This window comes from Talpa occidentalis, unplaced genomic scaffold, assembly GCF_014898055.3.
Source record: "Talpa occidentalis isolate TD23 unplaced genomic scaffold, MPIMG_talOcc4v2.1 talOcc4.4, whole genome shotgun sequence".
In the NCBI taxonomy this organism is placed as follows: domain Eukaryota; kingdom Metazoa; phylum Chordata; class Mammalia; order Eulipotyphla; family Talpidae; genus Talpa; species Talpa occidentalis.
In genome coordinates this window covers 90277120-90348913 of record NW_023604295.1, presented here as the reverse complement: position 1 = coordinate 90348913, position 71794 = coordinate 90277120, and the positions used below count along the sequence as shown (strand labels likewise).

The 71794-nt window shown below is 44.0% G+C and overlaps 2 protein-coding genes across 2 annotated transcripts; one reads left to right on the top strand and one right to left on the bottom strand.

Moving 5' to 3' along the window:
- Nucleotides 1-46200: 46200 nt before the first annotated feature.
- On the bottom strand, nt 46201-59087 carry ZIC4 (Zic family member 4). The gene is given in 5 exon segments (XM_054700217.1): nt 46201-46514; nt 51097-51714; nt 57709-57793; nt 58952-58972; nt 58974-59087. Coding segments are annotated over 5 exon segments (1152 nt in total).
- A 6033-nt stretch (nt 59088-65120) lies between these two features.
- Nucleotides 65121-68821, top strand: ZIC1 (Zic family member 1). Its single transcript, XM_037524657.2, has 3 exons — nt 65121-66168; nt 67602-67765; nt 68448-68821. The coding sequence occupies exons 1-3, from the start codon at nt 65187-65189 to the stop codon at nt 68643-68645; spliced, it is 1344 nt and encodes a 447-aa protein (XP_037380554.1). The 5' UTR covers nt 65121-65186; the 3' UTR covers nt 68646-68821.
- Nucleotides 68822-71794: the final 2973 nt, after the last annotated feature.

Genomic DNA, 71794 nt, shown 5'->3' with positions numbered 1-71794 from the left:
AAGAATTGGGGTGCAGGCCAGAGGTATGGGGGTGAGGGGATTCACCAAAGACAGACTGGTGAGCACAACAGTCAGATGATGGGAGTAGTGGGCCAGTCAGGAGAGGTCTGCTGCGCCATATGGGTCACCTCCCTGGCCGGGGATCCAAGTCATGCTGCAGTGGCTGTGGATTACTTCATAGTGCTATGTTTAACCTTTTGTGCCACCAAGGAGGCCCCTTTTTTTAAGATTTATTTATTTATGCATACAAGAATTGGGGTTTGGGGTATAGTCCAGAGGTATAGGGGGTGAGAGACTTCACCAGAGATGGAGTGGGGAACGGAACAGGGAGACTGACTGAAATACAATGCTGAGGGGAGAAGCGGGCCACTCAGGAGAGGTCTGCTGAGCCACGTGGGTTTCTCCCTGGCCAGGGATCAGGCTGCGGATAGCTTCATAAGTTGTGTCTTAACCCCTTGTGCCACCAGGGAGGTCCAAAACCACCTATTTTAAATGTATAAATTATGCCTTCATCTCTCTACTCTAATTCACATAACATTCTAATCATATAAAGCCTGTTTAAATATACAATGAATGATAGTTCAATACTCAGCACACTCGGAAGGAATGCCTATACCCTTTCCTGAAATAACCTTATATTTTGGAGGTGTCCTGTCCTTCTATTGTTACTGTCACCACTATCACATACCTCCTCCAGAGTTATTCATTACGGTAGGATCGGCAACATTCTCTCTGAAACCATGAGAAATAGCATATCCCCCCATCGGAAATTTCCACCACTACCCCAGCTTCTTAGGCTCTCAAAAAGAGGTTTTGTTACTCTGGAAAAAGTACTAAAAATTTCTCTTATTTTTATTCAAAGACAAAATATTAATACTAAATTAGTAGTATTAAATGTAATAATACTGTTAGATTTACTGTTCTATAATCCTCAATTTTCATTATTTTCATATAAATTTATAGGAATACATTTAATTTTCATTATGCTTCTTTAACTTGTGATACAGTATAGAGTTTACTAGTTCATATTTTTCACATATATAAAAATCTGGTTTTCCAATGGTCTTAGTAACATATAATCCAATTCACTATACAATTTATCCATGTTTTCTAAAATATTATCCAAAATGTCACATTCTCTGGAAGGAGTCACTGATCATCACAGACAGAATGAAATAAGCTCTTTCTGTAGTCTGATACTTTATCTCCACATCAAAACAAAATCAAGTCAATCTTTCTATTCCATGGAAGTCTCCAAAATACTGCCTCCTCTGAGGCAGTATCCTATGATAATATATCTTCCACTGATTTTATAACCCCCAATTTAATTATTTATTACTCAGTAAGAAGAAAAATAATTCTAATTAAGGTGAGCCAGCAGCAATTGGATGTCTTTTCCCAGTAATAAAACTGTACCTTAAAAGAGGTATTTCAATAATGTCTACATTGTGACACTATCATACCATCAATGAGAATGATATTTTGCAATGGATAAAAATCAGAGATATGGATACATCTAGACATAGTACATACATGCATGTGTGCATGCATGTGTACATACATATATGAAAAAGATGGTGATCCAGGAGCACCCAAGGAGGGAAAACAAAACCCTGACTCCCCAAACCAGGTATTGACGTAAATATGCTGATTCTAGGTTAGGTATTAACAAGGCAGACTAAATCTCAGGTTAATAGGGAAGACATTCCCAGAGCAACATACCAATTATCTTTCCAATTTCCAACCTCCAGAAATTGTCTATATATATATTATATATATATATGTTGTCTATATAGATTTAGACTATATATAGAAAATTTGGCAAATAACTGAGTGTCTGATAGATAAGAAGGAGCAGCTTTTTCCAACTTAGACTACACACCTCAGGTATTTTTTTGTCAGTTCACTGAAAATACTAGATCGGGGCCTCCTTGGTGGCACAGGGGTTAAAATCAGTACTATCAAGCTATTGCCAGCCACTGCAGCACAAGTTCAATTCCCGACTCCCCCCCTCTTCCTTAGGCCAGGGAGGTGATCCCACATGGTGCAGCAGACCTCACTGCTCCCCCTAACCCCCCACACTGCTCCCCTCAGCAGTGTATTTCAGTTCCCCTGTGTTCTGTTCCCCACTCTGTCTCTGGTGAATCCTTTCACCCTACCCCACATCTCTGGCCTACACCCCAGTTCGTCTAAATTAATCTTGGGGGGGAAAAAGAAAGTACTAGATTGACAAAGCATCAAAATGACCAACATTTACCTATTTCAAATAATAAATTATTTCCCCAAAGCTATTCTAAATCTTATAATATTTAAAAGCCGTCTGTGTAACCATTATTTAATTAAAAGTTGTTTTCTCCCAAAATTTCCCTAGGCAAATTACCCATCTAGGGGCATTTCTCTTTTTCAAAGTGGGGAAGAGGACTAACATGTTATTTTTTAAAGGCAAAATTTCAAAATTTTGTTAGTCATTACAAAATGAGTAAAATGAAAAAAGGTATTCAACATTTTGTTTTAGGGCACTAAGAGTATTTTTCACTTAAATGATATAGAAAAAGATAAAATAATAATGAAATATGTATTTTTAAGTTGTGAACTACTAAGTTTACAGTATTTGGATAACTGATTCTTTACTAAATAGTGCTTCCAGAATTCTACCTTCTCTATGTATACCATTTTGAAAGCTGTACCCACACACATATTCTGGCATTAGCCTTACTAATTTAGTCTCTAAAGCACCCTTTCATGTATGTATCTATGTCACGTCACCTTCACCTCACCTTGTAATGAAAACTATCAATGGTCAAAAGGCTGAGAGCTTCCTTTTCTCTAAAATAAAAGTCCACTAAAATAGTATCTTCCCATATCATACCTACTGTACCCTTATTCCAGAGTTTCCAGAATAAAATAGGTTCTTGGTGAACAGTTTGGTCTTGTTGTCCTTATGAAATGTAGTCCATACTCAGGAACACAATGTCATTGTTTTCACTGAACACTTACTGTTCCAAGGCATGCACGGGTACTGTAAAGTAGTGAAAAGCACAGATATGCCTTTCAAAGAGTTTATTCTCATCATTAGTGTGCTTATTCCCAAACACAAAAGCTAGATGGAAACCAGAAAACCTAGCTCTGATTCCAGACTATGTGGATTTAGAATCAGTTCATTTCCATGGGCCTCATTTTATTCATATGTGAAACAAAAGATATGGTGTGAGTGGTATTTAAATCTCTACCAAAGATGAACCTCTCTTATATTCTATTGCCATAGTTGTCTAGATAATAAGAAATCCTCTAAGCCCTCAAATTTTATTTCAGCCAACTCTGTTGTTTACCTTCCCCACTATATCCCTAAGCGCTGATGAGTCAAATTCCTTTAGGCAATACTAATATTTTTAAAGTTCTCTAAATGGTTACTTCAATATAATGTAACAAATGGAATGGAAGTGTCTAATCCTCTGATTTTTTATGAGGGTACAACAGATTGTTTTGTTTTGAGATATACACATTCACAGAGCTAGTCACATTAATTCCATATATTAAAGCATTGGAGCTTTCTTAAATTCCTATCACTATAGAAAATTGAGAAGACACTTGTTCTTACAACTAAAGTGGCCTGAATGTTTCTTCAGAAACATAGAAGTCATGTATCCAGTTGGGTTCATCATGACTGAAAAAGGTCTTGAACTGAAAAACTAGCGGGCAGCTGATTTCCTCCCTGCTCCCAGGAATGCAGTTGGGCAGGCTACCCTCTGGATTTTTCAGTACAGTATTTCAGTGCAAGTTGGCAGAGTATCTTCTGTGATATCAGTTCTACTTCCAAAATTCAAAGTGTGCAATGAGAGGTAAATATCATGTAGTAAATATGAGTGAAATGAAATGATTTTGGTAGTTTCTATTATTATTTCATAATTGTGTTACACTAAAAATCATGGCTTTAAAGTTGTGTTAATTAGAATAAGAAAACAAGATGTTGCTATGAAAAAGGAGGTAATCATGAGTATCTCCACATTTGTAAAAAAATACCCAGAGAGCTTCAATACAAATGTTTTTAAATAAATACAAACATGTTAAAGATGTGACTTGACTAATACATAAAGCTTTCTTGTGAAATTTATTTAATGTTAATGGAATATCTAAAAATTGAAATCTAAAATTATTAGATTATTATACCAATCCTATTCCTTAACAAATAGTTAATTTTATCATTTGGTACTTTGACTTAATAGATTTTTTTAAAGATTTATTTATGCATACAAGAGCTGGGGTACAGACCAGAGATGCAGGTGTGAGAGGATTCACCAGAGACAGAATGGAGAGCAGAAAAGGCAGGCCAACTGAAATACACTGTTGAGGGGAGCAGCAGGCAAGACAGGAGAGGTCTGCCTCACCATGTGGGTTGCTCCCTGGCTGGCTGGGGATCAAACTCATGCTGCAGAGGTTGTGGATTGCTTCATAATATGGTACATAACCTCTTGTGCCACCAGGGAGGCCCCCTGACTTATTATATTTTTAAAGATGAACTCATTACAGGTATCTTTGTTTTATATTCAAAAACCTATTGAAAAAATTTAATAGTTGATAAATGTGTTTCAACATGTGCATGTGTGTATACATACAAATTTATATATAAAGCCAGTTTTTCAAAGCATATTGAGTATGTGAATAATTTAATTTGCATTTATATTTCATCATGTAAGATGATAATATAAAATTTTAATTCCTCCACTTTAGTTGATATTTCCAATATGCCATTTCTTAATATTGAAAATAACAAATATTACAGAGAAAATTTTCCTTAATGAAAGAAAGTATAACTAACTCTCCATCCTCATTTCTAAGCATATCAGGAAACTAAAGCTTGTTTGAAGTATTTTCTATTATCTGACCAAGGATGCATCAAAACCTATGAATTTTTAGCAAACTTTGTTTTCCCCATAATACTTCATTGCAACAACTGTGCAATGGTTTTTGCCTTGAAATCTTCATAAAAGAGCTTAACTGGAAGAAAATGCATATTAAGCCATTACACGCCAAATGAATTTTTTTTTTAAAAGATTTGTTTATTTATTTATACAAGCACTGGGTACAGTCAGAAGCACGGGAGGGTGAGAGAATTCACCAGAGCCAGAGCAGGAAACAGAACAGGCAGATTGACAAAACACACTGCTTTGCGTTGTGGGCCACAGTGGGCGGCAGGAGAGGTCCGCCATGCCAAATGAATTTTAAGAAGTAAGAAAAAATAATTCTTATGTATTTTTAATTGTTAGAAAATAATCTACATTAATAACCAAATAATGGTTTTACTCACTTACTTGAATACGTAATAATAATAATAGTAAAGGGAAAATGGCTTGAATCTCTGGCCTTAACTGTAACCAGAACTTCATGAAAGTTCAGACTTACAGCTATTTGTGTTTGGGAAACTGCATTTATAACTAACACTGAGAATAAAAGTAATTTCTAATCAGAGGCTTACATAGGTTGTCAGAGATGTAAACAGGAAAATATATGCAACAAGGTTTGAGAGAAACAAATGGAAATTCACTGCAAATATATTACTTTATAAAATCAAAATAGATAAACTGTTCCTTCCAGCTCTTCTAGAATCCTAAGAGTTTATTAAATGTGGGATTAGAATAATTTCCCCCATTTTTTTTTACCCTAGAAGAAGCACATATTATACTAACTTTGCAGTTCTTCAGGACCTAGGTAACTTGTCAGAGGCTATGCCTATGGCCTCAGTCTGGTGAGATTTCAAAAATCAGCACTTTCTAAAATCACAGACTCAGCTGACATTCCACATAATCCTCATGTTTTCTAATTCTGTTTACTCTGTCACTGCCTTCACCACCTCTATTGTCAAGTTTGTATCTATGCCTTCTCTTTCTGTATATAATATTTTATTTCTCTGTATGCCAGGCAGAGTTTTATCTGTGTGTTTATATGTATGTGTGTGTATCAGAAAACAGCCACTGAAAAATGCTGAGTACAGTTCATTGCGGAATTTATAACCCATTATCTTGAAGCACCTTGAGAATTTTCACTGAAAAACTTTCATGCTGATAAATAATTTTCCTGAAAAAAGAATGCCATTCAATAACTTCTCAAAACCTCACTTCAGAAACATTCTACCTCCACAAGTTTGTCACCCTATTGCTATCTCTGCTTATAAAACACTGGTTACCTTGGATTCCATGCATAAATAAATATACATAAGTCCTCTGGGAAAATGTTTGTGTACACCTTTAGCTACAGTCCTGTGGAGTTTTTTAAGCTGGAGGAGATCAACTAATTGAATAGCAAAGCATCTATATTTAAAAAAAAAAATCTAAAAATCCACAGGACTCTTACTTTTCTGTTTTATGCGCATTCAGCCCTTAGCTTCTGTAAATTACAAAGTCTATATACTTTCTTCCAAATTATGTTCATAGAGAGCTAGAAAATTGGGAATTTTGCTAATGTGAGAAAATATTTAAGAAGGGATTTAATAAGTAAATTAGTGCATTATTCAACCATTTTTGTACAACATTTCCATATGAATTCAAGTGTTTTGGAAATAACTATATACACATTTCTCTTTCTATTTTTTTTTTTTGAGAAGACGATCCAAATATGTGGATCCCTATCCTGAATATACAATTGCAGTTCTAGTCAAATTAAAGTAAATGGAAATGAATTATTTGGTTTTGAATGGGGAGTGGCCATGTGAGTAGAACATTATAAATAATTGTTGCTGGGTGGTCAGCAGTGATTAATTCTTATCAAACTCATAGGAAACACTCTCTCTGGTTAAAATCCCTAATTTTTGCCACTCTATCAGAAAATTAAATATGTGATAAATTTAAACGCATTTTCACTTGGAAATTTTATCTAATTCTTCAGAATGGGGGTTTTAATACGTCTCCCAATTATTCCCAAATTTTCAGAAGCTGTTTGACCGCGATGATTTACTGTATCAATTCTGAAACACAGAGAAGACATCCATTTTCCGAAATGTCCCATCTCCCCTGATAGTCCCGGAAACTTTTCCAAGCAATTCCCTGGGCGTCTCAAGTTTTTGCCTGAAGTGCAAAAGCTTTCAAGGAATCACAATAAATCTTGGCACAGCAACTTTGTTTCTACTGGGGGGTGGGGAGGAAGCCCTGGTGTCCTCTTTTTCCTCCCCCAACTCTTTTTCTAAAATCTTGACATCCAAAGAGTAAAAAAGTAGGTTAATTAAGCAGGAGTCCCCGACTTGGCCCCCGGCGGCGGTTTTCAGGTGGCTGCGACAGTCGCCGCCCTCCAGTGCTGGGATGAAAGCTGGAGGGAGGCGGTGTAGCCGACCGGCTGCGCACAATGGCGCAATTATTTGTCTAAAGTTCCATCCTCTGCAGAACTCCTTGCATAATTCAACCATAATTAGGCCGACGGTGTTTTCTTTAAAAGCATGACTTCAAGAAGGGAGGGGAGTGTTTATTTACTTTGGGGCTTCACTTCAAGTGCAGCTTCCGGATGAGCTGAAAAATGATTACAGGCTGATTTGCACCATCTGCGTGGAGAGTTTAAGAAAGTTTGTCCTTTTGCAAATCGAAGTATTTTCGTACTTTCCTGTCCTTTGTCCCCTCCTTATCAACAATCTGTTATCACAGATTCACATTCAAAAACCGCGGTTTCGAAAAAATTCCACCAAGGAACTGTGCTAATATACGTAGTAGTCCAAATGTTGGCTATCCCCCTGAATTTTGTTCCTCCTATTCAACCATATTTCCCGATCACCAGAACTAGAGTTGAGACACGTCACGTCTTCTGCTTAGGTCTCCTTGGGTGGCAGGTGGGGGCGGGGTGGGGGGTCTTACTTAGAGTTGGCTTGTGAAAGTAGCCACGTAGAAGGAAATAAATTTCTGGCGCAAAACTAAACTCAAACCAAAACAAATAAACAACAACTAGCTTTGAGGTGAAAGGGTACCCTTGTCCCGGTGGGGATAATGTTGGAGACTGGAGCATTTTGTCTTATTTTTATTATATTCTTATTTTTGTAAAGCAGAGGTAATGCAGAAGCGATAGTCAAGAAAAGGTACTAGATATGACACTGCAAATAGGTGCGCTTTCTTTCTTTCTTTTTTTTTTTTAACCGCGGCCAGCTATTGTTGGTCCTCTACTAGAGTTGAAGCTAAAAGTTTCCATCCTATATCGTCCAGAATTATTTGTAAATACACACTCTAAAAATAAACAGTTGCATATGTCCAGTTTATTATAGATCACCTAATATATAACACATTTTCTACTGGATAATATTGGTCCCTAAATGCAGTTTTATTGTCGCTCTTAATATGCAATATAGTTCCCAAATGGCAATACACATCTAATGTAATATTTATCACCATAAATATCTTAATGTGTAACATATACGACCTATTACAAATACATATGTATCATTTAATGTACTCTTGCCTTTTATTTATATAAAAATAAAATGAAAACAGTTCAATATATAACAAAAACGTTGGATTAATATAACTATACGTATCTTGATTTAATGTTAACATATATGTTTGTAAATATATAAGCAATAAACACCTATTGGCGTACGTTAAATATTTTAAATCCCCATTCCGTGCCATTTCACCTGCTGTTGGAAAGCTCGTGACTGCCCTAAGTGGGAACCTGGCTCACAAAATCGTTTCTCTCTTTATCCTCCACAGCTCCAGCACTACCTATCAACCCCATGGCAACGTTAAGGTGGAAAGGAAACCATTGCTGGAATAAATAGGCTGGAGGGGTCTGAGCCAACAGATAGGACTCAGGTTTCAGAGGCGACCAGATATCCGAGGGCCAGGGGCTCTCGGAGTCTGGGAGAGGCAGGCATCCTTGCCTCTCCCGGCGGCTTCCTCTTTCCCACCCACCGTCTCCTGCCCCGCCCTGTCCTTTCAGGGCCTCCGTTGGGGATTCTTGGAGACTTGCGAAAGGAGAGCTCATATTATTTTCCTGCTATTAAATTTCCAGTCTAAGGGTTCTTCATTGTAACACTTTCTAGGTGCTTTTCTGAGCCAAGACGAGTTAGATTTTGCCAAGTACTCCCATGTCCAGGAATCTTGACCACTGGAAGGGGACATAGAGAACGGAATATTCGTTGATTTTCAGCGACATTTTGGGAAAGAAATGAGAGGTGCACTAGAAAAATCCTGGAGTGAACCACGCTGGCCCCGGCGAAATAGTCGGCTTCCCCAGACAGGATGGATTGAGTGTTTTTCCTTAACCCGGGTCGGGCACCACTTCTCCCACTACCCCAGCACTGAGCTATTAAGAGTGTGCAGTTTCTCCTCTGTGTTGAGAACATATCCTAATGTCTGTAAAAACTTGGTGGAAAGAATTTGATGAATGTGTCTAATTGGTTTAACCCGCCATTTATTCACAAGAAGAAAAGCTCCGTCATTAGACTTAATTAAGTTTTTTTTTGAAGTCGCTGCCTTTCATGATCATAGAAACAGCGAAGTCCAACACCAGCATCTGCGTCATTTTAATTACCCTGTTTATTTGTTGGCGGTGTCGCAAAGTTACCCAATATTTTCCCACATCCTTTGCAACTCATGGGGAAGCCCCGCGAGCAGGGCAGGCTCGTGTCCAACCCAGACAGGACAAGCGCAGCGTTTGAAAAGTTGAAGCCGAACCGCTTGGCTTGTCTTGCAGTCCCTTCTGTCACGCGCGCCCCCGAGCGCCAGCTATTTGAAGAATTTGGACAACCGCCTGAGGAACGATTTGCCATCGGATTTGTCCTCGGCAAATGTCTCACCAAATACAGCACAAACAAAACTCTGTAAGTGGGGATAGTATGCTGAAAAGAAGACAGCTGAAAAGCTTCACACCTTAGCTGCACACCTAACCATACTCTCAGCCGGCCCCATGAAATCTGCCTACGGGACTCTGCACCTACGAGAAAATCATGTGTGTCAAGGAAACGGGTTCCCTCATTCTTTCAAGCTTTCCTTTAATTCCTACAGTTCTTCTGGATCAAGAAACAGGAAGACAAACTTCCTGAATCGAGCAGTTAATTGGACATCCTTCAATCCCACCCCCAGCAGATCTCCTTCTCTCTCTCTCTCTCTCTCTCTCTCTCTCTCTCTCTCTCTCTCTCTCACACACACACACACACACACACACAAAACCAGAGCCAAAGTCAGAAGGCTTAAAGCGCAGTCATTCTTCATTTTATTTAGACTTTAATATAATAATTAAACTTCTATAGGCTGAAACCTCAAACCTTCCCCCTGCACTTGCATGGCTACTCAGAACTTCGACTGTCAGTAAACCTTTGGTCATTGTCTGGGTTTGTTAAAAAAAAAAAAAAATAATAAATAAAACAACCCAACCTCTTCTTGAGCCTAATGACAAGGTGGCAAGAGCATGAGTTCTTGAAATTCTTGATTCTGAGTTGTAAGTTTTTATTAAGATAGACCCTAGAGTGTTTTGTTGTGGTTTGTTTTTCATCAGTATCCCGACAGTGTTTTAAATTTGGGGTGTATTTTTTACCTTCAAACTTTCGAAGTTTAGGAGTTTGCTACTTTAAGCAAAATAAGAAAAAAAAAAAGCCACCCAAGTCATATGAATGGTCATTGTCAGGCAGATATTTATTATTCAAAATGGATTTAAGTTTTTTTTTTTTCCCCTTCCAAAGACAAAAGGGGGATAATGAGTGCATTAGTGCCAAATGCCAAGAGAAGAGAAGAGCAACCGATTTTTTTTTTCCCCAGAATGAGGAGGCAAGTGACTATTTGGCAAGTTCCATTAGTCACAGCTCTGAATTTGGGCTCTGCTCTGCTTTGAATAACTTGGTTCTGGGGAAGATTTGAACTACTCTGTTGAATTGGGGCTTAGTGAGAGTCTCAATGGCAGGTCTCTAGAAGTTGGACAAGGCTCAGAGTTGGTGGCTCAGGACATAATTCCAAGAATTGTGTCCCACAAAGTCTTAAGAGGCAGGTGGACATGGGTCTGGAAGCTGCCAAAGGCCTCATCTCAGTAGTTATATCCCCCACACCTCAACTTTATGGCCTGCTGGCTAATCTTCAAATTTCCCCTCAGCCCTCAGCCCTCTTTAGGATCCAGGCTTCTGGACAAAAATGTCACTTCACCCTAGGGAACCCCAGCTCCTCCCAGTTGCTGAGTGTTTTGGAAGAGTCAATGCTGGAGCAAAATCACTCCCTTCCTATTACCTCTCCTCACCCTTGGTGGGTGAGGGTGCCTGTTTCATAGGAAAGGGTACTGAAATTTCTAGTTTCATCCTTAGAGGAAGTGAAGAAACCCAACTTGGCAGTTGAAATCTTGGAGCATTTCTCTCTGGTTCCTAGAGTGAGCCACCAGGTGCTACGGATGATCACTACTACCTACCCCAGCTGATAATAGGTACTGTCCTTCACCCATTTGCACTCTTCTGTCATCTGTCACACTCACCAATTACTCCAAGACAGAAAACTCACAATATACACATATCCTGTTTATATAAACTGATAATTCTTGTTTTCAGTTTTATTGTGGTTTCCAACTTCCTACTCTTTTGTGCCAGAAGGCTGCTCTTCCTATCCCCATTCTTGGGAAGGAAGGGGATCTTTCCCCACATACACACCTGGACTCTTTGGTACCAAGTGTTCTCTTACTTAAAAAGAAGAGTGCCTAGAGAAGCCCAAGAAATGACATGGGAATCTGGGGGTGATTAGGGGGTATGTACAGTTGGTTTTGTGCACAGGGTTTGCACTGGGTTAGTGACAGTCTCCAGCCCTGGCCAGACAATGGATGACTGGACCTCTGGGGCTGCTACAAAAGAACCCCTTGGCTGAGGCACTGTTTACTTAGTGTGGGGTCTGACCTGATTCCTTCCTTCATGCTCTTCATTGGCTTGCCTGAGAGTTTTTGCATACAACTTAACTGACTTTGATAATATTCATCTGCTGGGAAACTAAAGGTAAAAGAGAGTTGGTTACCTACACACAAGTTCAGAACTCCTGGATTTTAAATTCACCTTTTTCCATTGGAAACTAAATGTTCAGCTTTTGAAAATTTATAGTTTTAATTTCTTAGACACAAAGTCCAAAAGAAAACAGACTTCAGACCCACAGTCTACAGCCCTTGTTAGCTCAAGAGAACACACATACACATGTGTTGCAGGTCAGGCCAGAGAATTCTCTTTGTGTACATGCAGAAGACATTCACCTAGGGGTTGCTGCTATTTTGTTCCTTTTCCTGTCTTCCACTGGTACAGCCTGGAATCCTAATCCCTGGCTTCCCAACTTACCTTGGGTTTAAAAAGAAAAGTGGAATTTGGCTAGTCTTTCTTACCAGCAGTATCTAAAAAACATTTAGAATTTGTTTCTTAAATGTGCACATTGAGGAGATCTCTGGCAAGCACATATTCGCTTAAGTGGACCCCACATACATCTTCCCCTTCTGGGATGGCTCTCTTAGAATAGATGCCAGGAACCCACATATGTGAAGACACTATTGGAATTCCCCCCAAATTTCCTGAGCCCAGGAACCTGCACTCCACCATAGTCCACATCTAGATATAAAGATTCAGCTTTCTCCTCCCCACACCCGAACTGCCACACTGAGCCTGTGATTCTGTCCTGTGTTTGATTTTGTGAAGCAAGAAGCCATTCGGCCACCACTTCCCTTCTGATTTCAGTAGATCTTATTTTTCCTAAGTGCCTTGGAGGCTTGAAGGTGAAGATAGGCTTTTCCTGGAGCTCCTTCTATGAGTAGGGCAGGGCTGATTCCTCCACTGAGATCTGCTAGAGAAGGTGGTGGAAAATGGACAAGGACAGAGGAAGCCATGTTCCTGGTGCCCCAACTATTCTTTTCATTGCCCTTCATGATGTTGTTCCAGATGATGGTCTACTTCAGATATGATGAGGCCAGTGCCTCCCTTGAAATGGAAACAGAGGACTGAATAAAGAAGAAGAAAAAAAAAAAACGACATTGTAATCGGCATTGTCCATCTTTAATTCAGAAATGCATCTAATACTCCAGGGAGCTCTGCCTTTGATCTCTTTGATTTTTTTTTTTTACACTGGATCTGTTATGGACTAAAATTCCTAGGTTTTCCATAGAAACATCTCCATTCCTTCGGGATATTGATGTTTTCTTCCTCCTGGGGGTTATGATATGGTGAATCAGATTCAGAAAAGAAAGGACAATGCCAGCATTCATAAGCCCTGGGCGGGGTTTTTCTCAGCCTCCCCCCCCCCCTCTCTCTCTCTCTCTCTCTCTCTCTCTCTCTCTCTCTCTCTCATAGTCTCCCTTCTCTCTCCCTCCCTCCCCATCTCCTCCATTCCTGTTCTCTCTCTCTCTCCCCCTCCTTCCCTCCCTCCCTCCCTGCCTTCGCCTTCCTTTCTTCCCTCCTCCTCTCCCTCCCCACCCCTTCCCCTTTCTTGCCTCATTTTCTCCCCGTAGTTCCCGCGGAACCAAAATAGGGTTGCAATTCTGGTCTCTCCACAAGCCCTTTCAAGCGCCTTCAACTTTGGCGGCAGCAGCAGCAGGTTGCGTTGCCATGGAGACTGTACTGTATGACGGCGGCACCGCAGCTCCAATCCCCCAAACAAAGCCGCGCCAAGTGCAGGTTTCTCGCCCTTTTCCGTGCACTTTTCCCTTCTAATAGGGCTAGTGGCCTCAAATGGTCGCTGCATCTTGACACGACAACAATTCCTAGCCCCCCCCTCTTTTTCCCCCCTACTCTGCTTTTCCTTCCTCCCTCTACCTCTTTGATCTATTAAAAATCAAAAGAACAAAGTCACAGAGGAAAGTTGGGTTTTGTTGTGGCTGCCACCGCTCAAAATGGGACTCTTCAAACAGAGTGTGGTGGAACCAAGGTCTGACAATACTGATCCAGGATGGGTTGTAACTACAGGTCAAACTGGACAGCTCTATACAAGAGGACACAAATTATAACCGCGCCGCCAAGGGGCAGCAAGTCAATCCATTCCAGACTAGCCGTAGCCGGGAGCTTCCTGTCAGCCTCTGAGTGCACGTTGAGTGAGATCAGGGTTCTGAAGAGGCCTCCAGGTGGGGAGCAACAGAACTAGAATATCCGTTCAATCTTAAATCATCTTACAACGCCCCTGGTGACATTAGACTCTGCCCATATACAGGCTAAGCTTCAGCTGGCTCCACAGGGCTAGGCACACTAACAGGTGATCAATAATAGCTGATTTTAATTGCTGCTGGTGCACGGACAAACCCTCCACTAGGGGGCAGAAGAAGGAGTTTACCCAGCCTGAAAAGAATGGTTAGACACGTCAAGGAAATACCCACAACAATACTCTCCTGTGAAGGACATTTAGGTGTTTGAAGGGACGCCCAAATCATCTGTAAACGGATACTAAATGCAAAATTTGGGCCTCCCTGGTGGCGCAGGGGTTAAAGTCAGCGCTATATCAAGCTATCTGCAGCCACTGCAGCATTAGTTCCACCCCTTGCCAGGAAGCTAACCCACAGGGCAATACAGACCTCGCCTGTCTTACCCACTGCTCCCCTCAGCAGTGTATTTCAGTAGATCTGCCTGTTCTGTCCCCCACTCTATCTCTGGTGAATCCTTTCACCTCCCTACCCGCCACCCCCACACCTATGGCCTACATCCCAGTTCTTTTATGCATAACTAAAAATAAATCTTAAAAAAAATATACAAAATTACAGCCACCCCCATAACAGTAACAATATTATTATTATGGTTGATGTTATTTGCCACAATGTATTTTTAAAGATTTATCCATTCATGCATACAAGAGCTGGGGTACAAGCCAGAGACTCGGTGAGGGGAGGGAACGGGGTGAGAGGATTCACCAGAGACAGAGTGGGGAACAGAACAGGCAGACTGACTGAAATACACTGCTGTGGGGAGCAGCGGGCGAGACAGGAGAGGTCCGCTTTGCTATGTAGGTTGCTCCCTGGCTGGCTGGTGATCTGGATCGAATTTGTGCTGCAGAGGCTGTGGATTGCTTCATAGTGCAGTGCTTAACCCCTTGCGCCACCAGGGAGGGCCCCTGCCACAATGTATTTTGAATGACATCATCTCTGAGTTAAAAATATCTTTGAGCCATTTTCCCAGAAACAAAACATTTTAACGCTCTCAGCTTTGAAATTGCTGGAGCATTTATTTAGATAATATAATCATCACCCACAACTTAAGTATAGTAACAGGACTGGTTAGTCCTGGATCTTATATGCAGACAATGTTTTTACAAATTGATTTTATCGGGCCTCCCCGGTGGCGCAGCGGTTGAGCGCTGGGTTGTGAAGCTGCCCGCAGCCTCTGCAGTGCTGGTTCGATCCTCAGCTGTTCCCCGGCCACCCCACCGGAGGAGGGTCCCACATGGTGCGCAGACCTCTCCTGCCTCCCGCTGCTCCCCTCAGCAGTGTGCTTCGGTCCTTCTGCCTGTTCTGCTCCCCGCTCTGGCTCTGGTGAATTCTCTCACCCTCCCGCGCTTCTGACTGTACCCAATGCTTATATAAATAAATAAATACATAAATAATTTTTTAAAATTTGATTTTATCCCCTTAAATTTTCTATTTTGATAGCAAAAAAACACAAATAGATTTGTATAACATTCATCTCAAGTTCAAGTTAGTAGGAAAAGTGCATTTTACACACTTCCATGTCAGGTTCAACATTAAATGTCCAATCCCTTTGGCAACCTCTGGCTTTTCCATATTAGAATAACCTTGAATATGAATAAAATTTCTAAATTCTAACAAATTTCTAATTTCCAATTAGAAATGAAATAGAGAATACTGTAAGGTGATCACAAGGTGATAAAAAGGAAAGAAAGAACAATTAAAGAACCTGTAAAATCTGTACAACTGGATTGTTTTGGTAGCATATAGTCTATCCTAACATTTCTTAAGGATCCATTGTGTTTATGAATCCTTGACACATTTTAACAATGTCTGTAATGTTTATGGGCTAGAATACAACCAACAAAATGTGCTATCAAGTGGATATTTGACAAGATTAAATTTAATTTCCCCCCAGGATAAAAACTATAAATTAAGAAAATTCTATTAATTTTTAATACCATAACTATATGAGAAACATGTTAATGCAATTGTGCTTTCCCTAATGCATGTTGTAGCAGTATAATTATTTATAATATAAATACAAAAGAAAAGAACATTTCAGGTGTTGAACTGTTATTATGGATTTGTGAGCAGGGAAAAGTATGTTCAAACTCTAGTCAAGATTCAGAACTTTAATTTCTAGATCCTAATCTCCAAAGCAGACTAGAAATTTCTGCTTTGTTTACTAAGACAAAATGAGATTGAAAAACTGTCATAAAAAACATCTGTGAGACAAATATGTGCATGGCCTTGGCTCAAGTGACCAGAATTTGGGGTTTACGTTGTAAATAAAAAGCTGTTGTCCAGCATCATGACTATTTACTTTCTGTGTTCTATAGCTGGTTAAGCATATCATATAGACACACACCCACATATACACAAGTTGAATTTGAAGAATATTTAAAATTTATATTTTTAATATAAATTTAAAAATGTGCTGGGGCACAGGCCAGAGGTTTTTCCTCCTTTGTACATATAAATATATCTTGTAGTTCCAAATAGATAAAGAATACCATGCCCTACACAACTGAAAAAGGCCGAAAGTTTCTCGATTTATCTTCTGACGATCAGAGAGGACTGAGGGAAAAGCCTTTTCACAAATAGATGGAGATGGAAAGGGAGTAATCATAGTAACCAGACTAGAAAAGAGAAAATGCAGGTCTATAGGGCTTGTGTCCTCCTGTCCATTTAGAATAAAATCACTAAAGTAGTCGACAAACTCTCTAAAACACACACACACACACACACACACACACACACACACACACCGCCATACCCCAAGACTCACAGTGACTAATACTAGCCAGAGTGACTAGTGATCCAAGGCCCAATTTCCCCCAATTCTAAACCATTAGTCTAATGAAAAATGATCAATGAGGATTTAAGAATAGACACATCCTAGAATACAACCCCCTTTTTCCCTTTCTTTTAAGAACCCCCAAAGATGATTTGGTCAATTGCTAAGAAAATAGTCATTTATCAAAATTAATCCATGTTTCCAGATTAATTTCTTTTTTTAAAGATTTATTTATTTATGCATACAAGAACTGGGGCACAGGCCAGAGGTGCAGGGGGTGAGAGGATTCACCAGAGACAAGAGTGGGAACAGAATAGGCAGATTGACTGAAATATACTGCTGGGGGGAGCAGCGGGCAAGTCAGGAGAGGTCTGCTGCGCCATGTGGGTAGCTCGCTGGCTGGCCGGGGATTGAACTCATGCTGCAGATGCTGCAGATAGCTTCATAGTGCTGTGCTTAACCTCTTGCACCACCAGGGAGGCCCTCCAGATTATTTTCTTGCCTGGGAAAAATTTAGGGTTCTATTTCTAGGCAGCCAGCCAGCATCATTCTGCACTTAACTTTTATGTCCTTTGAACATAAGAGTGTTTTGTTTTGTTTGAGCTTCACCCTAAAAAATTATTCATTTATTTGTTTGTTTGTTTGTTTTTAACCGAGCTAACACTGGCATAACCCCCTCAGGTATTACCGCCATAGTACATCAACCACCAACACATCCATACTCCACTACCTCAGACCATTATGCCTCCCTCCCTCCCTGTTCTTTCCCCTTCCTGGACACTTCCCCTTAGTATCTCAGTTCTGTAGTCAGTTATCAAGGGTTAGTTTTTTGGTTTGTTTTCATCTGACCATTAATTTAGTTACTTTATATTCCACATATCAGTGACACCATAGGTATTTATCTTTCTCCTTCTAACTTATTTTTCACTAAGCATTACCCATTCAAGCTCCATCCATGTTGTCACAAATGGCATGAGCTTATCTTTTCTCTCTTTTTGTTTCCTAAAGTTATGATCAGTTCATTCTGCTGAGACACAGTTTATATGTCCTCAATATGTGGTACCAGAGCAGCAGCCTCAGCGGTACAAAAAGAACTTCTTATAAATGCAGATTCCTAGGTCCCACTTCAGTTCTAATGATCGGAAACTAGGGGTGAGGTCCAGAACTCTTTGGTGGTGTTAATTTGTTGTTGTTTAACAGACTATGGGTGATTGTGAAGTTGGTAATGTTGTAGATGTAGCAGTTTAAAGTACCCTAACACCCACCCTGCTAAAGGAAATGTTGACACTTTGCATCTTGACAGTCTCTTGACAAATATGGAGTGGGAGTCAAGAAATAGTTTTCTGGGCACTCCCTGGTGGTGCAGGGGTTAAGACGCAACCTGCAACCTAAGAAGCTATCTCAGCACGAGTTCAATCCCTGGCTAGTGAGCTACCCACATGGCATGGCAGACCTCTCCTGACTCACCCGTTGCCCCCCTCAACAGTGTATTTCAGTCAGTCTGCCTGTTCTGCTCCCTGCTCTGTCTCTGGTGAATCCTCTCACCGCCCCCCCCCACACACACACACCTCTACCCTGTACCTCGGTTCTTGCATACATAAATAAATAAATCTTAAAAAAATAGTTTTCTGAAGCTAATATTGAGAACAGAGAAGCCAAGGTCAGAGGTCTCATGTGCTCCTGGCCCAGCCCAGAGCATTGGGGGAACAACTTCTCCAGTCTGCAGTCATCATGGATAACAGGAGGCAGCCTTGCATTCTCCTCCAAAAAGAAGTCCATAATGGGAGCAAGTAGATAATGTTCCTCAGGTATGGAAGGAACCAATGGAGGCAGGAGGAGTCCCAGAGAATGAGGCCAGAGGCCAGTTTCTCCAAAGTGACAGGCCGAGGGGTTCTCCTACCACCTGACACAAGGCAGTTTGAAGGAGTAACTTGTATGCATGCATGACAGTAGGAGTCTGAGTGTGGGGATGTGTGAGCCATATGGGAGACGTGAATGTAGTAGGTGTAAAAAGTGGGGGGATGTCAGGTGGTATGAAAGAATAGGGACTAACGTGCAGTGGGGATGGGAAGGAGCAGTGATTCTGAGAGTAAGGAGAGTCTGTGAGGCTTTGAAAGGGTTCATAGGACTGTAAAGGGTGTGAGGCTGAGGGGTATGTGTGGTAAAGTGTATAAGAGAAGTAAGGAGAATGGAGTGTGTGGAATTTATGGGTTTGTATGGGAGTCAAAGAGTATGGGAGGAAATATAGAATAGGAGGAGATAGAAGGAACTACAAGAGTTACAGGAGAAAATGGTTTTGAAAATGGTTGAGGGAGTATGAAAGAGGGAGAAAGTGTGAAGCTTTAGAGGAGGTGGGAGAAGGTGAATGGGGAGGATGGCGTGGGCAAGGGAGCTTCCTGCTTATTCTCCCAAGCAGCTGCATAAAGACACGGGGTACAAATAAAATAGGGGTTAGTGTGAGTTGGGAGCCTGGAAAGCCTTACTTGCTTACCCACCAGCTTCCTTGGAAATGAATCAAAGAATGAGCCCTTACCCCTACAAATGGTAACTGCCATGCTCGTACTCCCCATGGATATCAGCTCTTGTGAGTAACTGATTAACACAGGTTCTCAGCTAAGCCCTATTGGCAAATTAAGAGACTCCTGAAATGTCAGGTGAGAATGTGGTTCCCACCTCTCAGGTGTGAGCACTTTCCAGGGTGTGGGGAGCCCTGGATCTGTTTCTAATGCCATCATTTCTCCTTTCCCCTTCTTTTCTCTGAGTCCACATCTTTTACAAATAAAAGATTCAAATAGGGGCCCAGACTTCTCTAAGTCTGGGATTTTCCAAGTCCACCCACAAGAACAATTTGTACATATGCCAGTCTTAAATCTTATTCCCTAGGAGAAGCTTGACTTGGCCTTTTCCAAACCCTGCCCAGTATTGCCCTTGCCTCTGCGTTCTCTTTGTCAGCAGTAGGTAATTAGGGTCTGATGTTGGATACAAAAGGCATTAGAAATTGGAGCACAATTTATTTGCTCAGAGATTGTGAATCAAAATGGAGGTGAGACGGACTCTATGTAGCAAGAAAACCTGGACTTATTGCCAACTAGAGAATGCCTAGTCTCTGAATCCAATTCTAGCATAGCAGGCACTCACATGCACAAACACAATGCCTAGAATAAGATATTTGGGCTACTCCAACTCTAGTTCAGTAATTAATAATTTAATTCACATGTATCCAAACCATATCTAAATTTCACATGCAGAATAGAAAATAATTTAATAGCAAATAATTTTTGGGATTATGAAAATAATATAAACCATCTACATAAACCAGGGGAAATAATTACCTTTTAGATGATATAATGGAAGGGAGGTAGATTGCTCTCTCCAGCACCTGAAACCTAACTTTACTTCTGCATTATAATTTCACTACATAGCAAAACATCAAATTTTACAGACCCTGGCTGAAGCCAATTTTCAAGTCAGTAAGAAAATTATTGGCATTGGAGTTAACGTAATCTATACATTCATCTAAAGGATTTTCAAGTTTCTAAGTTTTTCTAAGTTTCAAGTTTTTCTAAGTTTCAAGTTTCTAAGATTTTCAAGTTTTCTAAAAGCAGTAATTTTATTTTTAATGAGTATTTATTTCATCTGCAAATAAATATTTAGCAAATGTTTCTTAAACATTCAAATCATAAGAGTAAGTTTGCTACTTTCATTTTTCAAATATAGTTATAATTTGATATTTTATACTTTTTTTTGCTCTTGGGGAAAAAAAAAACTATAAATGTTAATTTCCAGAAATGATTTTTTTTCCTTTCCTTTCCACTAAAGTTATGTCTTTGCTTGATTATTAATAGCTTTGGCAATCATGCTATGTCTTAATTTCTATCAGCAAATAACTATATGTATGTATGTATGTGTGTATATATATATATATAAACATACACACATACATATATATAGTTTAACAGTGCTACATAAAATCTACAGATTTCACAATGTAAATATCTCAAAGTATCAACTATCTAAGGATATTTTCACTTTGGTTATAATATCATCCCATTTTTAAATTGATTTATTATAGTCAAATAGCTACATCAAGACATGAACTAAATACTTGAATTGCTAATACCTAGAATATATGTGAAATATGGCCTCTATGATATGTAGATATTATTCTAACTTGATGTGGTCTATTAAAATATTTCTATTTCAAACTAAGAAAAATTGGAGATTTAATTCCTGATTTTAACAACAGCTTAACCCTAAGTTCCTTATATTCTTCATAGTGGGTTTGGATTTCTGGCCTCAATCCACCTGTAAGTCTGAATAAACCTCATCTGTCACAAGCACAGTCACAAATAGCTAGACGCATAATGCTGCCTTACTTTTTCATGTTATTACAGAAAATCTCAGAGAATAGAGCTCAACATATGCATTTTTGTCTTTGACTTCTAAATTCCCTAAAAGATTAAAGGATAGTGGGAAGGTGCAAAGTGAGTAAAGAGAGTATCTAGAGTACTTTTATTTTTAGATAAAGTAATTTTAAAAATAGGATGATAATACATTTTAGGGAGTGGGCAAATATTTTCTGAGAACTCAAATATAATTTCTATGCCTATCTACTTCCCTGCATTTCTAAGCTTAAAGTACAGGCTTCCATTCCCATTGTCTTCTGTCAGACATGCAGAAGTCTTTTGAAATGATTCATACCTACTATATTATTAATTTTAAAATAAGGATAAACTTACTGTTAAGGAAAAAAAAACTTCTTAAGGGGGGATTTTTGAAAAATAGAGGTATTTTCTTCTTTATCACTTATGTTTACTCTTTGTGTGCATCTCTCCATGTTACAGTTTTCTGCAAGGTGCTTATTTTTAAATTTATTTTTCTTTTGCATGATAGGATTTTCATTGTTTATACTTTTCTTCTACTTTTATGCTATGCCAAAATTCTATGCAGAACATAGCTTTTGTCAAAAAAACCTACTCCTGCTCTGATCCAAAGTCCATCAGAGAGAAGGTAATTTCTAAGCAGAGAACAAGAGAAAAGGCTTTCCAGGGGTAACTGGTGACCCATCTTGGACTCCACCTGTACACTAACTAAAGGAATCCTGAAAGAGATCTATTCCATGTTTAGAAATACCATGAGACTTTCACACACTCAAATCTGCATTTCTAGGTTGTAGGTTGAGTTGATGATGATAAGTCAACTTTGGAATGAAGAAATAAAACACTGCCCTCTCCCAAAGGAATGACGTTCCCTAAAAGAATATTGTAGATGTTTCTGTTTTTCCTTAATACCCTCCCAACCCCCCGCCCCTGCATTTTTGCAGAGATGAAATTTTACCCTGTAAATTGGCGAGTTTTACTCTCTTGCTGGTAATGAAAGGCATGTGGAGATTTCTGAAACCACAGTGAGAAGTTCATTTTTCCCCTTTGTCAAAATTCTGGAAAGATATCCTGGTCTTCCAAATCCTTTCAGAACTATAATGTAGGGAGTAAAATAAAGGTTTAAACAAGGTTTTTACAAGATGTTTTTCTTCTGCTAAAGTATTTAGTTTCACTGGAGGAAGTATTCAGAACCATAAAGCTCAGGAATTGGGAAGATTCCTCAAAGTGCCTCGGGGTTCCCAAGGGCACTGAAAGCTTCTTGGTTCTCAGGTCACTCTGGGAACAATAAATCCTCCAGGATCTTTGGGTTCACTTCTCAAATCCCCCCATTATCAACTGTCCTGAGCATTAATTCTTCACGGTTTCTCCACTCTTCCCTTCTCTTCCTTTACCTACTCCCCATCTTTGTGGAAAAGTCACTTTTTAAAGAAACAACATTCATGCACCAGGTTGATCAAGCAAGAATCTGTTGGCTCCCCTAAAAAAAAATTTCCTTCACTATCAGTTCTGTTTGCTGGTTATCATATGAAATTTATTCAAGATAAAAGAAACACACAAACAAAAAAATAGACAGATAGATGTGTATCCCACCTCTAAATTGTCTTCTATTTAACCAGCAACTAGCAATCATTGGACATTAATTTATACTGTTTGTACAAATACCTAAGCTATTTAAAAGACTGCTCTGGGTCGTGTGTGGCAGGGAACATCTATCTGGTGAATAGGCAGTGTCACACGGTAGCATGCTCCCTTGTCAAGGCCGATTGTGTTTTAGGCAAACATTTGTGCAAACATAAAGGCAAAGGTCAAGGACTGTTCAGTCCCAGTATGTGCTAATTCACCTAGCGAACCAATGGGGCAAAAGTTGCATTTTATATGCTGCCCAGGCTCAGGAACCGCGTCTGCTGAAGAACAAAATCGCCACCGATCAGCGATCAGCTGCCTAGTCAATTTCTCTCAAGTTCCTCAAAAATAACTCTCAGACCTGTTTGCCAACATCTGGATCAGCTCTTCGCAATCTCCGTCGCAGCACACATTTATTTCACATTCCTGAGTAGAAGAGAACTACTGCTAATAAATAAAATCTGGCTTACGGCAGTCGCTCAAAGGTTGTATGCTAAAATGAACAATCCCTCGGCACTGGAACCTAGATATTCACGCCGTAAAATATACAGCAGACCAACAACATTATTCAAATATCAGAACCCACTCCCAGAACTACGCATCTGTAAACAAGTCTGCAGAAATGTGTGTGTGTGTGCGCGTGTGTGTGTGCGTGTGTGTGTGCGCGCGCGCGCGCGCGCGTGCTAGAGAGTTGCCTGTCGAGTTTCTTTGGGGACACTTTCCTACAATTCAAAGAACACAGGGAATCGCTTTCCGGTGAAATATGCACCTCACATGAATATGTCTACACCATCTCCCACTGATCATTCTTATTTTCCCAGTCTCTGGAAAAAAAATACAGGAGATTTCGAGTGGATGTCAACTTGAGCAATTCAGAATTGGAATACTTTTAGGGTTAAACAAACGTGCACGCGCTCCAACCCGTAGGGTTTCCTTTGCATCAATAATCATCTGGTGAGAACCAATGGCTGAGTTTTTCCAAATCGTCCATTTAAAGGAAGTTTTTCCCCTGATAAACCCGCGGGTCGCAGCTGTGCAAGTCCACAAGCAAGTAGTTTACACGTGCAAAATACATTCCTGACAGTTAGGCAAGCACTGGCTCAGCTGCCGCGCGGCACTAGCCTGGGGCTAGAGTCCATGACTTGTTGCCTTTGCGACCCGAACGCGACTCTCCAAACCTCCGCGCTCGGGCTCTTGCAGGCAGTTGAAACTGTGATGATAGTGCTCAGGAAGAAGCGGCCCCACTAACAACACCCGCAAAAACATAGCAAAGTCGAACGAGGCAGGTATTATGGGAGGGAGCCTGGAAATAATTTCTCCTCCTTAAAAACAACAGGAAAACTCTCCCCAAAGTGCATTTTCACTGCATTGCAAAACCAAAGAGAAAACAAGGAAAAAAAAGTAACTTACCCCGACCTGCCACAATACTAAATTTTGAGCGTCCTTTTAACACTTTGATTCTTCTTTAAGTGCGCAGGCTTTTCTTTCATCTCTGCAGAAGCCAACTTTCAAATTAGCTGGGGTTAAAAATAAGAAACAAAACTAAATAAAAAAAATAAATTAAAATTAAATAAAACTGGGGTTTACGATTCTTATATCTCAACAGTTAGAATCTGCTTCAAATACTTCTTCCTTCCTTCTTTTTACCAAAATTCCCTAAACACCACCTGATCAGCTTCACAAGGCTTAAAGTTTGTGTGGTTTGTGTGTGAAAGTGTGGGTGGGTGGGTGGGGGTGGGTGTGTCCGGGTGTTGGAGTTAGTTGCTTTTTAAAAGACTCCGTTGTTATTCAGAGTAATAAAAGTGTGGCCCCCATCTTTTGGTGTGGGGTTTTACATGCACCTCTCATTTCAGTAAAGTTTTTAGAGCTGAGAAAAGCTAGTAGCTTACTTTCGGGAGACTTTGCTCGTTATTCATCTGTTTAGTCGCCTCAGAGGCACAAAAGCGAATCCACGGCGTTATGAAAAATGGCCTGGGCGCGGAGAATGTCACAGTGGTCGGCGTATTATTTTAGCCTTCTTTAAAAAAAAAAAAAGGCTCAGGGAAAGTTTGCTTTTGATGAATTCAATAAAAGCGGAGCTGCAACGGAAGAGATTTTCAGTTAAAATCATACAGCATGGGGCAGAGCTTAAAACAGCCAGATGGCCAAAGGTAGAGGAACCCTCTTACTTTCAAAACCCAGATCTAGAATTCTGAGCTTCTTAGTTTATTTAATCCCGCGTGTAATTTTTTTCAATTGATTTCCCCCTTCTTTCTTCCTTCCTTTAACTCTCCCACTCAGCTCCCCACCCCAGAAGTTGCTGATGAGACAGTCTTGGAATTTGAAGAAGTAACTTTTCAATTTCCTTTTGATAATAGAGTTAAGCTTTCCAAAACGAGCGCCCTGGAACGAAGCTAACATTGGAGGAGGTATGCACTAGGCCCTCATATTGCCAGACGTTATCAGGTTCTTGGTTCAAATGCCAGGGCCTTTGACCTCTTGGGACAGCTAAAGATTATGAAAATAAGGACATATATATTCATCCTACTCCAACTTTACTTCCCATCACAATCCTCCAAAATCAGCAGACCTTCTCACACCCTTCAACTTTGTTCCCTTGCGGATCCTTCCCTTCTGATCCCAATTCCAATCTACAGAGTGTTGGTGTTTTGGGTAAATTTGTTGCAAGGACCCTTTAGCATTTAGGGATCAGAGCAGCACAGACTGGGTTATGGCCATAGCGACTGGCTGTGTCCCAATTTTGGAATGGGAGTTGTGAAACTAATATGCATCCTATTTGAGCCATATTCTTGGAGTCCAATGTTAGCTAATTAGAAGGCGAAGGGGATTAAAAACATTTGACAGGCATTACTGCCTGGGTCTTTCCCTCTGAAAAGCATGAGAGGGAATGCCCCAAGCCACTCAGGATCCATCATCCATCAGTACCAGCTCTAACAGAATTTAATTGGGTCGGTGAGTCGGGCCACCACCTCCAGGAAGGCCTCCAAATGGTCTCCTGACTGAAATTTTCCAGGCTGAGGATCTGGATGAGGTGAAAGGGTGTGCTTCAGAAGGATCTGGTGATTAGGACCCCAATAGTCTATGTCTAAACGCAGAAGACACCCCCTCAACACAGGCAGGATTTTGCAGTCTGGGTAAGAAAGAGGACAGAGATTGAGGGAAACAAGGATTAGCACTGGTGATGTAATGTCTTCTGCATACCTGGAGAAGGGAATGATAAGGCAATATCTGAACTGGATCTTCACAGCCTCAACTGTCCCAAAGGGGAGAAGCATCCCACAGAGGGAGAACATTGTGGGCCTCCCTAGTGGCACAGGGGTTAAAGACTCAGTACTATCAAGCTAACACCAGACACTAAGTCATAAATTCTATCCTGGCCAGGAAACTGACTGACACACATGGTGCAGCAGAACTTTCCTGGCCCCCACCGCCTTCTCTCAGCAGTGTATTTCAGTACATCAGCCTGTTCTGCTCCCCAATCTGTCTCTGGTGAGGATTGAGAGGATTCTCAACCCCCCCATCTCTGTCCCAGTTCTTGCATGCATTAATAAATAAAATAAATCTTAAAAAAAAAAAGAGGGAGGGCCTCCCTGGTGGCGCAGCGGTTGAGCACTGGGTTGCGAAGTTGCCCGCAGCCTCTGCAGCGCCAGTTCGATCCCCCGGCTGCTCCACGGCGACCAGAGTAGGGTCCCACATAGCCTGCAGACCTCTCCTGCCGCCCGCTGCTCCCCTCAGCAGTGTACTTCGTCAGTCTGCCTGCTCTGCTCTCCTCTCTGACTCTGGTGAATTCTCTCACCCTCCAGCTCTTCTGACTGTACCCAGTGCTTGTATAAATAAATAAATAAATAAATAAATAAATAAATAAATAAATCTTAAAAAAAAAAAAGAGTTACTCTTTAAAAAAAGGAAAAAAGGAGGGAGAACGTTGGGCCCTTGGGAGTGGGAAGCCCCACGTGCCTGCTCTGCCACTTTCTGACTGAAGGCCTTCATAACAGTATTGTTTAGGAGCCACCACAACCCTCTGTTTCCTCCTCTCTACAATGGGCACAAAAATAGAATGTATTTCAAATGGTGTTATTTGGTTAAACTAGGACTGTGCACCTATAGAAGTGCACAAAAAATGTTTACTGTTGTGTTGCCTGTATTGCTTTTGCTTCTTTATTTTAATGCCGATGTAGATTTTGCTCCAAAGGTACCTCTAAACACAGACTACTAACAAATCATTCTCCGGACTCATGCCTTCAATTTTTCTGCTCTGGGGCGCTCAAGGTTGGAATTACTGTAACTCGTCTCAAAAAAAAAAAAAAAAGTCCAGGGAGTGAACCAGCAAACCAAGAGCCTCTCTCCATATGCTTCACTCCAGCCCCAGTGGGTGCTTAGGTGTCCCCTCCCCCGTCTCTCCCCACCCTCGCCTTCCCCGCGTGGGGCTGCAGAAGCCCAGGTAAGTCCAGGAAGGTCTGCAGTATCCCCAATCTTTATCCCTTCAAAGTGCACTGACACGGGAAGCAAACTTCAAACCTGGCTTGGTGAAGACTTTTTGGAAAAGCTGAGACATTCGCTTTCCTACATTTTAGAAGCAAAGGAAAAGAACCCGGTAAAGGGAACCGCAGAAAGAGGAGGGGCAGAGAGCCGCAGGCCAGGCAAGCAGCTCAGCCCTGAGGTTCCCCGCTCTGATATAATTCTCCCTACGCCCCAGCCACACCGCCCCCCACGCAGAGGATGCCGGTAGAAAATTTATTCGCTTATCTCCCACTGTCCCAGCTGATTTGCAAGTTAGTGGGTCCCCGCAGGGTTGTCCGGGAGTAGGAGTCTCAGTTACCAACTGCTCCAAAACCCTGGAGGAGGTGCGCACCGCCGCGACTCCGGACGTTGGGACGTACCTCTAAGGTACTTGGTCAAAATCAATACCCGCATCTTGTGGGACAAATGCTCTAAAAATTCTCAAGGTGTTGGTTCACATCAACCAGCATTTAGTGGTACACATAGGAGAAGCCTTTTGACCACAGCTTGGAGTGCCTCACTAATTTGTAATAAAGTTTTAACTAAGGAAAGTTTGATTCCTGGCGCTCGCGGGGTGTGTGGAGCCACGGAGGACCAGATTAACTGACATGTTTTACCTACCTTGACCTCCCAACGACTTCAAGGGTATCTTGCTCCTGAGACCCAAAATAGAGCACAGCCGGGAGCCGAAATTACGCGAGTGTGTGTGTGTGGAGGGGGTCCCCCGCGTCCTCAAGAAATAGGGATACGAAAAGTTCGACGCCCACGGGGGCTCTAGGAGGAACCTTCGCGGGAAGCTGAGGTCAAGGTCTGCGAGCTCAGGGCACAGTCGGTTCCTCCAACCCCGCCCCCTCGTCCTCTGATCCCCGCTGTTGCCTCGCTCTCTAATCCCTTCCCCTGCGGGTTACAGTAGCTCTAACCTGAAGTCACCTGAAATATTTACAATCTAAAGAATGGAGATGGGAGAGGGAGGAATTTCTGGACCGAAGTTGTGCCTTGGTCATTTGTATATGGGGGAGAAATCGATTTAGTTTAAACTAAAGATTTCTGTAGTTTTACCTCAAAAAGAAAAGAAAAGAAAAGAAAAAGGCCTGTTGCTAACAGATGTATGTTGTGAGTGTTCTGAGTGAGGGTATGTGGTGGATCTTTCCACACACCCTGGATCTAAGTAACTTTCCTAATAGATCCCTGACCTTCAGAACTGAAGATTTCTTATGATTAATTAATGAATGGGTTTTGCTTTGCACTTTACAGTTATAATTAAATTAGTGGGAACTCTGTACAAAATATGTGACCAACTAAGACGTGATGAATTATGGTATGTCCAAAGCACTTTCTTCCCCTCAGCTTTTTCAATCCTTCATTAGGACAACTCCATTGGACCAGTTATCTCTGAACGAGTCCCACCCCCCCTTCCCTCTCCTCTCTCTCCCCCTCCCTTGTTCCCTCCCCCCTCCCCTCTCTTTCTTTCTCTCCCCCTCCCCACTCCCTCTCACTTGTTCTTAGTTTTCTGAGTTGGGCAAGTGTCACTGAAAAGGAACATGGCATAGGGTGGATGGCTTTCCTGCCTGAGGTGGGGCTCTAGCATTAATTGTCTCAATAAATTGAGATATAGTGTGCATAATGCAATGGAGCAATATGGTTAGAGTCCATGTGTATGACTTAATTAAGCTGTTTGCAGCTTGATGCTGCAAGTCAACGGGTGTGCAAGTGGATTAACAATTGCCTGTTCCCTTATCCTCAGGATGGCACATAATTACTTTACTAGCAGTACATATCAATTTTTGATGATTGCGGAAGCCATGCTCGTTCACCAAGAAGCTGCTTAATAACTCTCCATTGTGCATTAAAAAAGTAGTGTTTGGAAATATTTTGAAGTCGCTTCCAATATTATAGGTTCTGATTGTGGCCTTTAATTGGCTTCCTTTTTATTCCTAATGTATATTTTATAAGGGGGATAGGTTAAACTCTAAGTCCATGTTCTGAAGAGGGAATTGGTGTCCTCCTCCTGCTCTCTATTCAATGTGAATATTAACACCAGCCTTTTACTCAAGGTTCCAAACTGAGTCGGGTGAACAGAACATAATGAACCGGTAAAAAAGGGTTGTGGAGGGGTAACAACCTCAACAACTTTCTCTATTTCTTACACACACACACACCTCCTTTCTTAAAGAAATTCAGGGAAACTGTGAGTTCCCCAGTCTTTCCAGCACTGCTTTCCCACTTCTACCAACTAGATGTTTTGTCCTGAAGGATGCTTACCCTTCATGGGCAAGGCTACAGGAAAGCAAGCTGACTGGTGGCCTGACAGGGTAGTGTGTACTAACATGGGTTAATGAAATTTGCAGGAGGGCTAATAAAATTACCCAACCTGATGAAGGAGACATTAACATTTCCACTTCTGGACTCCTTGCCCTTTGTTTAGAGTAAGATGGCACCAAAGCACCCAGGCTTACTTCCACCATGGCTGAGAGTGGATAGCAATGATATGCATTTGTTCTGTGTAATTTACTATTTGAATCTTAAGTCAAAGCCTATCATCTGACCTCTCTGGATCGAGCTAAATTCATCACCCATAATTCTATTTAAAAGGCCAGTGGTCATCAATCATAATGAGAGCATGGGGAGCCAATATTTTCCAAGGAAAGGTGTCAACTTCACAGAAACACGAAGCTTATGCTATTGCTTTCATTTCTTAGGATGAACCAGAATGTACTTGAAAATCCATAGTCAATGCAATACCTAATGCACGGTGGCATTTGGAAAGGAGAATTCTTCACTTGTTTAGAATCAGAAATAGGTGAGGTGTTACCAGTCCCCTTGTTTAGGACAAATTCTAAATGATTCCTTTGCTTTTGGACTGAAAGGATGTTTTACAAACTGCGAACTTAATTATAAACCAAAGGAAATTTCATGAAATTCCAAAGGTTTAAAAAGTATTATAACTACTCTGTTGTTTTGGGTAGTGCTGCTATAAATCACTTTGAAATTACAGTATGTCTTGGTCACACTTCTGTCTTGACTATCCATGCTAGTGAAATAAACACAATACCAGTCTCCCTTAAAAATTTAAGAAGGGTAAAAATTTCCAGTGGTTGTTTAAACCCAAGTCAACATTAATTCTTAAAGCTAAGATTGCAGAGTTCCTGTTCTGAAGGTTTCCTAGTTGAAGTCGATTTGTTCTTGTACCTGAAGCAGGTGATGTTTCTGTAGAGACATCTGAATGACAGCGGGAGTGAAGGACAAATCTAATAAAGCCTAATAAAGCGTGAGCATCGAAATGTCATTAAACTTACAAAGATGAGACTCAAAATCACCAAAAAGGTAAATGTCTTCATTAGTCTAATCTCTGAAGACTGTCGAACATTTCATTAATTTATAATTTATGATTGTTTGACAAATATTGAAAAGTATGTAAATATGAGCGGGATAATGTCTTTTCTGCGGGAGATGAGGAAATGACCCAAACTGTACGTGCCTGCAAGATTACACACAGGACCCAGCTCTCTGTTATCAAACTGTGCCGCCCCTTTAGCCAACATATTGTGCAAGTGACAAGTGAAATAGTGCAGATAAACCAATGGTTTAAAACGTAATAAAGACAACAGCCATTTGCATTTTTTACATTTTATTACAAAGGTAATTTACTATGACACATTTCTGAATGTAATTTATGAAACATGTTAAAGCAATTACATAGTGTATACAGCCCTCAGAGCTACAAAATTCAGATAAATAATAATATTATAGATCTTTAGAGACTTTCACTATTGAAAACATCATAAAGGGAATACTTTCTTTTAAAAAATGTGTTGTATCGGAGAAAATAATGGCATTAAAATCTAAAATTAAGAACAAAACCTTGAAGAATAATAGAGAGTAAATAAATACTCATTGCTAGAGTTCCCAAATTAAATCTTCATGATGACAATATGATTATTTCACAGCATTTATACCATTTTTTTCCTTTTCTGGAGTCCATATTAGGTACAAAGTATTAAAGTCTTCTTGTATACAAGAGGATAAACAAGAGCAATGTATGTTTTTCTTCTTCAAACTTCTGAGCACATTCCTTCTCTCCATTTGCCTTTTCTAAAACACAGAATTGAGCCATCTTTGAAAATAAAAGTCTGTTCCCTGAAGGTCAGTATGTCTGAACCAATCCTTTAAACATATTTTCTATACAGTCTGTCATGGCTTATCAAAATAGGAGAAAATTCCTGGGGGGGGAGTGATAGGAAAAAAGTTTACATAATAGATCATGAAATTAAAATGAAAATGTATGTGGGGGGGCTGGTTCATTTCTCATCCCACTTCCCAGACGTTGGTTTTGTAATTTCACAATGTTTTTAAAACTGTAAGTAAATGATTAGATTTTAGATTCAGCCTCCACCTATTCTCAACTTTTTTTGGGGGGGAGGAAGGAAGGAGAGAACCTTCCTTCTGTATTTATAGTTACAATGCATTATAAATGCTTTAGCTTTAAAAGTCAATCATAAAACAAGCCTGAAATGGGTCCTTTGGGTGGCAGGGGGGCATGCCCTCAGTTCATTCCACAACCTTGAGACCATTTGCAATGTCTGTTGTATGTTTGCTTGAAAGATCTCTTAGGGAGTGTTACCTGCTATAACAGACTTACAAATTCAACTCCCCTTCCAGCCATTTGAAATCTCTGCAACCTTAGAGTAAAGGCCCTTGACACAACCCAAATCCCAACTGAGAGGCGTCAGGAGCATGTAGTAATTGCACCCGTGTCTTCTCCTTTAGATGGGGATGCTGTCAGTCCACAATAACTGGCCCAAAGCTTCCTCCCCCTCAGTTCAAACACGGGACACCCTCACGTGTATTCAGGGACCCTGGGTCCTTGAAGCTTGTCCACAGAGTTCTTTGGAACTACCAAAGATGTGTCATCGCCAAACGTAATCTATTTCCTCCAGAGCGGTGGGCAGGTGAATCCTGGATCTACTCATCCCGACTGTCAAAGTCCCTGCCTACAAACTACTACTTTATTCCCTCCCTGATGGAAATTTAGCAGTCAAAACTGATCCCAAAACTAAGGCTCCTGACACTTTCAAGCGAAAATAGCGCCACTCCCCGCCAGAGATTCCTCAGGTGCGCACTGCTGGCTGACCCACCGCACCTCAGCGGGTTTTGGCTTCCGGACTGACCAAGTAACCCATACCCCATCCTTCCGGCAGCGTGGATTTTAGACACCCACCGAGTTTTTGAGCCGATTAGCACTTTAACTCTCGAACTGCCCCTATCGCGGAGCCTTAGCCCAGCAAAGACTGTGGCCTACGCCTTATCTCCCCGACCCTAACCCTGTCTCAGCGCCGCCCCCTTGCCTCCAGAGCTGGACCTAGGAGGTGGGCTGTGGGTTAGTTTTAACCAGCGTGTTGTCAGTCCTCCGCTTCACCCATTGTCTCCTCTGGAATGTTTAGGGACTGCATATGCTTTTGTGTTGCAAACAGCAAGCAGGGTCCCCAGGAGTCCCTGACCCCGTGCCTCGGCAGGAGCACCGCTTCCCTGAACGCCTGCAACTGTACTGGCCTGTGCGCGTCAGTCCTGCACAGGCACACTACCACGCACACTCTGGCCAGCGCAGACACGCAGTACCCGAGCACGTACAAAGAAAAGTTTCAAACAAACAAACAGGATAGAATAGAACAGAATAAAATATGCTCCTGAAATCCGCCTGAATTTGTGGAGTAGATGAAGGGGGGAATATATAATGAGAAAGGGGATCAATAAAGAAGAAGACAGAAAAAAAAAAAATAATACGTGCTGAGGTGTCAACTTCAATGGGCAAACAATATCCTAACAAATGAAACAATGAAAGGGTTGCATTGTATCCTATTAAGCTCTCTGTACATGACCCCGTTTATATCTGCAGGACCATGTTTTAATGACTTATAGTATATGCAAAAACAAACTTTCCCGCAGCCTTTTTTGCCTTTTCCTCTGCTGGTCAAACTTGTCTTTCGAAACATTTAGATTGTTGCAAAAAAAGGCAAAGATGAGGAAGAAAAAACCACCACCATCATCACCCAAGAAATGATAAATAGCATCGCATAGCTAATCGCTGGAGGGCGCGTTTACCAATTCATAATCATTTATTCTTGGTGATGTATGGCTCTTACTCTTAAATCTGAAAAGCTTCTATTTGAAGGTGTAAATAGCTTTTTTTTTTTCTTTCCTGCAGTAAACCTTCCTGCATTAGCAGTGATTGATCTCATGTACAATTCGTCCCAGAGTGCTATTTTACAGGGGGAACACTAGCTTTTGGAGATTAACTGGGGAGTCTGTTACATATTAATGAAGCCGGGAGATATACTAACGTTTTGGTAATTTAGTTATGTGTGTCTATAGCTATCGTCGTTATTTTCTTTTAGACCCCTGCGGTTGTTATCCATCGAATTAAAAAGTGGTCCTTAGAATTATTTTTTTTCCACTGGCAACTAAACGCCATTTAATGTGAAAAACAAATGTTGACTTCTCTCTTGAAGGAAGTATGTTTCTTGGCAAGACATCAAAGTGTTTTAAACTGTGTTAGTGGGGTATGTTAGTTTTCTTACCCGCAGTCTACACTAAAGTAGTAACTAATGGAAAAGAAAAATTCTTGGCTTTTTTCAACCCTAGAAAAATTATTTGATCTTTTAGGAGAAGAGAAGAAAGTTAAAACTTGAGAATAAAAGTGTTGGCAAGAGATACCCCCAAAATTTTGAAAATTCAAGCCATCAATGTTGGGAGTGAGGGATGGAGAGGAGGAGCAGAGGTTGCTTACTGATTACAACTTGATAATTAATATCTCACCAAATGAGACATCAATGTCTTCAATGTCTGTGTGTTCCTGGAGAGAGACTTTCCGTGAATTGCCCTCTTGAATAAAAGCCACATTTGAGAAAGTGGTTGCTTCAAGACCGGGATAAAGTGGCACTAATTTGGTTTTATTTTATGAATTTTATGTGGCGGGAGTGTACCTAAAATGCTCTGTGCTCTGGTTTTTCACAAAAGTCTGGGAGGTGGGGGAGGAGGGAGGGTGGTGGTTGTCAGTGGACAGGAAACTTCTCCAGATCTCCTCCCCCAATTCCCTGGGAGCACTGCAGACTTTGGCAGTTGGGTCAGGAAGGGAGAGAAAAGCTGTGGTGAAATCCTGTGGTAACAGTGGAGTAAGCACCCCGAATCTGCCCTGTGTAAGAAAAGGTAGATTGCCCATATCCACTTCCACTGAGTCTGGGGACTACCTGCTGATTTCAGGAGAGGCCAGGAGGTAGGATAACACCCCATAGGCCAGATCCCCCTTTGGGTCCTGACTGAAAGATTCTTATCTCTTTGGTCCTTCTGATCCTGTACCTTAAGCTGGGTCCCTCTCTCATATCCCAAAATGGAGTTTCCTTTCTATTCCCCTCAAAGAGCAGAATACCAGCCTCCTCCCAGAAGCCGGGATCTGGAGCTCCAGACGTTTGGGGCCTCCACTTCAGTGTTTGCAGCGAGGGCAGCTTCAAGAAGCAACAAACTTTTCCAGAGCCAGGAAACACTGAAGCTTAATGGCGCCAGTTGGCTGGGGCGTGCCCCTTTTGTTTTCAGGGGTCGATTTATGTTCTTTATAAAAATGTGGTTTGGAAAAATAGAAAGAGCCTTGAAAACGTTGTTACAATGAAAAAGGAACAAATTAGAAGACATTTTCCGTGATCAAAGGCGGGAGGGAGAGCGCGCATGGGCATTCACAAAGCTTGACTTATTCACTCCCCTCCTTTGCAAGCCGGGGCAACAAGCGTGTCCCCCATTGACAAGGCGCCCTATTCAGACTGCAGGTGCGAAGTGGGCCAGAGCGCCTGGCCACATTATGTCAAGGTTGTTGGAGATTAGTGTTCGGCCTTAATAACTAAAGCGCTTGATTTACATTGGAAAAAAGCCCCCTCAGCCGTGAAAACAAAATCATTGAACGCATGATCATTTTGAGGGCGGCTGATATCCTAATACTTGTTTTGTTCTCTGTACACCCAGGCACCCCCCAGCCTCTTCAAGAAGAGCAAGGCTTTAGTTTCTGGTCTTGGACTAGGTCTCCAACCACACACCTTGTTCAGGTTGGGGAAGAAAAGATGATGGGTTGAAGTTTTACGAGTACCTGAGGAAGACTGAATGGGGACTTCTTGAGACCCAGATCTGGTGTTCCCAGCATTGTCAAAGCCCGAAATTAGAGAATCACAGGGGCTCTAAGAACATTGGGCAGGATCACTGATTGAGTTCCTCAAGGCTCCAGCATTATTTTGATGCAAAAGCTGAGGACACTTGCCTTGAGTGTCATGGGCAAGAACAATTTTATCCCTGGTGATGATAATTTGGGGGTGAATGGAAAGCTGAAAGGGCTTATAAAGGACTGTGATGGGGCCTCCCTGGTGGCGCAAGTGGTTAAGATGCAAACTATGAAGCAGTCCACAGCCTCTGCAGCATAAGTTTGATCCCCTGGAGAGCCAGGGAGCAACCCACATGGCATAGCAGACCTCTCCTGACTCACCCGCTGCTCCCCTCAGCAGTGTACTTCCATCAGTCTGTCTTTTCTGCTCCCCACTCTATCTCTGGTGAATCCTCTCACCCCCCACACCTCTGGCCTGCACCCCAGCTCTTGAATGCATAAATAAATACATCTTTCAAAAAAAAAAAAAAAGGACTATGGTGCATGCAATTACTTGGGCTGCCTCCAAGAAGACCATATTTAAGCTAAATCTCTTCCTCCAGGGGAAAAAAAAAAAAGTTTCATAGTTCTGAACTACCCTTCAATTTCTCTGTGCTTTCCCTGCCTCATTTTTGGAGAAAGAAAGGTAGAGCTGGGCCTCCCCTGGTGGTGCAGTGGTTGAGTGCTGGGCAGGGAAGCTGCTGCAATTCCAGGCCGCTGGCGAGGGTCCCACATGGTGTGCAGACCTCTCCTGCCGCCCGCTGCTCCCCTCAGCAGTGTATGTCATCAGTCTGCCTGTTCTGTTCCCCACTCTGGCTCTAGTGAATTCTCTCACCCTCCTGTGCTTCTGACTGTACCCAGTGCTTGTATAAATAAATAAGTCTTTAAAAAAAAGAGAGAGAGAGAGAGAGAGAGAGAGAGAGAGAGAGAGAGAGAGAGAGAGAGAGCTACCATGGCCTTGGTCCTGCTCCCCCCTGTGTAAGTGTTAAAGGGCAGATTCCACTCCCCCATACACTATCTGAGCACCCCAGTCGCTGCCCTCCCCCATCCCTAAGAAGGGATCCTGAGAATAAGATATCTATGGTTGGGACCAATGAACAGACATTTCAGTGTGGATATGTATCTACTATAAATACAATATCTTTTGTGGAAGTCAAGCCACTTAAGGCGATTTCCACAAGATCTGTCCTAGAAGAAAAGGTTTGGCAGGGACAAGGTGAGAAAGCTGTTAACTATTGTCTGGCCTTGAAAAGGTCGTAAGTCAGCGCCTTGGTAGCTGACCTGTCAGGGGAAGGTATAAAAGCTTTATTCATGCATTCGCTGCAATGTTCTCAGCTCTCACAAAAGTGTTTTTATGATTCAATTTTCTTACCTCTTTTCTTAATTAAAAAAAGCTGAACCATTAGAATAGCACCTGCATCATGTCCTGACGGCGCCTGCATACTAATTCCAGAGCCTTTACAACCAGTAATTATAACATAAAATCAGAGATTGAATAAAACAGAAGGATTTTGCTCCCAAAGCCCTGCTAATCCCCTTTTAAAAGGGTCTGGTGAAATAATTCAGAACAGTATCCGGAAGTTGGATTACCACTTCTTTTTTACTTTTTTACAATGAAATGATATTTCACACTTAAAGGAAGCTCTGTTTTCCTTTAGTTTTGTTTTTAAAAAAGAAAGTTAGTGTTTTTTTTTTTTTTTCCATAGAAAGAATTTGACTATAGATTTCCTGTTTACTAAATGTAGTGGCAGAAAATACAGAGTAAATTTTTTGGCATGTTTCCCCAGGTGAAGGTGACTGCAGTGTGACTAAGAACTGCTGTGTGTATCATACATCAGACAATTCCCCTCATTTCTTTCAGAAGAAATAAATAAGCAAAGCTTTTCATGACTTAGAAATATGTGCATTTCAGGTTAAACAATTTTCATGAAGATGTCAGGTGTATTTTTTTAATGCTTAATGAATACATTGATGAAAACAAAAGCTAGAGGCCTCTATCAAGCACTGAGCCAGACCTTGCTATAGCACAGGCCAGGGACTTTGAGCTATCTGTAGTTTCTCCCATTTCTGGCAAAGAACACCATCCTCATCTGGCTTGTATGACCTTTTATGAGCCAGCTGTCAGTCACAAACAAGAGAAAACTGGGTCATCCTTCTGATACTCTGTGTAAGTAGTCTGATAGTACTGTGGGTGAGGTGGTTTTCTTTTTGTCATTTATTCTACCGCTGTACAGTATGGACAGAATTATCAAAACTTACTCAATTTTGGTTTGTTTCCTGCATTTCCAAAATGCAGACATTTTGCAAGGCTGCCTATTCATTTAGAAATTCAGAATGATACACAGCCCTGCTTGACTTGTTTTGACTTGATCGGGCGGGCCCCAGTCTGTATGTTGGCACATAAAGAGTTTATACTGGATCTAAAGGAGTAAAAAATGCAAGGAAAATATCAAATACCACCTCTGTGGTCATTTTTATATTTGATTAATTTACATTCTGTGAGTTTTTTTTTTTCTTTTTCCATTTTTATTTGCAGTTGTTTTAGATATTTTCAAAGTCACTAGAAGATTTCAAGGTTAACCCAAGTACCTCTCCTAATTGTGTACTGAGATTCACTTTTTCTTGAATGAGTTTGGGATCTGAACTTGATAACATTCCTATATCATCTCAGGCATGTTTACATGTATAATAATTGGGTAAAAAGGCAACACTATTCTCATGCCCACATAGGAAGCTGGTGACAAGTAGAACATATTATGGAATCCAGGTTACCTGGTGACCAAGATGTTATTATCAATGAGAATCTGGTAACATAAAACTATGATTATGAAAAATATTTTGATGCTTTCCTATGAAAAATTTGTTTTTATGTGGTTTTTGCCCAAGTAATCTGTCTTGGGTCTCACAATCCAGTTTCCCACTTCCATATTCCTGCCCTTTATACCCAGGTAGTTAAAACCTTGCTTGGGATTCTCAATAGTTGCAGAGACCAGGGGCCTCCATAGTGGTGCAAGGGGGTAAGCACAATATGAAGCAATCCAAAGCCTCTGCAGCACGAGTTCAATCCCTGGCCTGCCAGGGAGCAACCCACATGGTGCAGCAGACCTCTCCTGTCTCACCCGCTGCTCCCCTCAACAGTGTATTTCACTGGGTCTGCCTGTTCTGCTCCCCACTCTAGCCCTATTAACATAAATTAATTCACAATAATCAATAACCTCACCCCCTATCATTTTCTTAGGTATAAAGTAAAGACTTAGGTATAAAGTCTCTGGTGAATCCTCTCACCCCCACATCTCTGGCCTGTACCCCAGCACTTGTTTGTATAAATAAATAAATCTTTAAAAAAAATAATCGCAGAGACCTATGATGAAAATATATCCACAACTAGACGTACTGCCTAAGGAGTTCAGTGCAGTGTTATTGTCTTGACAACTCATAGGGCTGTTCAGGTTTCTCCAGTTTTGTTCTGCACCAAAATAAAGTTGATTTCCTACATTTTTTTTTTTTTTACCTTTACGAAATAAATTGCATCTCTGCCTCAGTCCCTCCCTGCACTAGGCTTTGGAACTCCCAGGGAACAGAAACTCACGTGGTTTCAGGACCCTCATCTAGCCCCCAGGTGGCCTGGAGAGGCATACCCTGTATGGAACTTGAGGCTGCCTTTTCTAGGAAAGTCTGGAGATCAGAACCAGTGAGGAGATAGGGGAAGTATCTAAAAGACAGAGACATGTAAGTGATAATAATAACATCTACAACACCAACAACATGTAAATTCTAAGTGATTCAAGGGTTATGTTACTTAATTCTCAAAACAAACTTGTGATGGAGATTTTTTTTAAATCTATTTTACCACAGCAGGAATGTGATACACAGGGTTTCTTCCCTTATCCAAGTGCATAGTGCTATAGTCAGGGAGGACAAACCTGAGAGACTGGCTCCTAGTCAAAGTCTTCCCACCAACCCCATAGTTTCACATGATGCTCCCATTCCCTAGTGCACAGGAGCAAAGAGAAAAGGCCCGGTGGAAATACTTAGCAAGATGAAGTGAGCTAGGAGCTACCAGTGAAGGATGGGAGATGGGTAACTTCCCCAGAAGGCAAATCAGGTTATCTCTAGGGTGAAACTTTGGGACTGACAAATTTAACTTTCTGCCAAAATAAGGTTGGAAAAAAACCTGACAGTCACAGCAGCAAGGGCTCTGAGGTGTGCCAGGGTGTTTCCTCTTTTCTTTCCCCCTATTCATCTGCTTCTGCAGCCCCAAGTTGGAGGGTTATTAGCCGGTCTTTCCAACACCTATACCAGCAAGGGATGCCAGGGAAAGCTGCCCCTCCTCACACTCTCTTCTCTCTCTATTCCGCTATTCTACCTCTGTGGTGCCCTTGAGGCACAACTCTGACCAGGGTATGAAGGGGAGGTGCAGGGGAAGGACTGGGGTCTCTTCTTAAGCACAGTGATGGATGATGGACATAGCTATGTGATCCTGTGGCAGGCTGTTGGAGCTGAGACTCAGCAGGCTAGAGAGCCTGCAGCCAGAAAGCAGCCTGGAGGGGAGTCCTTGACCCCTTCCAAATTCCCACTTGCTCCTCACCAAAATGATCTGGCCTGTGAAATGGCCTTAATGAGTGCTCTCTCTCTCAAAGGGACTGGATGGGGAGATAGGAGCACTGGAGAGATCTCTATCCCCTAAGGCAGAAGGGGAGGGTGGTGAGGCTCATCTAAGAGAGGGGGCTCTAATTTCAGTACCATTCTCTCTGGACCTCCACACTTGCAGCTCCCATAAACTTGGACTTGTCATGGCAGTTCCAGAAGCCTTTCCCTGTGATCATTCTTTTCACACTTTGGTGTCCCCTTGGAGTCTTTTCCCTAAGTTCCTCCCTGTAAGTTTCTCTTCAGGACTACAACCCTTGCCCTAGAAGCTGGTTCTTCAAAGTATTCTGTAAGACCCAGCATTCCCACCCCAGGGGTCATCGTCCTCCTACGCAGTCCGGTCCTAGACTCTGCCTCCACCCTGGTGCCCCAGACCAACAACATGCTAGCAGAAAAGGGACTAGCCCTGTGGTGCCTGCCCAGTAGGATCAGGGAGGAGGGGATACACAGGTGTCTAGAGAGAAGGAAATGGAGTTGGGAGGAAAGCTCTGGTGACACCCATGCATCTGAAATAAACGCTTCAGTGGCAAGGTCAGTTAAGAGGACTTCCACATCAGATGCTAAAACCACTGAAGATCCCTCGGTCAGGAGGCAAGAAAGAGTCAAGTAGGCTGTAGTCACACATCTTAGGACTTGACTCTTCACAGTTCTCCAAGGGAGCTGTGAGGTCTGAGCATCCGCTACCCCCAGAGGGAGTAGTATCCAGCTATCAAGAATTCTGAAGGCAACTGTGTTGAATATAACCTATCAGGACTTAGATGGGGCTTGGAGTCAATACTTCCTCTCTTTTCCCCTGTTTTTATTCCTCTCAACTACTAGATGTTCCTCTAGGGAGTCAGAGATGTGAATGGGTTCGGGGTGCCCAGAATCACTGAAAATCAACTTTTCTTATAAGACATTAAGAATATCTTTTAAATTTCTCCCTCCCATAATAGAAACCAGTTGGTGAGCACCAGTATCCCTGGAGTGAAATTGGGGGTGAGGGAGGACTCCTCCATAATGACACTTTGATAGGACCCTCTGTTTTGCTGCCCTCAACAACCAATCTTGGAGGCTTTTCTATGAAACTGTAAAAAGAAGTGGAAAGAGGACTGGAGTCTGTGGGAGGGCCCAGGTCTCTCCCAGGATGATAAAGCAATAAGAGGACACTCAGATTCAAAAGAGGAAGGGAAACACCACATCATTTATTTCCAAAGAAGATAGCAAAATGGACCCCATGTACACAAAGGCCTTTAAGGGGAAAATGAATCACAGTTCAGATTTTAATTCATTTTTACATATATATACAATGAAATTAAGCCATGGCTTTCAACTACGTTTTCATTCAACAATCACTTTCAGTCAAATACATAACTTTTCTTTCAAGTTAGTTCATAATTTAAGGTTGCTAGGGGACCAATGATAAATCACAAACAGTATAGATAGTCTAAGGTTTCAGTCAGGCTTTTTTGTACGTGTGAATTATGATTACAAAACATTTGCCTGTCTGTATAATTCACATCCATTGCAATCATTACATTTTCCCATAAATTAGTGATATAAACAAACATATGGGGGTCTCCAGTAAACAAATAAAAATCAATATAGGAGACAACATTTGTAGCAACTATAATATCAGCATGGGTTACAGCTTGGGGAAACTTTTGTACAAATCATTTAGTCAGTACACATGGGGAGGGAAGACAGGAACATCCTTGTTTATTTCAAACACCTTTAAAACTACATCAGAAGGTTAGGGGAAAGCTGGACAAAGTGAAAGTATCTTTCCTGGGCACAATATAAAATGAAGAACTGCACATGTGAATGGGACGGGAGTGTTTGCATGCATTTTGGGATCATTATCTTGTAGTCTGGACTTTCTGAATTCCAATTGCCAAGACTCCAAAGAAAACAGGAAGGCATTAAATGTTTTTCTCCTTCAAGTCACTCTATTATGGCAGAAAGGGTTTGCTGATTACTGCTGGTGGGAAGAAACTGACAATGAACCTATTTTTAGCAGAGATTGGCTTTGAAGGAGCACGAAATATTAACAATCACTTGGCTGCAGCCTTAGGTTCCCAGGAGGCAAGAATATTGGGAACTTGAGGGGTCCCCAAAGGAGGCTCATCTAGGTGACCTGACTTGGACTGATGGAGTGCATGCCAGAGCAGAGAGAAACACAAGTGTGGGCTTGGAGTATGCTCTTTTCTTCCTGTATCTTCTCTGCATTCTTTCTCCCATGTCCCAGAGCCTGTGCAAAGGGCCCCTCAACATCTGCATACCTCCATAGGCTCTGGACCTTTCTCTGCATTGCTTTTGATTTTTCCCTTAGCAGGACTTAGCCCTAGAGTTATCAGATAGTATAGTGTGCACGTATTTTTTTAAAAGAAGTTTGATTTTTATCTCGTTAGAAACGGTTTGAGACTCATCGGGCAGAGGGCGTTTGACAGAGAGGAGAACAAATCGCTGACAAAGAACCTTTTACGTTTCATCAGCGTTGTTAGGACGACAAGCAGGAATGTCTCAGATAATAACTCCCACTTCAAAGATTTCTCAGCTCAATAGAAAGCGGACCATCCTTTTTATTCAACCACAAGGACTGGCACTAAAGAAGACTCAACTGTTTGATTTTTTTCCACCATGTTTATTTTTCCCCTATTCACTGGGGTACTTAGATAAAATAAACAACAAGACAATTAAGGGAACATGGACTTCTAACTTTCCTGCCATCTTTCCTATCCCCTTGGCCTTGGGCTCTTGAGATCCCACCCAGGGCATTCCAGGCCTGAGGGGTACCATACACTCCACCTTGAGAGAAGCAAGTTTGTGGGCCTGAGAGGGCTTCTGGGATGCATAGGCAGGATGTACTGTGCTAGGGGCCAAAGTGTTAATGTCCCAAAGTCACAGTCTGAACTCCCCAGACTCATCCTGATGTCTCCCTTTGCCTCCCAAGTCCCAAATTCAGACCTCCACACTACTCAAGATTCAGAAATGCTTCATAGGAAACAGAGATGGGCATGCTCATTTGTTAAGTTTCTAAGATTGCCCTCAAGTTATTTACTCCTCACCCTGGAGCCTCTTTTGGGGCGCAGTCAAGAATCACTGGAGTCCAGCTCCTCCCTTTCTTGAAAGCGTCTGTGGCACCAAAGCACCTCTCTCCTACATCAGAGTGTGGGTGAACCCCTAAAATGGGGAGTCAGGTCCTGAGGAGGAAGTATATACTGGAGATCGCAGTGACAGTATTAAATGGCGTGAAAGCAAAGATCAACGCAAATGTATCTTAATAGAGTGTCTGTAGTGAAGTGTGCCGCCTTTGAAGCGGCCGCTCCCCGAGCACATTTCCATGGCGAGCCTAACACGGCATGCTGATGCACCGTCAAACTCACACTTTCAACCCCAAAACTCGACTCTTTGAACAACCCGAGCTTGATTAGACCTTTCTCCTTTTCTTTCCCCTCTTACAAACCATTTCCTCGCCTTTAGAAACTTGCCATCAAACCCAAATGCGCCCTCTGATCACCGCAGAAAGCAGAAACAAAGGGAGCTGAGCGGCGATTCAAGCGGCCCTTTTCTTCTCTCACATTATTATCCATTTTTATTATGATCGGGAACAAGTGCCCATTCGCGTGGGTTTTGTTTACCGGAAATTAAATGAAAATGATTTAGTCCGCGTCAAACAAAAATATATACTTGTATACACAAGAAAAAAGGCCTGTTAGACGTAAATATTATGTCCTTAATGAAAAGCCTGGACGGGCTCCAGGCTTGGCCTTTCAGGATTTCAGTGCAACTTGCCCATTGCCATAGAAATCCTAACTTACCATGAAGATGCACCGTGGCGAAGAAACATTGCATTGTGCGCGGGCCCTTTGATGTCGCAGGCGAGAGATGCGGGCGCTCAGCTGCGCCAGGCGAGATTACCTTGCGAGCAACGCGGTGGACATCTGTAACAAGCAAATGAAAAATTAAAGGCGATTAATGGCCGACCAAACATTTTTATTTCATTTCATTATTTTGGAGGGGGGAGTAGGAGACAAAAACGGGGTCTAGAAATAGAAGAGAAAGAAAGGAGTCCTATGGGGAGTGGGGGTAGGTTTAAACATTGTCAGAAGAAGCAAGTTCCCCAGATGCCCTCTGCACTTTGGCTGTGGGGCGGATCCTTTCCTATGGGAAGGAATTGTTTGCTGAAGAACCCCCCCCCCAAAAAAAAAAAAAAAACCACCAGGCTGCCTCTGGTCCCTGTTTTAGAGGGAGGTGGGGAAGAGGAGAGTGTAGTTCCCTTTCCACAAGAAGGGATTCACTAAGGATGTATTTGGGAGATTCTGGTTTGTATTAGGGTTAATGAAAACAGTCCCACTTCAGTTAGGACATTACTTATCTTACAGAAGTGTAGGACTGCAGGGCACACGTGAGAATTGTCTAATGATGTCTGAAGAGGAAAGAGAAGAAAACACAGCAGAGTGGCAGAAAAAGGACATGTTTGCCGGGTTCAGCTTTTAAAATTGAACTTTTTAGGGGACTCCCTTTAGGTGGGAATACCACATCCTTACTATCTCCAAATCCCTAGGGGATGGGTCCGCCAAAGCCTTTATATCCATTTCTTTTTATTTTTCCAAATCTTAGCGAGAATTTCAGGGCAGGCCCATCCTCTTGATAAAGGGTGAAAGACTGGGAAACAGGCACTGATATACCCTCTCCCCTCACTTAGCAACATTTGCAAGGGTTTTCCTCTTCCCTGTCCCCAACATCTGGTTCTTTTTCTGGGGATTTGATACACAGCATATCAAACATAGTCAATATAGACTCTTTACATTTGTTATTTCAGTTCATCTCTCGTCCCTTAAAAAAGAAAAGTTGTGTGATTTTTACAAAGACTAGCACAGGATTGACTCAATTCACCCAGCCTCTATTACTTAGGCTTCTTTCACTTTCCCTTCGTTGTGGCTACCTCAACTCAGTGACACTATTGGCCCATTCTGCACCTGGAGTGGCAAAGCATCCAAAGGATTCTACAAACAGTGCCAGGACAAGGGTCAAAATGTAGTGAAGAGGGTGATTTGTCCAGAGAGGTTTCACAGTAATGAAACTTAAAGCCCTTCCAGCACTCTTTTGTGTTTATTTGCTGTTTTCTAGACTCGGCCTCTACTCCAATAATATAATGTATATAGAGCACATTAACCAGCAAACACACATCTCTGTGATTGGGTGAATCCATGAGGAGAGGCATGTGATCTCCAAGGGAAGTTGTTGAAACCAGCAGGCCCATTTCCTTTGTAGGAGTGCTTACAATTTTTGAGATCTGGGTCTGAGTATTTTTGTTTCAAAGTATAGTTGGGGGAGGAGGTTAAAAAAAAAAAGGAATGGGAATAGAAAGAAGAAAATGATTTTGGAACGCTCTGCCACCTTTCTTGGTGGGAACTTCTCACGAGGTTCCCATTGGAAGCTGTGAAGGGAGTGGGTAGAAACCTCAGTACCGGGCCTACTGAGAAAACATTTCCCATTCTGTGAAACACCTAAGGACTTCGCGGCCCTACTTTTGCCACCTGAAGTTGCCAAGATTGCATATAAACTCCCCTGATATGTATTTCCCCCCTTCGACCTGTCTCTTTCTCTTCTTTCTTTATCCCAATACTGGTTTCATGCAATCCAGTCATGAGGGGGTCTGTGTGGATTAGTGGGGTGGTACTAGGTGTGATAAGAGAATACATAAGTATACCATAGTTATATTTTAAAATAATGGACCTTAAATCAACACATTCAATGAGCTCCAGTGGTGACTGGCCCTTCCTTTCTTGCTTCTTTCCTTCCATCCCTCCTCTCCTTCCTTCCTCAGGCTCTCCTCAAGCCTCACTGGGCAGGCCTATGCGAGCACTGAATGCAGAAGCGGCAACCATGGAGGCAGCCTATTCAGGAAACAGCAGTGGCAGTGGCAGTGGCAGCATCAGGACCAGGTGGTGGTGCGGGACTTCAGGGGCGGTGGGGGCAAGTGAGATGGAACCCTCGCCCTAACACACGTACCATTAGCTCAGGTCGCCACGCGCAGCCACCACCGCCGAGGAGGCCACCAGGGGCTCGCGGCGGACGTCAGACGAGGACGACACGAGGGTAGGCAGGGTGGCCGAGTCAGGGCCAGAGCTAGGCGGCGGCGGGGAGCGCCCGTGCACCTTCATGTGCTTCCGCAGGGAGCTGGGGTGCGTGTAGCACTTGTCGCAGCCGCGCACTTTACACGTGTATGGCTTGTCGCTCGTGTGCACGTGTGAATGCTTCTTGCGGTCACTGCTGTTGGCGAAACGCCGCTCGCAGCCCTCGAACTCGCACCTGAAGGGTTTTTCCCCTGGTGGAGGCAATGCAGAGACGTTAGTACTCCTGGGCGGCGGCCCCGGATCTGCCTCACCACCCTTCCCCCCATTTCTCTTCCATTTTCTGAGGGGGGGGGTAAAAAAAAATCACACACATACACACACAAAACCTCAGACTCGGCATCCCCTTCCCCGCTTCAGAGCACACCCCCCAGAGTTCCCTCCAGCTCGCCTCGACCCCTCCCCCTCTCCCGCCTGGGTCTGAGGGGAGGGTATGGAGGAGGAGCGACAATGACTCCATTTTAGTCGAGTTTCCATCCTGGAAAATCCTAATCCACTCCGATTGTCTTTCTCCAGGTTCTCTTCACTGGCAGCTAGAAGCCCCTCTGTCCGGAAAAGAGTTGATTAAGGAGTTCTCATCTGCTCGATTTAAAATTGCTGATCCAGCCAAGTCTTTGCCCTGGGTCCAGCATTCCACCCAACACACACCCCAACCTGGAGCAAATTGTTTCCTAAAGTGGTTTTTGTGCAAACGTCAGGACGATAGAATAATTTAAGATGCGTAGTCAATGCACATAGTATGTGCCTAATGTGGATTCGTGCTGCAGGGAAAGGGAGTCTGAGCAATAATTCATTTCAGAGGTGATTTTTACGGGAAATGGAGCCTCCTCCCCTTCCTTCTGCTCCCCGAGGGCAAACATTTAGCAGTCTTCTTTAAATCCTGTCTAAAACGTCCCGGATCCCTCCAGAATACGCGCGCCCGCAATATTTTATCCCGTTGCTCCAGCGGCCTTGCGGAGAAGCTGCCCCTGGCAGCGGCTCTCCCCGTCCCGACACTTGGCGAGAGGTGAACTGCGCCCCCCACCCCCCCACCCGCTCAGACCACCCACTTCCCGCGATCAGTCTCGCAGGCTCGATTCGAGCGGCCAGGTCTGCCGGAGCCAAGTGGGATCCGAGGCCTTTCTCGCAATCACACCGTTTGAGCGCCGCGGTTTCCGAACGAGCGCGGCTGAAGTGGTCCCGTCAGACTCGGCTCGGCGGACCGGCGGGAGAGCGGGCGTCGGGATAGACCCGCGCGGGGCTGGGACAGACGGTGCGATGCGCCGTGGAGCCGCGGGAAGGCGCGAGAGCACGTTAGGGTGCAAACATTGGCCGAGGAGGCAGCCCTAGTTTTGAGCTCTTCGTCCAGAGGCTTCGCTGGTTTATGGGGGGGAAAGGACCCGAAAATCCTGGAAGCGCAGGTTCCTGCAAGAGCCGTCGATGCTGCGGGAAGGAGGGGAGCACATGTCTAGGCACTTCCAACAAACGGATGCCACGGAGCGCCCTGGGTTGAAGGAAGGAAGCAAAGAGAAGCACGGCTGGACGACTGTCGCCTTTGTGGTCGCTTCTCCCGCGGCTTCCAGGAAAGACGAGAGCAGGGGGGCAGGTTTGAACAAAGGCCCTTTGCCCGAGCTGTGCTTAGGCTATGGTTGAGCCAGAGGTTTGCGCACAACCATCGGGTGCTTTCGACAGCCCGCTGAGGGCTCTTGCACCACCCCACCACTGAATCCCTCTCCTGTAGGAGTAGTACTAGTAAGTACAGTGGAAGACTGGACAGTGCTGGCATATGCCATTTTGGGGGGACACTGGTATCATCTTATAGCAACAACAAGAGGAGAAAGATACAGAATAAATGAGTGTCCCTATCTAGCCCCTCATTTTCTTCCCCCATCCCTATTAGCATCTGCAAAACTAAAACTTTTTTCCTTCCTTCCCTCCCTCTCTTCTTTCCTCTCTTCCTTCCTTCCTTTCTACCTTTCTTTGTAAATTCATTTACTAGAATCATGCGATTTAGGTACTGCAAAGGGAAACTATATGCTGAAAAAAACTGGAGGAATGGAATTTGAGCTTGATTCCCCCTACATACATATTTCCTCAAACATACTTATCCCACCTTGAGAGCACCTCATTCAAGTAAAACAGTGATTTCGCCCCAGAGGAGGAATAGAGGCGAAAACATACATACATACATACATACATACATACATACATACATAACGCAGGGCACTGTTAGTGATGCCGGCAGCTTGGAAGTTCAGAGGCCCCTGGAAGACCAGGTGAGGTTTTGCCCCAGCATCCTCGGACCTGTCCCTGCTGCTGGAGGCGTCCTGGTCTCCTGGCCTAACTCTGTACCCCAATCCCTGTCCCCCGCCCAACCCCCCAGCCTCCCGCCTTCCCCCTCCAACCAGGTCTGGGCGCTGCGCCCGATGTGGGTGGGTGGATGTTAAGAGTCAGGGTTGGGCTAGGGCCCCCGCAGGCCGGCCGCCCGGAGCGGCCTTGGGCCTGGGGTTGAGTGCTGAAAGGCCCGGAGTCCTTTCCAAGAGGTTTAGAACCCGATCGAGGCTTCCTTCCCTGCCCCGCGCCAGCCTGGCCAGACAAAGTTCCCAAGCGGCGGGGCATTTCGGCTAGCACCATTTTCTGGCACTTGTGGCTGGGCCAGGTTGTCCAAGCGCCTCCGCCCAGGTGCGGTCTCTGTTCATCCAACTGAGGTTTACAGAGCTCAGGTCTCTGTCTCTCTGTCTCTCTGTCTCTCACCCAGGCCGCCTCTCCCCGCCCCCCACCTCCAGCTGCCTGGGGAATAGAGGTTTCAGGAAGGGCGCCGGCCGTGGGGTCCCGGGGGAGCTCAGCAGCTAACCCGCGACGAGCTCGCAGCGGCACCATTGTTCCGGGACTGCTATGGCCTCCACAAAGTGAAACCTTTCGGCGTGGATTTAGGGGCTTAGGACAGCTGCCTCCGAAGTTATCCCCGGGATTCGGGTCTGGGAGAAGTTCAACTTCTGAGAAATCAGCTCCTATTCGCTGCTTCTGCGACTCGAGGAAATGAAATGCCATTAATATTTGAAAAGGCAATTATTTTCCTGTTGAATCGAGAACTGTCTTCATGAATAATTTGTAGTGAAATCTACTGCCCTTTGAGAAACACTTTGTTGGGTTTTCCCCCTTTTTTTCATGGGGGGGGGTGGTTTGAGGGAAATGCCGAGGCAGGCAAGGCATCTTAGATTTGTTTTTCCTTAACTCCATTGATAATGAATCAGAACCACGAGTAGAAACGATGCACTTAGAATTCTGAGCTGAATAGACTCAAACCTGAGCCAGCCCCTGGCTCACTGAACTTGCTTCTCTGCTGTAGGTCGATTGCTCTAAGAATTTAACCATTTTCTGCTTCACGGACTTCAAACAGTGGCCAGGCAAAGAGCAGTATAAGTTTGTTTGCTTTAAAACACCCTGCCACTAAAAATGAGTTTCTTCTCTGACTGCGGACTGAGCGGCTACCTTCGAGGTGCTGCAACCAGCTCACTGAGTAGCAGAATTAAGGGAGGCGTGTCAGGGCTTCTCTCTCCCTTTCCCGGGGTTAACTTGGAGAAGTAGTAAGGGAAAGACAGATGCTGGCGAGATGGTGAGGGAATCCTGGAAAACAACTGGGGGGAACCACACATTTCCATATTTGCTCTGAAAATAGAGTGTTGGACTAAAACTGGACCTTGACATAGCTGAACTAAAAGTGTGATAGTGTCTTGGTCCAGGTCCTTCTCCAAGATTGCAGGACTTGGAAAGGGGTGATGGAGAAGGTGGGATTTAACAAATTTCTTTTCCCCGACAGTGCCAGCCTGGGGGAGTTCTTTGACTCTTAATTGCTGATGTTTCCACCAAGAATAGAGGTGAGTAAGGCAGAGCGCCAGGGAGTAGAAGTGTGGCACCAAGCTGGAATTTATTTAATTTTCTGGTGTCCCTATTGCTCCCCTTCTCCCATGCCCAAAGTTGGGGAAGGGAGATGTTGACTTCTTTAACTTCAGGAGGGGGCATATTGAGAAAACCCTAAAGAGAGTATGAACTTCGACTGCTAAGCTAATTAATATAACTTAACAGGCTGTTCTGGGAAGTGTGAAAACTTTCTCCTTGCAATTGCATTAATTAGAGATGCTTCTGGCCAGAGGAGTTCAACTTTGCAGGCTCTTGCTGGCTCCTTTTCTTTCTGTTAACTAGAACTAACAGAAGTGGTTGACATATGTCCCCATTTCACTTAACAACTCAGGAAATGGCATGGTGGCTGAGTCTCGTTGGGTATTTCCTAAAGCAAAGGAAGGGTGGTCAAACAACCCAAATGTAGGGTGTCCAGGGCTCCAACATAGGGCCCTAAATCCTAAAGAAGGTGCCAAAGGCCTTATCCCTCTGTTCAGGTGGCAGTCAGATGATCAGGCTGCCTAGTGGAAAGAGTGCTTGCCATATGATCCCAAAGGGACCAGTAAAAGACAATTGTTCCTATGTTTTACTAATTTGGGTAACAGTGACTTTTTAAATACCTTAAAATCAAACTCAAAGAAAGATCACACAATGTCATGTACAGAGACTCAAGCAACCCACCCCCCCCAAGCAGAAATCCCAAATCCTGCACACAGCCCCTCGGGAAACTTATGTGATTTTAAGAATAAAGGGCATAATTAATATTTTATGAACCTGGTTCGTGGAAATACCAAAATACCCTCCCCACCAATTGAAACTTGAGGAAATCCAGTACCCAAGAAGGGAGGCCTAATTCCCCAGAGGATCCAAATGAGACGGACGGTGCATAATACTGACCTGTGTGAGTTCTTTTGTGTATTTTGAGATTTTCTGATCTAGCAAAGACCTTCCCACACCCCGGGAAAGGACAAGGGAAGGGCTTCTCCCCCGTGTGCACACGGATGTGATTTACAAGTTTGTATTTGGCTTTAAAGGGCTTGCCCTGTCGCGGACACTCCTCCCAGAAGCATATGTGGTTGGCCTGCTCCGGGCCGCCGACGTGTTCCACGGTGACGTGTGTAACCAGCTCGTGCATGGTGCTAAAAGTTTTGGAGCAGAGGCGCTGGGGCGCGGGACTGTTGGTGGCTAGCCACTTGCAGATGAGCTCCTGTTTGATGGGCTGACGCATGTAACGGAAGAAGGCTCCGGGACCGTGGGGCGAGGCAAGGTTCACTGTCAGGTTCATGCCCCCGTAGCCGTGTAGGGCCGCGGCAGCTGCCAGAGCTTCGGTGCGGGCCACCGGTCCCTGCGCTATGGGTTCAGGCCGCGCAAACATGTCTCCGGGGAGCCCCAGACGCAGGAGTCCGCTCAAAGTACCGCTGGGATAGGCCTTGGAAAGCTGCTCTGGAAGGCGCGGGAAGACCGCGGCATTGGAGGCGGCAGCGAGCTGGGGGCCATGGTGTCCGGAGCTGCTACCTGTTAATGGAGACAAATAGCGCGCTTGAGAATGAGTCGTGCGAGCTGCTCGTTTCACCCGGCCACCCCGGGCAGGCCCAGTCAGCCCCGCCACTCCTCGGCCTCTACGGTCAGCGCTGAAAGCGAGAACCAGAGCGCCGCGACAGCAAACGCCAAGCGCCTCCGTCGCCGCTGGTCTGGGCCACTGTTTGGTAGAGGCCCCTGCCGCGCCATGAGTCGGAGACGGAAGGTGGCTGCGGGGCAGGTGGAAAGGGTAGTGGTGTGCTCAGTACTGAGTCTGTGGGCTGCTGGGGTCCCCAGGGCTCTGTTCCAGAGGGTCCGACCTAAGCACCCGAGCGCGCTTCAGCGACCGACTTCCCGGGGCGCTGAGGGTTGCGGCGCCCAGCTGGGAAGTGGAGGTGATGGAGGTGATGTTGTAAGAGGTGGTGGTGCTGAAGCGCCCGGTCATGTATACTAATTTCAGCGCCCAGCTCAGCTGGGAGAGGGCGGTCCGCTGCATCTCCGCCTCGGCTCCCGATTGCTGCCAGATCTAACCGCCCAAGCCACTGTCACCAGACAGCAGGGAAGGGAAAGTGCAACCACACACACAAACTTCTGCAAAGTTTCCCCCCCCTTCAAGTTTTGGGTTGTGACTTTTCCCCCCTCCCTCTCCCGGTCTTTAGTGTCCACTTGAAATCCCGTGCGCTGCAGAGGGAGCAGCGGGGCGCGCGAGGAAGTGAATAGAGATTCCGGGCGGAGACCCGGGCCCGCGGAGAGGAACAATTGCCTGGGTCGCTTATTGGCTCGCCGCCCGTCCCCACGTCAGCGACGACAGGTCCCGCCGCACGCGGATCTGCGCGCCCCCGCGCGCGCGCGCACACTTACACCCCGACACACACAAACACACACGCACCAGCCAGCTTTTTCCCTTCCCATCGCCCCCTCCCCCTCAGTACCTCTCGCCTCTAATGCTCATGCGCTCTGACCGGGGCACGAATTCTTTTCTCTCCCCTTGGGCCCCATCCCCCACCTTCCCCGAAGCTGCTCTACTTTGCTGCTTTTGGAAGTGAGCTGGGCTGGGTGATGCCTCCTTTCACCACGACTTTGGGAAGGGGATGTGGAGCTGCACTTAACGTCCTTGGGGTAGACCCGCGTACCCAGCCCTCCCCGAACTGAAGGGCAGCTCCGGGCGGGCGGGGTAGTGGCCTACTTTGGCTGTTTGTCCCGGGATCCGGGAGTAGGAGGAAGGGCCGGAATACAGGGAGTCCAGAACTCACTGGTTAAAAATTGTATTTTCTCGCTTTCTTTGAAATTTCTCATGTCTGTTGTCATTTGCCACCCTCCACCCCCCTTCTCTCCTCTCCTTTCTCCACTTCGCCTTCCTATTTGGAGCCTTGCTTATCCCCTCCCCCTCCCTCTTCTCCCCTTACTATTCTACGCAGTTAGTCTTTCCGGCCCCTCCTCCCTGGTGCCTGGCGCGCTCGGAGATAAGCGAACCTTCAGTCCAGCCTTGACCAGAGCTAAAAGTGAGCCAGAAGCAGAGATGACCTGGGAGAGACTGGCCTCGAACCCACAACGCCCTCCTGTGAGGGTGTGAGAATCCTCTGGGGCATAAATCACACCGGCCCCGCGGACTGGTTGTTAAAGGAAACAAAGGCGAGGGAGACTTAGCAAAGGGGAGCTCGTCTTCAGCCAGGTTTCTCTCTGTCAATTTGCGACCTTGAGCACTGTACCCTGCAGTCTGATTTAGCCTCCGGGAAAGGGGACGTGAGGACCACTTCCACTTTTTAGTTCCGGCCACTTGTTGCGGCGGCTGAAGTCTCTGCCTCTCTCCTGGCTTGCCTTCAAGGGTCTGTAGAAAGTGAACGCCACGTTTTCCGGCCCAAGCAGTTAGAGGGGCATGGACTACAAGGTCTGCTCTCGGAGGAACGCTCTCCCGGGGCTGCAGATTCCACTGTCTTGGGGTGGGGATGGAGAACCTTCAGTTCTGGTCTGGATTTAGGTGGAATAATCATAGAAAGTAACCTTTGTTTGTGCTGACCGGTTAGGGCCGGCTGCACCCCACCCGGAGATTTAAAGGGTTGTTGGCCGACACCCTTATCTTGTTCTTTGTAGCGGAAAATACCCACCTAAACACTTGGACCTCCCTGGCAGTAATATAAAGCGCCCCAAAAGCAGAGAAATGGTTGGATTTTTAAGAGAATTTTTAAGGATTAAGTACAAGAACCCGAACGCCTTGGCAGAGAAGGGGAGTTTGGGTAGATTAGGAAGAACACGACTTAGAGTTCATTAGCTTGGTTCCTAGAACTGAAGATTTTTCTTGTATAATTTTGGTCAGAAAATAATAGTTTCTTTAAATTAAAAAAATATATAGTTAACTTATTTATAATGCTTGGCAGATTCTTTGAGAATTTCTTTTTTTTTTTTTTTAAATATTAAATTTTATTTTTATATTCCCCCATACAATTGCAAACGCCCCATTCTGACCCCAATCCTGAGAATTTCTTTATTTAGTGCATTGTTTCATAGTAGAGGCCACATTTAAGCTAGGGATTAACATCCACAACAATTTCTCTGGGCTTTGACAAATCCAGGTCTTTCTACTTCTCAGGCCGGAAGAGCTTAAGCAATGCAACCAATAGATTCTGCATTAGCATAAAAAAAAAGTTGAAGGAGAGCATTCGACAGTTAAACTGCTTCTGCTCTAGAAACCAAGGGCTTCCATGAAGCAGTGTTGAGACTTGACTTTAAGGATTTGCCTCTTTTCCTGTCTTTCATTTCACCCAGCCTCACACTCCATTCACACTTTCTGGGAATTCTCTCTCCTCATGCTGAGACCTCTCCTCCTTGGCCTCCAGGACTATGTTCCCTTCTTGGGAGAACTGGCCAGACTGGGTGTCTAGGAGGTGCTTCCATGGCTTAGCGAGTAGTTTCAAATTGCCCCATCTCTCTGGCATCTGCTGCATGATTCAGTTCTCTAGGTGAGTGTGGTCTAAAACCATGAAGGGCTTGGAAAAGAACAAAACCCAAACCAATTCAAACCGAATGAGTATGTTCCTCCCAGGCTGTTACTCTTAACCATCCTTCAACACAGAACTTAGTCAACTCTTCCTGTTACATTCAGGCCAAAATGTAAGAACACTTTAGCAGCATTTTGCAACTAAAATGTTTTCTTACCTTCTGAATCTAAGCAGTGTACAACCAACCAGTCAGGATGTTTGTCAAACCCACCATTCACTTTTGCTTTGAGGGAAAAAAAAAATATTTGCACAAAAATGGATTCCTTAATTATGCACTGTGACCCCCACAGATCAAAAGCTTTGAATAACAGGAATATTTAAGTTGTTTTAGGTTTCCAGCCACTTTGTAAGTCTGGTGAGATTGGTACCTCTAATAATCCTATGTTTGTTGTCCACACTCACCATAGAAGAAAATGATAACTTTCCATTAGAAGGTGTTAAAAATAAATTTGCAATATTTCCCCTCCCATGCTTATGGATCTCCTGAATTCTAAGCAATGCCTCCAGATTTCAAGGAAGAGAATCAGAGGATTTTTCACACATAAATTCTTAGTATACTAGAAACATTCTCCACCAACACTACCTTTTGAACATGTGTGTGGCTTTTTGTGCCAACAACAAAAGGGCAAATACAAATTCTCAGGCAGTAGCCTGGCCCCAAGGAGCGCCTTCCCAGACACAGACTTCTCTTGATGTGCTGAAAATATGTGGACACATCCTGGATAGATGCTTCTTAAGTAGCCAGGAGTCAATTGACCTGTAGGTCACTATGGTTGTCTCATCCTTGCAAGTTCCTTGAAGTTATATGATTCACCTTAGTTGACTCAATACAGCAGTGGAACCAGGCATTCTCTCTGAGAGGGGCATTTTCCCAAGGAAAAGAAATAGGAAAAATTCCATTTTATCCGCTAATATTTATTAACAGTAAATCTAGGCAATTATATAAGGGTCTTCAAAGCACATCTCTAAAATAATCCCCAAAGTAGTATTAAACTAACTACATATGACAAGTGGGGCACAAATGTCAGAGAGAAATAGTTTAATCTTCAAAACAGTCCCTTTGAGTCTTCCAGTGTCCAAGTAGCAGGGAGTCTGGGTTTTAGTGACTATTGATCGGACAGGCTAAGGAGTGATATCCCTCCGTGGTGATCAGAAGTTTTCCTTTTAGAAAGTTATCTCACTGCATTTATCTCCCGAATACCAAATAAATGGCTGTAACATTCTGTTCTGACCACACTAGAGGTTATAGCATTTCTAAGTCCACTTTCTTACTTGATTTACTGAGAAAAGACATATTCCATAGCCTAAAGATCCATAGCAAATTTCAAAAAAAAAAAAACCTGGAAGTTTTCATGGGGACCTATCTGGAGAAGATTTAATATTCTACCAACAGATCCCAAACATCCCTCAAGTTTTCCAGATCATGCCCTGAGCATCTCTGTTCACCATAGTGGGATAAACAACAGCATAAAATAAAGTGGTTTGTTAATACTGCTTCATAGAAATATGACATTCGGTGGCCCTACCATCTGCCAGAGCTCTTCACACCACTGACTATAAAAGGGGGTAGAAGGGAGTCTGACCTCTTTCCCTTGGTGAAGAAATGGGGGAATTTCAGATGAGTATCTGGGCTATTTTTCCATTCTGATTTTTAAAACCCTGCTAACGGATGATTATCTGTTGAAGGTTATGCTCAGGGCAGGATCACAGTGGCCTCTGAGGGCCACTGCACAGAGGCTGGTCAAGTACAAGCCTTATTGCCCAAATATTCTGTAGCTAGACCTGCAGTCATTTAGATCTACAGTCACTTGTTAAGTCCTTTCCTCCCTGGTTCTGTTCAGGTTACCACCCGAATCAAGGGGAAATTTTCTTCATAAGCTATTCACAGACAGATTTCAGAATCCCTGCGGTGAGAGGTTATCTCTAGTCATAAGAAAATTAACTTAAGCCCCAAGATCACACCATATGCCCAAATTGTACAAATGAAATACATCAGGATTTTGAAGATAAAGGAGGATATTGCTTCTCTCTTTTATGGAAGTTTGGGTTTTAATCATCATTAATAGAATTGAGTATGAAAGAAAATATAACTGTATTTGGATAGAATTTAACATCCAAGCAACATTTTTGCAAAATAACTTTTGACAAAATATTAAGAAATATGGCTAAAGGATCTTTCAGAACAGCATTGAGGAATCAAAACAATGGAATTTACGTAATAACCACATCTCTCTTGAGAATCCTGCCATCAAATAACCACCAAATTATAGAAAAGAACCATTTCTTGAGTTGTCCATTTAACTTTTGTTAAGAAAGCTGCTTTTTCTACCAAAAAAGGAACACCTTGGAGGCAACTGTCAGCTGGTAGAGTAGTTGAAATGAGGAAACTAGATGCCTGGAAGGGGAAACACCCAACTCTAAATCATATGCTTATTCTAAATGGAATATTAAATTAAATTCTTCACAATGAAGGTATTCCTAACAGAGCAGCTGTCAGTCACTCCCTGTTCAGACACCACATTGTGGGAATGTCATTGCCGCCACATTGCAGAAGGCTGGTGTCCCTAGTAAAGATGATGCATATCATGTAAACCCCATCACCAAGATCAAAGTCTGCTCCTTTTATGGAAGCCAATACATGTCAAACCTCATTCCAATCAAATCGTCTGGAAATGAATTCAAGATGAATATGTCATAGAATAATGTGACAGTGGAACTGCAGAAGGTCAGGGGTGGTTGTTTCAATGAGAAAGTCGTCAAATATTAATTCTAGAATGTCCAGATGAGTAGTCATTGAGGGGGATTAACCGGTTGCTGGTGGGGTGTTGTGTGTCTGATTTGTATATAGATGCATCAAACACTGAGGTGTTGTTCTAAGTTTCATTCAAACTCAAGAAACACCCCAAACCCACAATCTCACATAACCACAAGACAAAATAAAACCTACTTAAAAATTAACATCAGCAAGTCAATATTCAAAAGATTTTTAACTTACTTGGCTCTTTGAGGGTGTTTCGGTAAAGTCGTAATCGTTTCCTCATTACCAAGGAAGTTTTGTATCTCATTTTCTGACTTTGAGACTGGAAAGAAAAATGACAGACACTAGTTAAACATTTTCATACATATTTTTATTTATGTAAGATCCTGTGACTTGAATGTATGAGTTAAAGTAGGTATTGATATGAAGCCTCTTTGTTTCCTTAATCATTTCCAAATTTGGAAATAAAATATAAGGACTCTGCTGAAAAGTATCCACATTTATAGCAAAACAATATATCCCTGGTGATAAAAATATTTAATCTCATGTTTCCCCAACTATATTGTTATCTGAAAAACATTGTTAATCTGCTTTGCAAATAGAAATTAGGTGCCCTTTCAATGAGGCAGGATTCAAACATCCTTAACTTCATAAATTTGAATTTATTACATAGAAGCCCCCATTATTTTCTTTAAGTTTACTGAGTGTAGTGAGATGTAATAATGGGAGGCCTTGGTGTCCTCTGGGAGGTTAGCATGCTAAAAATTGAGGTGTAACCATTGAAACTGAGAGGAGAGATTTTTTTTTTAGTAGATTTGTAGATTTTATTCTGGCAATGGTAATGTGAAATGCCTTATCCTCACATCTTCCACCCCCAAGCCCATGTGGAAATGAGAACTGTCTGATTTTTCAATGTTAACATAAAATTCACCAGGTTAAGTGGGAAAGTATAGCATTTCTATTATCTAGTACTGGCTATCCTTATTTCTTAAATAAAAAGGTATTGTCAAAACAATACCTCTGAAACATGCATTCCTTTTCAGATTTATATCATGGATAGAACTACCAGACTCTGGCCATCTTAAAACCTGAAACCTATGCTGGAGACCTCTGATCTGTCAGGAGAGGCTAAAGGCAATGGAACAGCCAAACAGAGGCAATCCCCCCAGCTCAACGCTCAATTTGGCCTAGAAAGACAAACATTCATTGAAAAGGTCTCAGGCTGAACAAACACAGCCAGCCTTCTGTCAATGAGGATATCTGCCTATCTTGACACTTCAGAACAAGTAGTTGTTTAACTTGTTGAACCACAGGCCAAATCCAAGTGGGGCTCTGCTATCTCAAAGGTTTGCCAGTTCTCTATGCTAAGAGATTTCCTTCTCTCTTCCTCAATCCCCAACCCACATTTGAACTAACTTGGGTCTTTTTACCCTTCCTTTCTTTATTAGGTCTAAGCCTAAGGGGTGTGGGGTAGACTCACCTTTTACCAGAGAGTTTTATTTACTTTGAATTATTTCTAACCAAAAGGCATCCATCCTCAAAGGTAATAAGTTCCTTCCCACACAAATCAGGAAAGAAAGGAGGCCCAACTTAGCATTCCTACAGAAGGAAAGCATGCTGGGCATCCTGGTTCTAAAATTTCCTCATGGCAGGATGTCTGGCAAAAGGAAAAGTCTTGGTTGGTTGGAACTAATAGAATTTACTTTTTACGCTTCAGAGGAAAATTAATGTGTTTCCCTAGAGAACTCTGTCCACCCACAACACTGCCCGAGTCCTCCCTTTAAGAAGCCTGGGTCACTTTTATCCCCAGGTTCTAGGAGTCTTTTGTGCATTACAAACCCGCAGTCATACAAACATTGCAGAATCGATCCCTGAAAGCAACTGGGACATTAAGCCACTTTCTGTAGCAGCTCAGGCCAGTTTCGTGCAGGGAGCCAGGGTACGTATCTTCTCTTTTGCTTCAAACTCTGACCCCACTTACCGAGTCAGTCATCTGGGTGAAGGATGGGTGAGAGAATTGTTAGCATTCCCTGCATCCCTGGAGCTGATATCCTCAGCAACCCATCGATATTAAAATTTTGAAAATGCTCAGCTTGGTTACTCCTAGCTTGTTTCCTCACACCTGCATTGGCCACTAAATATCCAGTCGGTACCACAACTTAGATATTTATTGGAATCTGCCTTCTTCCCTACACCTTAAGAAGAGGAAAGGGTGTCAGCAAGTCCAGTAATTAATTGTGCTAGAAGAGAGTCCAGGAAGATGTACTAGTGGGTATATGCAAAAGACTCCATTTTTCTTTGAGGGGAACACAAAGGCAGCATGTTGTGGAGTCCCTCTAACTGGGGAAGGCCTGTTTCAGGTCAAAGGTCACCAGCAGCCTGCTTCCCAAGCCAGCATCTTCTGTCTCTGTGCTCTTATCTGCAGCTCCATACTGAATAACTAGCAAAACACTCCTGCAAAAGGCTGCTACCCACCACTCATCCACAGCTCCAAAGGGCAACACAGAGTTGATACTCTGAAGGTTGTCTGGGAATGCCCAGGTTAAAGCCAAAATAGTCCCCGTCTTTGCTGGGGCCTGGAGTAGCCAGCTGTTCCTGAAAACCCTCTGCTTCCCCTCCATCAATTCCTCTAGCGCCAGGATGTTGAACTTTGAGATTGGATTGTGCAAGGGCCTCTTCTAATTCTCCAGTTCCCTAGAGGGCAGAGCTCACCGGTTCCCCCAGCTCTGAACTGAAGGGTGGGGGATTTCTGTGTGCTCAGCCTAGAATCCATATTAGTGGATGGGCTGAAAGACCTTTCTACACATTTTAATGTCCCTTTGAAAGTCCCCACATACACACACCTGCGGGCAGCTAGAGGAAGAGAAAGTGGTGCTCCTTGAGGGTAGCTTTGAGGCCAAAGAAGAGCAAGGCGTGGAGAAATTACACCCTACGAAACCAGAGAAATTTTTCTGCGGACAGCTCTGGCCAAGGAGCAGCCCTCTAACTCCCTTTCTCGAGTCCTAATACCTCGCTGGCTCCTAGCCGGCCCCCCATGGAACCCAACGCACCGGTCAAGCTTTTGAGCAGTCCTAGCTTTCTTTCCCAAATCAACTCTGTTCGCGCCTCCCTTGCCCCTAATTTTCAGGGCCCCTCGGTATCTAGGATAGTGCCTAGAATCCAAGGCGGCTGCGGCCTGCTCCCCAGAGAGCTAGTCAAAGCCCTCGTTTGCTTGCGGGAGAAAGAATCCAAGTCCTAGACCTTTGGCGGGCGGCGAGCGCAGAGAGCAGATCCAGCCGTCTGTGTCCTGAGGCAGGACCAAGATGCTTGAAGGCGAGGATCCTGCCCCGCTGCTGACCTAGCCGGCATCCGCTGTCAGTTTGGGGTGGAGAAGTTCCATCATCTTGCTGCCAGCCGGACTAACTTGGATCTTTTGACCCTGGGGAGGGGAAGCCGAGACCCTCCCAGCCATCCTCCTGGGGGCAGGGCAGAGAAACTGCCTGCAGGGCCCCCCTCCTTGTGCCGACCCCCCGGCTCACTCCACTCGAGGGAAACTATGAGCCACCATACCCTTTCTTCTGCAGCGATGGGGCACCCAGACAATTTACAGGGAGGGGAATGAAGGCTGGCGGGCAACAAGCTGCTCTTCGCCTCCTTGCCAGTGGGAGACCCGTTCGTCCCCCTGGTCCCTCCCCCCTCCTGGGAAGAAGGAATGAACTCACCTCTACCGCAGCCGCCTCCTCCCCTGTCAGTGGGGTGGGGCCTATACCGAAGGGTGTGTGTGGTGGGGGGTGCTAATGAGGAAGGGGATAAAGGAGAAAGCCCAGCTGGGTCTCTTCGCCTAGTGTGGTTTGGGTGCCAATGGCACCATAAAGACGCTTACTACCCGGCTACTGGGGGTACAGGTCCCATCTGTCTGTCCCCTGGACTCACGCACTTACCCCACTCCACCTGTTGCCGGGATCGCCTCATTTCTGCACATCACTTTGGGGTGGCTGAGGGGGGACCACAAACCCCTTCAAACCTCTCTTTTGTGGTTCCAGCGAGGCGGTCATCCTTCATTTCTCCTTCTCCAGCTTTCGGAAAGCAGTTAGGGAATGTATGATGAAGCAGAAATGAGCCGTCAGGATGATATTTTAATGGCTTATATGTCACGTTGGTGCATGTGGCTTTGAACTGGAGCCGCTTGAGTTTCCTGCAGAGAGCGCCGCAAATCCCACTTGATAACTTCTACAACCCACAACTTTTTTTTTTTTTCTCACATTCACTCTTGCCCTGCGTATTTGGAAGGGTTTCCTAAAAATACCCTCTTGTTTCCCTTGGATTTTCCACGGACTGGAGAGGAGAAGACTGACTTTCTTTTTTGAAGAAATATTTTCCCTCTCCCCCTCCCAACGACTACCCTTCCCCCTCAGGTCCCCTCCCTTGTTTTTTTTTTTTTTTTTTTTTTTTTTTTTAGAGCAGGAGAGGTGGGTTCAATATTTGTTCTCCCTAGTGAGAACAGTGCAGCCTCTAGAGAAACTCCTTGCAGAGGTTTTTACAACAGCACTGGAAACAGGATTCAATTTCCTTTTGAATGTAGCAGAAAAGAAAGAATGGCTCTGCTACATGTTTTTTGAACAAAATGTATAATATTAAAAAAAAAAAAACAACTGGCCCTCAAGTCCCAACATTTTCCTTCCATTTCTCATTCCCATTCCACTTCAAGTTGGCAGGAATGTTGAGCTGCTGAACTCAGACTTGTTGCTGGGAAGAGAACATTTTTTTTTTTTTTCCTTTCTTGAATTTCTATTCCCCAGCACAGCAAGCACAATGCTTGGCCAGGTCCCTTTAGACACCAGGAAACCATCCCAGACACACAAGTCGAGTTTTGAGTTGGGAAGAACCCAGGGAAAAACAGCTCAGCTCACCAACCCTAAGCAGAACCTAGTTGATGAAAAGATCAGAAAGCCAGAAAGGCAAGGAGCGGCAGTCGTGGACCCTGCCTTCCTCCAGCCGGAGCAACCAGTACTAGCGATTGGGCAAAAATATTCATTTTCATTTTTTTTCTCATTCGGGCATTGGTGAGTTTTCTAACCCGGTCGCCTGTGAAAGGATGAGTTGAGGTTTCTTTGTCTGAGAAAGAGTTTAGGGCTCTGATTCAGCTGCAAAGAAGCCAAATGAAGTTAGAAACAAAGGGCAAATTGAAGGATTCCGACTCTTGGCTTTTTGTGTTTTCCTTACTAGAAAATAATTAGACCTAATGAATATGCAGACGCTTCAGCTGAACCCTCAGCCCAGACAAGGTTTTAAGCAGAGATGCGGAGAAATGCAACTCTCATGTCCCAGCCCCCCGCATCCGCCTGCATTTTTTGAAATGCATAAATGTTGCTTGCCTTAATTGATTGAGTCACAGAGATTTTTTTTCCTGCTTTTAAGTTCCATACTCTTCTACCTTTCAACAATCATTTTAATATACAGTCAATGGCTCTTTGTGGACGGGACAAAAAGCAACTACGCACAGTTGTTGAATAGACTTTGCGCTGGGCAAAGACAGGTTAATCGAGGGCCGCATCGCGAAAACAAGCGAGTGTTGTATGTTTGCACTGAATCCAAATGTCTGCATTTTCCTAACTAAATCAAAGGGAGTGTTATTTCTTTTTCTGTTCACTCATCTGAAGGTAAGTAAATTTTCTCTGGCGATCAAAAGCCTGGTCGGCAACAAAGACCGCGCCCGCTTTTTCCACCGTCCTGGTGTGGCGAGTTGCGGAATTTCAATAACTGTGACAAGGGTGACTGATTTGTGAACTAGAAAAGGTTTGAATGTCACAAAATTTACATTGGTCCTATCTATTGGGGATTTAAATACCAAAAAGGTATTCGGGAATTTCTTGGGAGCTTTGAGCAGTCCTGAAAACAATGGCGCACTGGGAAATTTACAGTTTTACCTGAATGAAAAGGGTCTGGGGTTGGGAACAGGAGTGCAGAGGGAGGGGGTTAGCGGGAGCAGACGAGAGAGTGTAGGAGAAAGGGAGAAATTAGAAGAATAACACAGGGGAGAGAAAAATAAAAAAAAAATCGACAATTGTTTCCAATTTGCCACCTAAAAACAAACCTCAATAACCTAGAAAGTTAAGAGCTCGCATGCGACTGTTTGTTTGGATGAAGGGGGGAGAGGGCGCAAGAAGCCCGATGAAAGGGGAAAAAAAAAAAAGTGCGCAAATCGAGGCATCCAGTTATCCCGAGAAACCACATTTCATGTAAAGAGCGAGTGGATTGCCCGCGTGCTCCCGAGATCTTAAATTATAAACAGGAGGGGGATGAGGCAACAGTGAAGCAAACTTCAAAAGGAGCAAATAACAAAAGCCTCCTTTGCGGCCCTCGAAGGGGGAGAGAGGGGGAAGAAAGAAAAGAAAGTTGCTGAATCGGGACATTCTGGAAGTGCCTTAGCTGTGTTTACTAGCCCCATCCCCTCCTTGTGGTCTCCCAGACGAACTGTCCGAAGTCGCTAATCACTCAGCTAAGAGCAGGTTGGAGGAAGGACCAGAAGAAAGATAAGGCTGGTGATAGAGCGGGAGATGGATACAGAGAGCGGGAGGGAGAGGCATATGGAAAAGGATAAGGAGAAAGAGAATGTATTTGAGTTCGAGAAGGAAAAGGAATTGTAGCAACAACAACAACAACAAAAAAAAAAAAATCCGTGAGAAGAGGGGAAAAATTTGGCTAAAAAAAGTTGCTACTCCTGGCAGCCCTGTTTGTCAAAAGGGGATGTCAGGCGCTTTACAATACCTGGGATTGATGAGGCGGGCGGGCCAATGAGCAGCGCGAGGCGCCTCCGCGCGCCCTCCGTTGGCGCGGCGGCCGCGGGCGGGGGGAGCCCTGGCGCACCAATGGGCGCTGGCGTCAGCAGCACGTGACGGCTCCCCCTGCTCCCATTCATCAAGGGGGGCACGGTGTCGTCTTTTCAATTCATTTATCTGCAGGAATGATTGCTGCTATCAGTCTCGCGCTCACCGCCCGGCTGAGGAGGTGAAAGTTTCTCCCCAGGAAGATAAACCGCAAAAGACAATATTGTGCATGATTTGCGCCTTTTCTTTGGCATTTTCTTTCTTTCGTTTTTTTCTCCCCCCCCTTTTTTTTTTTTTTTTTTTTTTTTTGCAAAAAGCAGAGGGGGGAAAAAGCAGAGTGAAGGAGCGAGGAGGCAAGCCTGAGAGAAAGGAGAGAGAGAGAGAGAGAGAGAGAGAGAGAGAGAGAGAGAGAGAGAGAGAGAGAGAGAGAGAAAGGGCGAGAGGCTAGCGGAGAAGTGAAGCGGAGAGAGAGGGCCGAGCTGTAGCGGCTCAGGCGCTCGCATTCCTCTATGCTACAAATCCGGGAGGAAGTTTTTTTGGGGGGCTGAGATGCTCCCTGCCTCTCATTGGGCAGCCTTGACGCTGGGTCTTCTCGGCAGAGACTAAGCGACAAACAAGTGCGAGCCGGGCCGGCGGAGTTTGCTTGGCTGGCTCCGGAGACCGCCTCGCTTTCCGCCCGCAGCCGTCCGGCGTTCCCGCGCTCGGCCAGGCGGGCGCCCCGGCGCGCTGCGCCACTGCCCGCGGGCTCGGACTTCGCGAGGTGGGTCAACCCCCCCTCCCTCCTCTTCTTCCTCCTCTTCCTCCTCCCGTTCCTCCTCCTCTTCCTCCTCCTCCTCCTCTCGATTTTCCCTCCTCCGCGGGCGAGGGTGGGGGGGCGGGGGAGGCCGGGGCTCGCCCGGAGCAGCCACGATGCTCCTGGACGCCGGCCCCCAGTACCCCGCGATCGGCGTGACCACCTTTGGCGCGTCCCGCCACCACTCGGCTGGCGACGTGGCCGAGCGCGACGTGGGCCTGGGCATCAACCCTTTCGCCGACGGCATGGGCGCCTTCAAGCTCAACCCCAGCTCGCACGAGCTGGCCTCCGCCGGCCAGACCGCCTTCACGTCACAGGCACCCGGCTACGCCGCTGCCGCGGCCCTGGGCCATCACCATCACCCGGGCCACGTCGGCTCCTATTCCAGCGCAGCCTTCAACTCCACGCGGGACTTTCTGTTCCGCAACCGCGGCTTTGGGGACGCGGCGGCTGCAGCCAGCGCACAGCACAGCCTGTTCGCAGCTTCGGCCGGGGGTTTCGGGGGCCCACACGGCCACACGGACGCAGCGGGCCACCTCCTCTTCCCTGGCCTTCACGAGCAGGCAGCGGGCCACGCATCGCCCAACGTGGTCAACGGGCAGATGAGGCTTGGCTTCTCCGGGGACATGTACCCACGACCGGAGCAGTACGGCCAGGTCACCAGCCCGCGTTCGGAGCACTATGCCGCGCCGCAGCTGCACGGCTATGGGCCCATGAACGTGAACATGGCCGCACATCACGGCGCCGGAGCCTTCTTCCGTTACATGCGCCAACCCATCAAGCAGGAGCTCATCTGCAAGTGGATCGAGCCAGAACAGCTGGCCAACCCCAAAAAGTCTTGTAACAAAACTTTCAGCACCATGCACGAGCTGGTCACGCACGTCACAGTGGAGCACGTCGGTGGACCCGAGCAGAGCAACCACATCTGCTTTTGGGAGGAGTGCCCGCGCGAGGGCAAGCCCTTCAAAGCCAAATACAAACTGGTCAACCACATCCGCGTGCACACCGGCGAGAAGCCCTTTCCCTGCCCCTTCCCTGGCTGTGGCAAGGTCTTCGCGCGCTCTGAGAACTTAAAGATCCACAAAAGGACGCACACAGGTACGGGGACCGCTGTCCTAGACGAACCCCCTCCCCCATCGCAGGCCTGGGACCCAAAATTCAAGTCAGTCACCGGGGCGCATAAACTGGGCCTGGGTTGAATCTGGGCGTCAGGGTCCAGCGGGCAGGCGCAGAAAGTGTGCGCTGTTTTCAGTTGGAGGCTTGAAATTTTGAGAAAGTATAGAGTGGGTTGGGCGAGAAGGGACCAGGGATATCGATTTTTTAAATGAGAAGGAAGAAAGAACAGGGTAGCAGGAAGGCAAAGCCGACCTTGCAGAACCCTTAATGCGAGCGAAGGCGGAGAGAGGTGCCGGGTCCGGGCGGCTTCCGAGACTGCAGCCGCTCCAGCTCCAGACAAATCTAAACGTTTGGTTTGTTTCCAGCCAACATCCCTTTCTACGCATATTAGTGGGGACTTTGCCCAAGAAAGGAAGTGAGAAAATTGGAAGAAATCAGATGAAGAGGCATAGATAGAAATAAAAACAAAACCAGAAAGAGGGGATGGTGGCGGGAAAGAAAGTAATTTAGGCCGGAGGAGGATTTTGAAGGCTTGTGTGTGTTTAAAGAGGCCAGTTTTAGTGTGATCCGTGAGTAGGCTTGAGTAGTCGGGATTCGGCAGAAGGCAAAATCCTTCTGCATTTACATTCTCCAAAGCGGCTTCAAACCACCAGGTGCCCTCCGTTGGTCTTTGAAAATAAAGACACCGCTTGGAAAATAATTAAAAGAAAAATTCTAGGCAAGCTCAGGGTTGTGCTATGGGGTCGGCCAGACAATTCTAGGTCCCTCTCGCCAACGAAGTCGAGTGTCGGTTCTGCTTCCTTATTCTGGTTTGTCCGGGTGTTTTCTGAGAACCGCTATTGAAACTTGGTGCTCAACGCCAGAGTCCCGGCAGAACTTAGTGCGCAGAGTTTTTGACCCAGCTTACTTTATAAAATGCTAGTGCGTGTAGGGGGTGGGGTGGGAAGTGGGAGGCAATGGTAGGGTGCAGAGCGCCGGGGAGGAGGTAGGGGGAGGGAGAAGAGCAAACCAGCACAAGAATCAGCATCGAATGTGAAATTTAGAGACCTAGAGCTGGGTAGAAGCGGCTCAAAGTCGTCTGTATAGCCTCGGGCTGTGAAACCAGCAGCTAGACCTGCTGCTGTTGCTCTGGGTTCTAAAAAAACTACCATTAATGAGAGTAATATTACTAGTCCTGCTACTAACAACAATAATAAAATTTGAATCTCATTGTATTAGAGTTTAAGTAGTTCATATTCATATATAATTCAACTGCAGATGTATGACCTTATGGAAGATCTGGGTTTTTGAGCTTGCAAAGTGCTAGCCCCGGGTCACTGACTTTTAACGTTTTCCTCCCATGTGTCTAAATTTACAAAAAACAGCCGCGGAATTTGTTCTAATCAGATTTCTCTCTTTCTCGCCTTTCGCACCAGGGGAGAAGCCCTTCAAGTGCGAGTTCGAGGGCTGCGACCGACGCTTTGCCAACAGCAGCGACCGAAAGAAGCACATGCACGTGCACACGAGCGACAAGCCCTATCTTTGCAAGATGTGTGACAAGTCCTACACGCACCCCAGTTCTCTGCGCAAACATATGAAGGTAATCGCCGAGCTCACGCGGCCGCCTTAGAGCTAGAAGCCCGTTCTGCTTTTGGGCCGGGCGACTGGTGGCAGCCCGGCGGTGGTAGGAGCCGGCCGAGGCGGAAAGGCAGTGGTTCCACCCCGCTGAGTGGGGTTGGTCAGGGACGGTAGGGGTTGGAAAAGGTGATGGGGCACCCGAGATGGTTCTAAATTTACTGATAATAAGAAAAGTAAAAAAGAAGTGAGCATTCGAGAAGTAACTGCGACTGAATTTGGCTCAGATAGGACGCTAGAGCTGTGCTAGCTGTTTGACGCTGCAGAAGCTGCCGCCATTGTGGCTAGAAGCCTTGGGCAGAAGACTTGGGGTCTTGCTCCCTTGCCTGAGCACTTGCTCTCCTAAACCTGAGCGAGCAAAGTTCAGCGGCTGTTGGAGGGACTATCTCTGACTCTGGCCTCAAATCCAGCGTCCCTTTTCCCCAGCTCTCTTTTTCTTTTGTGAGTCCCGGGGGCGCTGTCCCTTCCTGACGCACTGCTTCTGCAGGGCCAAGATGGGACAATCAAGTCCAAATCCCACTCGTCGAACCTCCTTGGAGTTCAAGGGTATCCAGGTCTCCCGGGAAGGCGGCGCGCGGCCTTCAGGACCCTAAGCTGTAGCCCCGCAGGCTCTTTATCTCCGTAAAAACGCGACTTTATTCCCGCAGGTCCACGAATCCTCCTCGCAGGGCTCGCAGCCTTCGCCGGCAGCCAGCTCTGGCTACGAGTCCTCCACTCCGCCCACCATCGTGTCTCCCTCCACAGACAACCCTACCACCAGCTCCCTGTCGCCCTCGTCCTCCGCAGTCCACCACACAGCCGGCCACAGCGCGCTCTCTTCCAATTTTAACGAATGGTACGTTTAAAAGCAGAAACAAAACACCGAACAAAACCCTATTTAAGAGACTGAACACAAACACACACGTACACAGAGTATTACTGAAAGATCCCTGTGAATCCAAACAGCCCCCTCCCCACGATACTATTTTTTAAAAAGCTGCCAATAGACCCAGGACCCAGTAAGAGAGAGGAAGCACCAAATCTCTTAATTTTGTTCATTTTAATTTTCTTCCCCCACCCCCCCCCTTTTTTTTTTTTTTTTTTTGCAAAGGCTTGGTAGCCAAAGGGCGGGAGGGGTTGAGGAAAAGGCGGCTTCTTGACCAAATGCCGCCAACCCCCAGGGCCAGTTTCTATTCGGACTCGGAACAGGCTCTCTGGGCTTTGGCATTTTTCTTTTTTTGGCTTTGCATTTTTGTAAATACAGAATTATTAGCTTAAAACTGTACTGTTGGATTCTGTAAATAGTTGTATCTCGGTTGGAGCGGGCGGGTGGGATCTTGGCGTTGTGGTCTTTGCATTAGGGGAGGGGAAGGGGCGGGGGAGGGGGAGGGGGAAGGGTGGACGGCCAAAAGCCAACTGTTTGTACTGAATGGCAAGAATGTTCTAGTAAATGTGTACCAAAATGTGAATCACTTTGTACGATTACAGTCTCCACGTCGACCTAACAGAATATTATTGGTATAAATGTGCTTTTTTTTTTGTATAAAGTGCAAACATTCGTCCCAAAGTCTAAGTACTTTAGTGCAGTAAAATGTTGTTTCACGTCCTGTCAAGAATACGTATAGTAGGAGCCTGGATCTGCGTGTCAAACTGTTTCATTTGTTTATGTAAAGTGATATTAAAAAAGATATAAACTATACCTGTCCGTTGCTTTTGGCAAAAGATACAACCACATAATGTATATAATTCCTAGTTTCCATATTTACCCGCATGTAAAGGGCCGGTTGGTTTATCCATGTTACAGCTATTCAATATTTATGGCTAGAACTCGTATGTACACTTTAGTTTCCAGAACTGTTTGGTAACTTTTCGTATCTTATTAAAGATTCTTAAATCTCAGTGATTGTAGTAGGAATTTCTTCTTCACCCCCCAGCAACCTGCTGCCTCTTCTGCCAGCCTAGTGGGTCTCGGGAAAAGCTCACCAGTCTCCCTCGCCTTCTCTTTCTGTCATCGCAGGTCGTATAAACGTGATAAATGAACGCTACCCTGCTGGCTCTCCGAGAGGGTGTAATTAGTATTTATATAAAAATTTATGAAACAAATTTTCGGCCGCAGTATAATTTAAATGACCTTTGCAGACATAGAATAACAACCATAAAAATAACAGAAATAGATTGCATAGGCGACATCAATATTAATGTGGGCGGATTGTCAGAAGCTCAGGGGCTTGCTCTGCAGCTTTGCAAATGAACTTGCAGCAAGGGTTCTGCTGTCCCCCAAATTAAATTCCCCGGGCTGAAACCGACTTACAGATTTACAATATCATATTTTAAATTGCTGTCTTCAATTAAACCATTTATGGCTATAACTAATTTTCAGAATGTCGATGCATGCTTTTCCAGGCCTTCCTCCTTTGTACAAAAGTAAATGTCCATAAAGCGTTTTACTTATATTTCTTCAAACATGATGCTAATTTAAATTAATTACTTCCTATGATATGCTATTATTCCTATAATTTTACCACTGCTATTAGTTCTCTCAAAAATAATCTATAGAAGAGAATTATTTTATGTAATTTGATTATCTTTCTCTTTTATTTATTTCTCATTTACTTAAGAAATTCGTTCCATTGGCTGGCGTTGATACAGTAAATTTGTAAATGAGGAGACAATACAAAAAATCTAAATTACTTGTGCTTAATGACTGTAGCAGAACGCCTTTTCTCTAAATCAGATTGTCTTTCTTGCAGTTTAGTTTGATAGATTTGCAAGCTATGCTGCACCCTCGAAGTTAGCTGCGCTGGTAGGAACGCAAGCTTCTTTGTCTCTGGTTGTAGCTTGCATGATCGCCCCATTAAGCAGACAACATAGCCAAAGATCACAAATCAGGCCTTAGCTGTAGCTGCAAGGGTGTGGATGTGCCAGAGCAGGAATCAGAAACTGACCTCTCTGTGGGCAAAGAGAAACCCAGTATTTTATAAAAGATCTACTTTTATAATATGGATCTTTAGGGATTCATAGGCCACATTGTCCCTGAGAAGGAAAACAAGAGAAAAAAAATACATTAAAAGTTTGAGAACCCCTTAAGGTTCTCATATCTGTTTTAAAGTAACATTAATTTTTCAAAATGTACAATTGATCAACTGGCAAAATTAGTCAATTCAAAAAACGTTAAATTCTCTTTAAAAATCCTTTGGTGACTTGTCTTTTCATCACTTTCTATTTATATTTGTCACTTTTAGTCAACAAAGTATTATTTACTGAAAAGGGATTTTCTGTACTTTCAGTAGTGCATTAGACAAAGTTGTTGATGGTGGTTATTTAATTTTTAAAAATGTTAATTGTGGTCAGGGTAAATATCACCTTTCACAAGAAGAGCGCCACCTTGCAAGTTTTGTCAAGATTTAAGAAAGTTGAAATTGCTTCAAAAATTTGTGACTCCAAAAGTTGATCTCTATTGGCTTTGGAGATTTGAAATTGATGTGACTCCAGACATTAACCCCAATAATGAGTAAAATTGAAAGAAGGATAAAAATAAGTCCTCTCTCTAGGAAAGATAAATACCTTAACTAATAATCCTTCATTTTTCCATTAGATATCAGATTGTCTAGGAACTTGATATGAGTATAATGATAATAATATCATAAAATGAATAACAATGATACTTTTATAAATTTCTTAGTGTGTTAAAGAAGATAGTAAATGAATATATTTTTCTTTGACCACTCCTAAAATGAGTTTACTTCAAATTTGGCAATATAATTGTCTCCTTATTTGTTATATATCTGGTGCAGTTTTAACTGTAATATCACATAATATTTAAGTATTACTTTTAAGTAGGATATTTTAAAAATGGCTTTTAAAATTAAATATTTATTCAAATTTCAAATATTTTACTTGGACTTTGAAAGTAATTAAAAAAAACATTTAAATAGTATTATTGCTATTTGTGAATAATCTCACTTCCAAGAAAGGAATTTTTATAATAGAAACCAACATTTATGCCAGTCCCCTT

What these genes read in the sequence shown, in the direction of transcription:
- ZIC1 (XM_037524657.2), top strand. Translation starts at nt 65,187, where the DNA reads ATGCTCCTGGACGCCGGCCCCCAGTACCCCGCGATCGGCGTGACCACC. An exon ending in CCACAAAAGGACGCACACAG is followed by an intron (nt 66,169 to 67,601) that starts GTACGGGGACCG and finishes CTTTCGCACCAG; the next exon opens with GGGAGAAGCCCTTCAAGTGC. An exon ending in CTCTGCGCAAACATATGAAG is followed by an intron (nt 67,766 to 68,447) that starts GTAATCGCCGAG and finishes TTATTCCCGCAG; the next exon opens with GTCCACGAATCCTCCTCGCA.